The sequence below is a fragment of the Pristiophorus japonicus genome, chromosome 17, assembly GCF_044704955.1.
Source record: "Pristiophorus japonicus isolate sPriJap1 chromosome 17, sPriJap1.hap1, whole genome shotgun sequence".
Lineage (NCBI taxonomy): Eukaryota > Metazoa > Chordata > Chondrichthyes > Pristiophoridae > Pristiophorus > Pristiophorus japonicus.
This window is the reverse complement of record NC_091993.1, coordinates 55,782,243-55,854,331: the sequence shown is the minus strand read 5'-3', so window position 1 is coordinate 55,854,331 and position 72,089 is coordinate 55,782,243. Positions and strand designations below refer to the sequence as shown.

The 72,089-nt window shown below is 54.2% G+C and overlaps 1 long non-coding RNA gene across 2 annotated transcripts; it reads right to left on the bottom strand.

Annotated features, from left to right (window-relative positions):
- Nucleotides 1-27,455: 27,455 nt before the first annotated feature.
- On the bottom strand, nucleotides 27,456-56,378 carry LOC139228183 (uncharacterized). 2 transcript variants are annotated; one of them, XR_011587516.1, is made up of 3 exons: nucleotides 56,347-56,378; nucleotides 32,600-32,655; nucleotides 27,456-29,282 (listed from the first exon to the last, which is right to left on the bottom strand). It is a non-coding gene; the product is annotated as an uncharacterized lncRNA (long non-coding RNA). The 2 variants fall into 2 exon arrangements; XR_011587515.1 differs by lacking the exon at nucleotides 56,347-56,378 and adding an exon at nucleotides 55,226-55,995.
- Between the last annotated feature and the right edge of the window lie 15,711 nt (nucleotides 56,379-72,089).

Below are 72,089 nucleotides of genomic sequence, written 5' to 3'. Positions count from 1 at the left end.
GCTCTGGCCTTGTGATGGACTGGTCTAGCATCCTGTGTGATGTAGGTTTTGACTTTGGCCCCTTTGAAAGTGCCCACCCCTGGCTGAAAGAGATGTTCAAATCGCTTTATAACTGTTGAGCAGGAGATCCATTCCTCTAATGACATGGCATGGACATCATCCCATTTCCAATTTAGTTTTGCCAGCCAGCTTCTCCCCAGCAGTGCTGCGGGGGTCTCCGGGAACAATCCACAGAGGAAGTCGGTTCACTGTCCCTTTGTGTGTGACAGAGAGCATGGCGCTGCCGAGGACTGGTACGATTTCTTTGGTATAGGTCCTTAGTGTGGTGTCAACCCTTGTGAGTTTTGGTCTGTCTCTTTTATGCGGCCACAGTTGTTCAAATTGTTGAGCGCCCATGAGAGATTGACTTGCTCCCGTATCCAGCTCGATGTTGACAGATATCCTGTTGAGTAGGACCCTCATCATTATAGGAGGCATCCTGTTGTAGGAGCAGCGGCCATTTATCATGTTGACCCGCTGTACACCGGTGTCCCGGGTACTGTCCCCACCATCTTCTGGTTCGCTTTCCGACCCATCTGATTCGTATACCAGCCGAGCTGCCGTTTCTTTGCACATGCGGGCCAAATGCCCTGTATATTCACAATTTCTGCAAACAGCCTGCTGAAATTGACATCCCCTTGACGAGTGCCCACCCCCACACCTCCAGCACAGACCTGTTCCATTGTTCAAAGAGTTCCCAAAGAATGAGCTGCGTCTGGCTGATCTCTCTTGAGCTTCTCTCAGTTTGTAGTTGATTGCTCGCATTGTGGGTTGATGAGGTGTGAACGGCCGTTCCTGTGGCCCTTGATGGCCTCTGCCTGCTATCGATAGTCTGTTCTCCCAGTTTTGTCTGTGTGTGGGGGTAGCAGCTTGTTTAATGCTGTGAACTTCTTCTTCCGATATTTTGTTAGTTGTCGTACCTGCATTGTAAATCAACCTCGTTTCTTCTTCTCCTACCAAGAATGTCTGTGCAACCAGTGTTGCTGCCTCTAAGGTCAGGTTCTTGGTCTCCAAGAGCTTTCGGAATATGCCTGCGTGACCTATTCCTTCAATGAAAAAGTCTCTCAGCATTTCTCTCCTCAAGTTCATCGGAAAACTCACATAAACTAGCCAACCTCCGAAGTTCCGCCACGAAGTCGGGTATGCTCTGGCCCACACAGTGTCTGTAGTTGTAGAACCTGTGTCTGGCCATGTGTAGGCTGCTCGTTGGCTTCAGGTGGTCTCTTACCAGTGTGCTCACTTCTTCAAATGACTTGCTTGCTGGTTTCTAGGGTGCCAACAGATCCTTCATTAAAGCGTATGTTTTCGAGCCACAGCTGGTCAAGAGATGGCCTCTTCTCTTGTCTGCCTTATCATCGCCTAACCAGTCTTTGGTTACAAAGCTTTGCTGGAGCCTTTCTATAAAGTCCTCCCAATTGTCTCCCGCATTGTACTTTTCATCTGTTCCTTTGTTCGCCATTCTGTGGATTCTGTAATCCCGTAACCCATCGCCACTATAAAGTCCTGTCCCCTCAGTACAGATTCACACGAGGCATGTAGTGAAGTCAAGGTCACTCTGGACCTGCACTTTTATTTCACAGCTCTCGAATGCCGCACTTGCCTGAGACCTGTCCTTATATACCTGTCTCTTGCAAGTGTACCCCTGGTGGTAAGGTATGCTGGTGGTTACAGGTCATATCTTATTACAGTCATTTATAGCATGTGAGGATACAGTTATATATAATAATGTAAGATACATGACATGCATGAAATTTTTATTTTTTTATTTTTAATTTTTTAAACCTGTAAAACAAAAAACATTAAACCGTGCCACCCGCCCTGGATGACACAGCAGACATTTACAAGGCCCTTTTTTTTTTCCTTTTTTGTGGGTTTTTTTTATCCCAAAAAGTTAGTTTGCAGGTGCAGCAGGTAATCAGGAAGGCGAATGGAATGTTGGCCTTCATTGCGAGAGGGATGGAGTACAAAAGCAGGGAGGTCCTGCTGCAACTGTACAGGGTATTGGTGAGGCCGCAGTTTTGGTCACCAAACTTAAGGAAGGATATACTAGCTTTGGAGTGGGTACAGAGACGATTCACTAGGATGATTCTGGAGATGAGGGGGTTACCTTATGATGATAGATTGAGTAGACTGGGTCTTTACTCGTTGGAGTTCAGAAGGATGAGGGGTCTTATAGAAACATTTAAAATAATGAAAGGGATAGACAAGATAGAGGCAGAGAGGTTGTTTCCACTGGTCGGGGAGACTAGAACTAGGCGGCACAGCCTCAAAATACGGGGGAGCCAATTTAAAACTGAGTTGAGAAGGAATTTCTTCTCCCAGAGGGTTGTGAATCTGTGGAATTCTCTGCCCAAGGAAGCAGTTGAGGCTAGCTCATTGAATGTATTCAAATCACAGATAGATAGATTTTTAACCAATAAGGGAATTAAGGGTTACGGGGAGAGGGCGGGTAAGTGGAGCTGAGTCCACGGCCAGATCAGCCATGATTTTGTTGAATGGCAGAGCAGGCTCGAGGGGCTAGATGGCCTACTCCTGTTCCTAATTCTTATGTTCTTATGTTCCCCCAGTGACGGGTCTATCCCACAGTGACGGGTCTGACCTCTAGTGATGGGTCTGACCTCCAGTGACGGGTCTATCCCCCAGTGACGGGTCTATCCCCCAGTGACGGGTCTGGCCCCCAGTGACGGGTCTATCCCCCAGTGACGGGTCTGACCTCCAGTGATGGGTCTGACTTCCAGTGACGGGTCTATCCCCCAGTGACGGGTCTATCCCCCAGTGACGGGTCTATTCCCCAGTGACGGGTCTGGCCCCCAGTGACGGGTCTATCCCCCAGTGACGGGTCTATTCCCCAGTGACGGGTCTGACCTCCAGTGATGGGTCTGACCTCCAGTGACGGGTCTATCCCCCAGTGACGGGTCTATCCCCCAGTGACGGGTCTATTCCCCAGTGACGGGTCTGGCCCCCAGTGACGGGTCTATCCCCCAGTGACGGGTCTGGCCCCCAGTGACGGGTCTATCCCCCAGTGACGGGTCTGGCCCCAGTGACGGGTCTATCCCCCAGTGACGGGTCTGGCCCCCAGTGACGGGTCTATCCCCCAGTGACGGGTCTGACCTCCAGTGATGGGCCTGGCCTCCAGTGACGGTCTATCCCCCAGTGACGGCTCCTTCCCCCAGTGACAGATCTGGCCCCCAGTGATGGGTCTAGCCCCCAGTGATGGCTCTGGCCCCCAGTGACAGGTCTATCCCCCAGTGACAGGTCAGGCCTCCAGTGACGGGTCTAGCCCCCAGTGATGGCTCTGGCCCCCAGTGACAGGTCTCGCCTCCAGTGACGGCTCCTTCCCCCAGTGACAGATCTGGCCCCCAGTGACGGGTCTAGCCCCCAGTGATGGCTCTGGCCTCCAGTGACGGATCACGCCCCCAGTGACGGGTCTGGCCCCCAGTGATGGCTCTGGCCCCCAGTGACGGGCCTGGCACCCAGTGATGGGTCTGGCCTCCAGTGACAGGCCTGGCCCCCAGTGACGGGTCTGGCCCCCAGTGACGGCTCTGGCCCTCAGTGATGGGTCTGGCCCCCAGTGACGGGCCTGGCCCCCAGTGACGGGTCTGGCCCCCAGTGACAGGCCTGGCCCCCAGTGACAGGTCCTTCCCCCAGTGACGGGTTTAACACCCAGTGACGTGTCTGATCTACAGTTAAGGGTCTATCCTCCAGTGACGGGTCTGGCCCTCAGTGACGGGTCTGACCCCCAGTGACGGCTCTGGCCCCCAGTGACGGGTCTAGCCCCCAGTGATGGGTCTGCCCCCCAGTGATGGGTCTGGCCCCCAGTGACAGGTCTATCCCCCAGTGACAGTTTTGGCCCCCAGTGACGGGTCTGGCCTCCAGTGACGGGTCTGGCCTCCAGCGACGGGTCTGGCCCCCAGTGACGCGTTTAACACCCAATGACGGGTCTGACCCCCAGTGACGGGTCTGGCCGCCAGTGACGGGTCTGGCCCCCAGTGACGGGTCTGGCCTCCAGTGACGGGTCTGGCCTCCAGCGACGGGTCTGGCCCCCAGTAACGCGTTTAACACCCAATGACGGGTCTGACCCCCAGTGACGGGTCTGGCCGCCAGTGACGGGTCTGGCCCCCAGTGACGGGTCTGGCCCCCAGTGACGGGTCTGGCCCCCAGTGACGGGTCTGACCCCCAGTGACAGGTCTGGCCCCTAGTGATGGTTCTGGCCTCCAGTGACGGGTCTGGCCTCCAGTGACGGGTCTGGCCCCCAGTGACGGGTCTGGCCCCCAGTGACGGGTCTGGCCCCCAGTGACGGTTCTGGCCCCCAGTGACGGGTCTGACCCCCAGTGACAGCACCTTCCCCCAGTGACAGGTCTATCCCCCAGTGACAGGTCTGGCCCCCAGTGACGGCACCTTCCCCCAGTGACAGGTCTATCCCCCAGTGACAGGTCTATCCCCCAGTGACAGGTCTGGCCCCCAGTGACGGCACCTTCCCCCAGTGACAGGTCTATCCCCCAGTGACAGGTCTATCCCCCAGTGACAGGTCTGGCCCCCAGTGACGGGTCTGGCCCCCAGTGACGGGTCTAACCCCCAGTGATGTGTCCGGCCCCCAGTGATGGGTCTGGACCCCAGTGACGGGTCTAAGCCCCAGTGACAGGTCTGACCCCCAGTGATGGGTGTGGTCCTTCCTCGCTCCGATACTGGACCATCACATCTGCACGTTGTGACCCCAGAGAAACCGTGCTACCTCACATTCCCCTGTACCGCAAGGTAAGTCACTGCTTCGCCATTGGACATTGGGAATGCAATTTGTGATCAGGATGCAAAGAGGCTTCAAGGAGAAAAGTGAGTGGGCAAGAACATGGCAAATGGAATATAACATGGAGAAAAGTGAAGTTATTCACTTTGTTAGGAAAAATAGAAAAGCAGAGTATTTTTTAAATTGTGAGAGATTGGGAAATGTTGGTGTTCAGAGGGACCTCGGTGTCCTTGTACACCAATCACTGAAACCAAGCAATTAGGAAAGTAAATGGTATGTTGGCCTTTATTACAGCAGGATTGAGTATAAGAGCAAATATATCTTACTACAATTATATAGGGCCCTGGTGAGACCACACCTGGAGTACTGTGTACAGTTTTGGTCTCCTTATCTCAGGAAGGATATACTTGCCACAGAGGGAATGCAATGAAAGTTCACCAGACTGATTCCTGGGATGGGGGGATTGTCCTATGAAGAGAGATTGAGCAGACTAGGCCTATATTCTCTAGAGTTTAAAAGAATGAGAGGTGATCTCAGTGAAACATACACAATTCTTACAGGGCTTGACAGGGTAGATGCAGGGAGGATGTTTCCCCCGGGCTGGGGGAGTCTAGAACCAGGGGTCACACAGGCTCAGGATAAGGGGTTGGCCATTTAGGACTGAGATGAGGAGAAATATCTTCACTCAGAGGGTGGTGAATCGTTGGAATTCTCTGCGCCAAAGGGCTGTGGAGGCCCAGTCTTTGAGTATATTCAAGACAGAGATCAATAGATTTTTGAATATTAAGGAATCAAGGGATATGGAGATAGTGCAGGAAAGTGGAGTTGAGGTCGAAGATCAGCCATGATCTTATTGAATGGCGGAGCAGGCTCGAGGGGCCGAATGGCCTACTCCTGTTCGTAATCTGTTTTTATGTACTCTCTTTCCTTTAATATATTTATAAAACTTTTACTATGAGCTCTTGTGTTGATTCTCCCTGTTTACACCACATTACTTTCTCTGTATCCCTTTGTTGTAATTTGAAGTCTCTCAGTCTGCTGGATTTCCACTGTACCTTGTATCTGTATAAGCCTTTTCTTTGAGCTTTACACTGTGTCTTACCTCATTTGTTGACCAGGGTGGCTTAACAAGTGGAGCCTTTGTCTTTTAGGAGTATGTATTTTTCGGGCTCATGGAGTTGGGGGTAATACAATAGCATGGATTGGTTAATGGACAGAAAACAGAGGGTTGGGATAAACGAGTCTTTTTCGGGCTGTAACCAGTGCTGGGGCCTTAGCTATTTGAGATTGTTGAGGTCGAAGATCAGCCATGATCCTATTGAACAGTGGGGCAGGCTCGAGGGGCCCAAATGCCGACTCCTGCTCCTATTTATTATGTTCTTATTTCACAAGTATAGATCTGTTCCATACAAGAAAGAAAGACTTGCATTTATATAGCGCCTTTCATAACCACCAAATGTCCCAAAACGCTTTACAGCCAATGAAGTACTTCTGAAGTGCAGTAACTGTTGTAATGTGGGAAACATGGCAGCCAATTTGCACACAGCATGCTCCCACAAACAGCAAAGTGATAATGATCAGATAATCTGTTTCTTTGTTATGTTGATTCAGGGATAAATATTGGTCGAACACCGGGAATAACTCCTCTGCTTTTCTTCGAAATAGTGGCATGGGATCTTTTACGTCCACCTGAAAGGACACATGGGGCCTCAGTTTAACATCTCATCTGAAAGATAGTAGGGCCAGAATTTCCTGGGGTCGGTGCGGGCGCGATCAGAGGCGGGTTGGGTGAGAAATTTGAACAAAGTCGGAGCGGGTCGGGAGCCCCGTGGCAGAGCTGGGCGACCTCATTGAAATCATTATCAGCTCACTGACAGACATACATTTCAAACTTCCCTGCATGGCCACAGGATTCACACAGCTTGGGAACCACGTCTGTCAACCTGAGGCGGGAGTTCAGTGGCCATTGCTCCAGCTGATTACTGACAGCATCAAATGGACTATCAAAGCTCCGTGCTCACAGCTGATCACTGTCCTCAGGCAGAAGCTGTCGTGGACAACATTACCAGCACAGATTTAACTATCTGCAGACTGCAAGTGTTTCCAGGAAAGTCTCCATCCAGTGTCACATCATTGGAAGAATCTTTCTCACCATTAACAGATTACTTCTGTCAACAAGACTTGACTTGCTATCTATTCCATCACCTTGGTCCTCAGAATCGGACCACAATAAGTCCCAATACCAGCAGCACCAATAACAACACCAATCTTCTCCGCAATCACCTGATGCTGCACAGGACACAGGGCATCAGCACCTGAGCACATTGCTGCCCGGGAGGCCAGGGATGGTCTCATCATGGCCAGATGTCCTTAACTTTATGCTGTCATCATCATCATAGGCAGTCCCTCGGAATCGAGGAAGACTTGCTTCCACTTCTGAAGTGAGTTATTTGGTGGCTGAACAGTCCAATATGAGAGCCACAGACCCTGTCACAGGTGGGACAGATACTCGTTGAGGGAAGGGGAGGGTGGGACTGGTTTGCCACACTACCTGCGCTTGGTTTCTGCATGCTCTCAGCGATGAGACTCAAGGTGCTCAGTGCCCTCCCGGATGCACTTTCTTCAACCAGGGCGGTCTTCGGTCAGGGACTCCCAGGTGTCAGTGGGAATGCCGCACTTTATCAGGGAGGCTTTGAGGGTGTCCTTGTAGCATTTCCGCTGCCCACCTTTGGCTTGTTTGCCGTGAAGGGGCTCTGCATAGAGCATTTGCTTAGGGAGTCTCGTATCTGGCATGCGAACTATGTGGCCTGCCCAGCGAAGCTGATTGAGTGTGGTCAGTACTTCAATACTGGGGTTGTTAGCCTGGTCGAGGACACTGATGTTGGTGCGCCTGTCCTCCCAGGGGATTTGCAGGATCTTGTGGATACATCGTTGGTGATATAACTCCAGCAACTTGAGGTGTCTACTGTACATGGTCCATGTCTCTGATCTATACAGGAGGCCGGGTATTACTACAGCCCTGTAGACCATGAGCTTGGTGGTGGATTTGAGGGCCTGGTTTTCGAATACTCTTTTCCTCAGACGGCCGAAGGCTGTGCTGGCGCACTGGAGGCGATGTTGAATCTCCGATTCAATGTCTACTTTTGTTGATAAGAGGCTCCCGTGATATGGGAAATGGTCCATGTTGTCCAGGGCCATGCTGTGAATCTTGATGATTGGAGGGCAGTGCTGTGCGGCGGTGACAGGCTGGTGAAGGACCTCCGTCTCACGGATGTTAAGCGTAAGGCCCATGCTTTCATATGCCTCAGTGAAGACCATCTTTAAAAAAGGGGACAAGTCCGATTGCGGCAACGACAGGGGAATCTCCCAGCTATCAGCCACTGGAAAAGTTGTCGCTAGAGTTCTCCTCAATCGTCTTCTTCCTGTGGCCGAGGAGCTCCTCCCAGAATCATAATGTGGATTTCGGCCCCTACAGGACACAACGGACATGATCTTTGCAGCGCGACAGCTGCAGGAAAAATGCAGGGAGCAGCACCAGCCCTTATACATGGCCTTCTTCGCCCTTACAAAGGGCTTTGACACTGTCAACCGCGGGGGTCTATGGAGTATCCTCCTCCGTTTTGGATGCCCCCAAAAGTTTGTCAACATCCTCCGCCTGCTCCATGACGACATGCAGGCCATGATCCTTACCAATGGATCCATTACAGACCCAATCCACGTCCGGACTGGGGTCAAACAGGGCTGCGTCATCGCCCCAACTCTCTTCTCAATCTTCCTCACTGCCATGCTCCACCTCACAGTCAACAAGCTCCCCGCTGGAGTGGAACTAAACTACAGAACCAGTGGGAAGCTGTTTAACCTACACCGCCTCCAGGCCAGGTCCAAGATCACCCCAACCTCTGTCGTTGAGCTGCAGTACGCAGACGACACCTGCGTCTGCGCACATTCTGAGGCTTATGCTGTACACCGATATGGCTTCCGGATGCTGTGCCAGGTTGGTACCACCCCACACCAACACCATAAACCATCCCCACAATGACCAATCCATTCACCATTGGTGGGGGTACCATTCACCACAACTCACTAAGCCACTTCCAAAGGTGCACACCAATGACCGGAAAGTGGTGAAAATAAAGATTTTTATGGTTGAGATCACATTAACAGAAACTTGATACTGACATTGAATAAAACTCCCATGTAGCTACCCTTGTGAATCTACTTGTGTATCACCTTTCTCTTATGTGTGCTTCAACGAGGTGCGTCCCCTGTGATATCAGCAGAGGTCGAGGCAGCTGCTCACTTCCCTGCTGCGACACTCTTGATGGACGTCCTCCTGTCCAGTGTCGGGGCGGGGGGCTCTTGAAGGAGCAGTGGGAGAGTAAAGAGATGAGTTAGATATGTCAGATAAAGAATGGGTACAGATACCATTGTGCCGATGGTGACCATTCAGTGGCTGATGACATCAGTCCCCGTTGAGTGAGTGCTGTGTGCCATGCGGCTATATGAGACATAATTCTGTCACCAGGTTACTGAGATGTCCGTCTCTCTCTGTCTTCCACCTCCAGCTGCTCGGTCAATCCCGATACTTCCAAGGCAGCTTTCTTTGCTGTTGTGAGGGTGGCAAATGATGGCGTACCACCTCCACTTCTCTCCCTCTCCCTCTGATTGTGGCCTCTCTTTTACTGCAATGAGGGAAAGAAGAGAAGGTTGACTGAGAGTGATGGAAGGAATAGATGGGTTGGATCGTTAGAGGATGACTATGATGGAGTGGGGTGGCAATGCCAAGTGACCGTCTTGTGTGTTGTTAGTTGGTGTGATTGCATTAGGATTGAGGGTGAGTGTGAGGAGTGGTTAGTGAAGTGGGGATGTGATAATGTAGATAGAGTGAGAGGGATGGGTGGAGGTGCAAGGTAAGTTGGTGTGAGTAAGGATGTGCAGGTGCAGGGTTGTGAAGGCAGAGTGATGGAGATGTGATGAGAGGCACAGCAGGATGAAGTGGGAATGTGGCTTTGCACTGACCTTTCCTGATCTACTGGTATCATTGAAACGTTTGGGGCTCTGCAGCCAGGTCCTCCTGACCACAGCCCTGCTGTTCACCTCCTCTGCTATTTGGAGCCAGGCTCGTTTTGCCTCCTGGGGAGGTCGCTTCCGCCCATCGGAAGGGAAGAGGACCTCCCTGCGTGCTCTGGCTCCCTTCACAAGGGAGAGATCAGAGAGCCTGGGTACAGCCCTCTGCCTCCGTGCAGTCATGTGACCCAGTGTTTGGAGCAATCAGAAGCTCCAGTGCAGTGACTGCACACTCCTGGATCAACCTTCACATGGAATGAGGCTGTAGCTCCTTCAAACCAGAGGTTCAAAACACGTCATGGGCGACATCATCAGAGCCGCACCATTTAATTGGGCTGGGTAATGCGCTGTGCAGGCTTAATAGGCCCCATTGATGCAAAGTCATTTTCTGAAGTGGGCTAGAAGCAGCAACAGGGTCGCGACCTGCCACTCCGACCACTCACACCCGACCCGCCCAGGTACAGAAAATTCCCGCCGAGGTGAAGAGACAGCACAGGGAGCTGCTCGTGCACAGCACAGTGAGCAGCACATAGAAATATAGAAAATAGGTGCAGGGGTAGGTCATTCGGCCCTTCGAGCCTGCACCACCATTCAATAAGATCATGGCTGATCATTCACCTCAGTACCCCTTTCCTGCTTTCTCTCCATACCCCTTGATCCCTTTAGCCGTAAGTGCCAAATCTAACTCCCTCTTGAATATTTCCAATGAACTGGCATCAACAACTCTCTGCAGCAGGGAATTCCATAGGTTAACAATTCTCTGAGTGAAGAAGTTTCTCCTCATCTCAGTCCTAAATGGCTTACGCCTTATCCTTAGACTATGTCCCCTGGTTCTGAACTTCCCCAACATCAGGAACATTCTTCCTGCATCTAACCTGTCCAGTCCCATCAGAATTTTATATGTTTCTATGAGATCCCCTCTCATCCTTCTAAACGCCAGTGAATACCGGCCCAGTCGATCCAGTCTCTCCTCATATGTCAGTCCTGGCATCCCAGGAATCAGTCTGGTGAACCTTTGCTGCACTCCCTCAATAACAAGAACATCCTTCCTCAGATTAGGAGACCAAAACTGAACACAATATTCCAGGTGAGGCGTCACTAAGGCCCTGTACAACTGCAGTAAGACCTCCCTGCTCCTATACTCAAACCCTCTAGCTATGAAGGCCAACATACCATTTGCCTTCTTCACTGTCTGCTGTATCTGCATGCCAACTTTCAATGACTGATGTACCATGATACCCAGGTCTCGTTGCACCTACCCTTTCCCTAATCTGCTGCCATTCAGATAATATTCTGCCTTCCTGTTTTTGCCACCAAAGTGGATAACCTTACATTTATCCACATTATACTGCATCTGCCACTCGTTTGCCCACTCACCTAATCTGTCCAAGTCACCCTGCAGCCTTTTAGCATCCTCCTCACAGCTTACACCACCACCCAGCTTAATGTCATCTGCAAACTTGGAGATATTACGCTCAATTCCCTCATCCAAATCATTAATGTATATTGTAAATAGCTGGGGTCCCAGCACTGAGCCCTGCGACACTCCACTAGTCACTGCCTGCCATTCTGAAAAGGACCCGTTTATCCCGACTCTCTGCTTCCTGTCTGCCAACCAGTTCTCTATCCACATCAGTATATTACCCCCAATACCATGTGCTTTGATTTTGCACACCAATCTCTTGTGTGGGACCTTGTCAAAAGCCTTTTGAAAGTCCAAGTACACCTCATCCACTAGTTCTCCCTTGTCCACTCTACTAGTTACATCCTCAAAAAATTCTAGAAGATTTGTCAAGCATGATTTCCCTTTCATAAATCCATGCTGACTTGGACTGATCCCGTCACTGCTTTCCAAATGTGCTGCTATTTCATCTTTAATAATTGATTCCAGCATTTTCCCTACTACTGATGTCAGGCTAACTGGTCTATAATTACCCGCCTTCTCTCTCCCTCCCTTCTTAAACAGTGCTGTTACGTTAGCTACCCTCCTGTCCATAGGAACTGATCCCGAGTCGATAGACTGTTGGAAAATGATCACCAATGCATCCACTATTTCTAGGGCTGCTTCCTGAAGTATTCTGGGATGCAGACTATCAGGCCCCGGGGATTTATTGGCCTTCAATCCCATCAATTTCCCTAACACAATTTCCTGCCTAATAAGGATTTCCTTCAGTTCCTCCTTCTCACTAGACCCTCGGTCCCCTAGTATTTCCGGAAAGTTATTTGTCTCTTCCTGCGTGAAGACAGAACCAAATTATTTGTTCAATTGGTCTGCCATTTCTTTGTTCATCATTATAAATTCACCTGAATCTGACTGCAAGGGACCTACGTTTGTCTTCACTAATCTTTTTCTCTTCACATATCTATGGAAGCTTTTGCAGTTAGTTTTTATGTTCCCAGTGACGGGTCCTGCCCCCAGTGACAGGTCTATCCCCCAGTGACCGGTCTGACCCCCAGTGACGGGTTTGGCACCCAGTGATGGGTCTGGCCCCCAGTGACGGGTCTGGCCCCCAGTGACAGGTCTGGCCCCCAGTGATGGGTCTGTCGCTCCAGTGATGGGTCTGGCCCTCAGTGACGGGTCCTGCCCCCAGTAATAAGTCTATCCCCCAGTGACCGGTCTGGCCCCCAGTGATGGGTCTGGCCCCCAGTGACGGGTCTGGCCCCCAGTGACAGGTCTGGCCCCCAGTGATGGGTCTGTCACCCCAGTGACGGGTCTCGCCCCCAGTGACGGGTCTGGCCCCCAGTGACGGGTCCTGCCCCCAGTGACAGGTCTATCCCCCAGTGACCGGTCTGGCCCCCAGTGATGGGTCTGGCCCCCAGTGATGGGTCTGTCACCCCACGACAGGTCTGGCCCCCAGTGATGGGTCTGTCACCCCAGTGACGGGTCTGGCCCCCAGTGACGAGTCTGGCCCCCAGTGACGGGAGCAGCGTGAGTCCGTTGGTGAGGCCTATAAAAGGCCGCGAGTGCAGGAGTCGGGCAGCGTCGGCGAGAGGCATGAGTCCGGGGTCGAGGAGGCCTACAAAAGGCCCAGGAGCAGCGCGAGTTCGGCGAGAGGCCCAGCCGGTGCAGCTACAGGAAGAAGACAAAAAAGAAGTAGAAAGAAATAGAATAGACATCACAGCCAAGCGGGTAAGTGATTGGCTGGTGATTGGTGAGTAGTTTTTCTTTTTTCTCTTCTATAACAGCGAGTAAACTTTAGCATTGTTGTTGCCAATTTAAGTGTATCTAAGGGTTAAGTCATGGCAGGAGAGCTCGGTCACGTGATATGCTCCTCCTGTACCATGTGGGAACTCAGGGACACTTCCGGTGTCCCTGACGACTACGTGTGCGGGAAGTGTATCCGCCTCCAGCTCCTAACGGACCGCATTGCGGAACTGGAGCTGAGGGCGGATGCACTCCTGAGCATCCACGATGCTGAGAATGACGTGAGTAGCACGTGTAGCGAGTTGGTCTTACCGCAGATGAAGGCCAGCAGGAAGAGCAATGCAAGGAAGGTAGTACAGGGGTCCCCTGCGGTCATCCCCCTGCAAAACAGATAGACCGCATTTGAGTACTGTTGAGGGGGATGACTCATCAGGGGAGGGCAGCAGCAGCCAAGTTCATGGCACCGTGGGTGGCTCTGCTGCACAGGAGGGCAGGAAAAAGAGTGGGAGAGCTATAGTGATAGGGGATTCAATTGTAAGGGGAATAGATAGGCATTTCTGCGGCCGCAACCGTGACTCCAGGATGGTATGTTGCCTCCCTGGTGCAAGGGTCAAGGATGTCTCGGAGTGGGTGCAGGACATTCTGAAAAGGGAGGGTGAACAGCCAGTTGTCGTGGTGCACATTGGTACCAACGATATAGGTAAAAAAAGGGATGAGGTTCTACGAGAAGAATTTAAGGAGCTAGGAGTTAAATTAAAAAGTAGGACCTCAAAAGTAGTAATCTCGGGATTGCTACCAGTGCCACGTGCTAGTCAGAGTAGGAATCGCAGGATAGCTCAGATGAATACGTGGCTTGAGCAGTGGTGCAGAAGGGAGGGATTCAAATTCCTGGGGCATTGGAACCGGTTCTGGGGGAGGTGGGACCAGTACAAACCGGACGGTCTTCACCTGGGCAGGACCGGAACCAATGTCCTAGGGGGAGTGTTTGCTCGTGCTGTTGGGGAGGAGTTAAACGAATATGGCAGAGGGATGGGAACCAATGCAGGGAGACAGAGGGAAACAAAAAGTAGACAGAAGCAAAAGACAGAAAGTAGATGAGTAAAGGTGGAGGGCAGAGAAACCCAAGGCAAAAAGCAAAAAGGGCCACTGTACAGCAAATTTCTAAAGGGTCAAAGTGTAATAAAAAGGCAAGCATGAAAGCTCGGTGTCTCAATGCGATGAGTATTCGGAACCCAGGAGAGGGCTCTGAGCTAGTTCGAGTGGGTGAGAGCTCAGATGAACAGGACCCCAAGAAAGAATGCAAAAGGCAGGAGGCAACAGAGCAGAGTGATAGGAAGGGACAATATGTATGAATATAAAGGGGCTGCAGGAGGGGTCAAAACTAAAAATCATGGTTTAAAAGCTAGTATTAAAACACTACCAAAACGCACGCAACATTCGAAATAAAGTAAATGAGTTGACAGCACAAATCATTACAAATGGGTATGATTTGGTGGCCATTACAGAAACGTGGTTGCAGGGTGGCCAAGACTGGGAATTAAAGATACGGGGGTATCTGACAATTCGGAAAGATAGACAAGAAGGGAAAGGAGGTGGGGTAGCTCTGTTAATAAAGGATGATATCAGGGCAGTTGTGAGAGATGATATTGGCTCTAATGAACAAAATGTTGAATCATAGTAAGTGGAGATTAGAGATAGTAAGGGGAAAATGTCACTGGTGGGTGTAGTTTATAGGTCCCCAAATAATAACTTCACGGTGGGGCGGACAATAATCAAGGCAATAATAGAGGCATGTGAAAAAGGAATGGCAGTAATCATGGGGATTTTAAACTACATAGCGATTGGCCAAATTCAATCGCACAGGGTAGCCTTGAGGAGGAATTCATAGAATGCATACGGGATTGTTCCTTAGAACAGTATGTTACAGAACCTACAAGGGAGCAAGCTATCTTAGATCTGGTCCTGTGTAATGAGACAGGAATAGTAAACGATCTCCTAGTAAAAGATCCTCTCGGAATGAGTGATCACAGTATGGTTGAATTTGCAATACAGATTGAGGGTGAGGAAGTAGTGTCTCAAACGAGCGTACTATGCTTAAACAAAGGGGACTACAGTGGGATGAGGGCAGAGTTGGCTAAAGTAGACTAGAAACACAGACTAAATGGTGGCACAATTGAGGAACAGTGGAGGACTTTTAAGGAGCTCTTTCATAGTGCTCAACAAAAATATATTCCAGTGAAAAAGAAGGGCAGTAAGAGAAGGGATAACCAGCTGTGGATAACCAAGGAAATAAGGGAGAGTATCAAATTAAAAACCAATACGTATAAGGTGGCCAAGGTTAGTGGAAAACTAGAAGATTGGGAAAATTTTAAATGACAGCAAAGAATGACTAAGAAAGCAATAAAGAAAGGAAAGATAGATTACGAAAGTAAACTTGCGCAAAACATAAAAACATATAGTAAAAGCTTTTACCGATATATAAAACGGAAAAGAGTGACTAAAGTAAATGTTGGTCCCTTAGAAGATGAGAAGGGGGATTTAGTAATGGGAAATGTGGAAGTAGCTGAGACCTTAAACAATTATTTTGTTTCGGTCTTCACAGTGGAAGACACAAAAACCATGCCAAATATTGCTGGTCACGGGAATGTGGGAATGGAGGACCTTGAGACAATCACTATCACTAAGGGGGTAGTGCTGGACAGGCTAATGGGACTCAAGGTAGACAAGTCCCATGGTCGTCCCCTACACCCACCCCGCCCCCACCCCCACCCCCCATCCCAACACCCTGCCCTCACCCCCACCCGCCCCCCCACCCCTGCCCCCCCACCCTCGCCTCGCCCGCCCCCGCAGGGATAGTGAGAGCTCATGAAGCCCTCTCCCAGTATAGGACTAACCCCCACCCACCCCATGGGCTGGGATAGAGGTGGTGACGGCCATGGAGGGAGCATTCAGATTGCCGCCAGCCCGATGGGTCATCATCCTGCGAACCCTTCCATGTCTCCACACTATTTCTCGGGGCAGCTGCTTATCTGAGAGGGGAAGTGTGTGAAGTCTCAGACCCTCCCCACCAGCGTGAGAAGTTTCCCCTTCACACTCCGACCATCTACCCTGAGCCACTTGGGGCAGTTTCTGCTCTTCGGTCCAATGGCCGGATTGACACCAGATTCATCTCAAAAGAATATTTTAAACTGACCCCTTTGCTTTTCCCCTTCAGGTTGTTAAATGACTGAATGACAGGCAGCTGATGCTGGGAAGATGCTGGTGATGATAAAGGTGGTGTGTGTGTGCACCTTGCTGCTCACAGATCCTGTTCGCGGGGGGCTGAGTGACAGAGCTACGGACCACATCTCCCCAGGGTGGTCCCAGGAGTTAGATCGTCCCAGCGACGCCTCGGCCAGCCTGGAGGACTGGTCAGGACTGGAGGGTGACCCTGAGCTGCTCCTGGACCGTGTGATGAAGAAGATCACCTTTCTTCAGCCCCGACTCCTTCGAGCAAACCTCAGCTGTGGAGGCCTGGCCGAATTCTACCTGGTTCTTCCCCCGCTCGCCAAGGACCTGTGTGACCTGGTGATGGTGGTGCTGTACGGGGCGTTGGGCTGCCACTCGCAGGCAGGCTCCTTCTTGGCCAACCTCATCGATGATCTGGGCACCAAGGTCACTGTTTCGCTGCTGGAGGACCTTGGCGCCAGGCTCTGGGAACATTCTAACGGGACATCGGATGGCCCCAGCGACCTGGCCCAAGGTATCTGCCCCCTCGGGGTCAGGTTCAACATCGAACAGATCACGAGTTGCGTCCTAGAAATAGCCAAGTACCCCCTGGAGGATGAGCAGTCAGAGGGCGGTGCAGGGTCGAGGGCCTGCTCCGGGATCCAGTACGCCAACGGTTCCTCGCTCAGAGGGAGCATCCTGAGCAGCCATGGAGCACGGGGAGAGGCGGAGGCTGAGTGCAAGTGGCTGTGTTCTGCCTGCGCTGGTGTCCATGAGTCCCCGCCAGGGGTCTTCACGGTGGTGGGCCGCAACGACAGCTTCGTGCTGCCCCGTGGGCCTGGCGAGGGTGGCTCGTGGATCCACAGCTGCGCAGCAGGGCGCCGTCCACGGCAGCTGGTCAAGAGGGGCACCGAGCACTTTGTCACCGTCTTCGAGCAGCCCGACTTCCTGGGCGACTACGCGGTGTTTCCCGAGAGCGTGGCGTTTGTGGGTGAGCAGTGGAACGGCTCCATCTCCTCGCTGAAAGTGGAGGCCTGCTCCGGCTGCATTATCACCGTGTGCAACGGGCCAGGATTCACCGGCACCTGTGCCAACCTGGCCAGCTACACCCAGTTCGTGGGCGCCGACTGGGAGAACGCTATCTCCTCGCTCAGGGTCCAGTCCCAGTGCAGCGTGCAGGTAGAGAAGCAGATCTACGAGACCGTAGAGTACATCCCGTACGTCAGCTACTTCTACAACCTCGCCACCTCCATCTATTACTACTCCGTCGACTGTTACTTCGAGGCGGAGAAGCGGGTGGAGAGCATCATTCGGGACCTGGGCCTGGATCTGGCCAACTCCCTGACCGGGGCCGTGGCCCAAGTCACACTGCTCACCGTCAGTGAGCTCCATGCCTCAGGGGGCCACGCTGCAATGGGGGCGATAAAGGACATCCTGCAGGAGGCCTTGCAGAGCGCAGTGGGCAACACCGCCTCTCCCCCAGACGGCTGCCGGGGCGGCAAGGGGCAGCCCAAGGACAAGCGCCGCAAGTGCAAGGTGGGTGGCGGGCGCGAGAAGCACCCAGCACACAAGCCGGGCAAGAAACACGGCAACAAGGGTCACCCGAAGCACTCAAAGAACAAGCACAAGCAAGGTGGGCACAGCGGGTAAAACGGGCACACTGTGGGCTGCACTTTCCTGCCGCCACCCGCCAACGGCACTCTCGCCCATTTGTGACCAAGGGAAGGTTTACGCTAAAATTGTCTGAAGCATAAATAGTTTTGCAACATCCCATCTCTCTCCAGCACCAGGGAGAAGGGGAGGCTGGGAGCAGCACAAGAGGGACATAGGTCCCTGGGAGCACAGGAACTGCCCTTCACCGTGCGTGGGAGACAGGGACACAGCAGGTCGGAGGGGGAGGGTTTCCCGGGACAACTCCCGCACACCCTGGTTTCTTTGCTTCACCAGCCCAGTCATGGAGTGGTCCCAGTAGCGGGTTACACCATGTCTATGTGTCCCCAAATTCTTCATCACCAGTTAAACATGGCTGACAAAACAACCACTGCCCTACATTGGGGAAAATAACCAGCGCAGTGCGTAAAATCCACAGGCCAGGTATTAATGAGCGAACATTAGATCAGGGGTTAGGGCATATTACTGGGGCAGGCCAATGGGAAAGCTTTCTTCTTTATCTAACCCGTGCTGCACCAGTCCCCTGTGTGTCAGTGTGTGTGTGTGAGTGTGTGTGTGTGTATGTGTGTGAGTGTGTGTGTGTGTATGTGTGTGTGTCAGTGTGTGTGTGTGTGTCAGTGTGAGTGTGTGTGTGTATGTGTGTCAGTGTGTGTGTGTGTGTGTGTAAGTGTGTGTGTGTGTCAGTGTGTGTGTGTGCCAGTGTGTATGTGTGTGTAAGTGTGTGTGTGTGTGTCAGTGTGTGTGTGTCAGTGTGTGTGTGTGTGTGTGTAAGTGTGTGTGCGTGTATGTGTGTATGTATGTGTGTGTGTGTATGTGTGTCAGTGTGTGAGTGTGTGAGTGTGTGTGTGTGTGTGTGTGTGTGAGTGAGTGTGTGTGTGTATGTGAGTGTGTGTGTGTAAGTGTGTGTGTGCGTGTATGTGTGTATGTAAGTGTGTGTTGTGTGAATGTGTGTCAGTGTGTGAGTGTGTGTATGTGTGTGTAAGTGTGTGTGTGTGTGTGTATGTGTGTCAGTGTGTGGGTGTGTGTGTGTATGTGTATGTGTGCCAGTGTGTGTGTATGTGTGTGAATGTGTGTGTGTGTGTGTGTGTGTGTGTGTGTGTGTGTGTGTGTGTCAGTGTGTGTGAGTGAGTGAGTGTAGAAGTATGAGTGTGCCCTAAACAAATAGTTTGACATTAAAAGATGAGTCACCCACTTGCTCTGGTCAGTGTATCACCCCGCTGATGCCCCACACCCAGGTGTCCTGTCTACACACCTTGGGTGGGAGAGAGGGATCCAGAGCAGTTCGACAGCACCTCCCAAACCCGCGACCTCTATCACCAGAAGGACAAGGGCAGCAGGTGCACGGGAACACCATCACCTCCAAGCTCCTCTCTGAGTCACACACCATCCTGACTTGGAAATATATCTCCGTTCCTTTATTGTCGCTGGGTCACAATCCTGGAACTCCCTCCCTAACAGCACTGTGGGAGCACCTTCACCACACGGACTGCAGCGGTTCAAGAAGGCAGCTCACCACCACCTTCTCAAGGGGCAATAAACGCCGACCTTGCCAACGACGCCCAAAACCCAGGAACAAATAAAAATAAAAACAGTGTCCCAGGCCCAGAGTTTCAGGCCCAGTGTTCCAGGCCCAGTGTCCCAGGTCAAGTGTCCCAGGCCCAGTGTTCCAGGCCCAGGCCCAGTGTCCCAGACCCAGGCCCAGTGTTCCAGGCCCAGTGTCCCAGGCCCAACCCAGTGTCCCATGCCCAGTGTCCCAGGCCCAGTGCCCCAGGCCCAGTGTCCCAGGCCCAGTGCCCCAGGCCCAGTGACCCAGGCCCAGTGCCCCAGGCCCAGGCCCAGTGTCCCAGGCCCAGTATCCCAGGCCCAGTGTCCCAGGCCCAGTATCCCAGGCCGAGTGCCCCAAGCCCAGTGTCCCAGGCCCAGTGCCCCAGGCCCAGTGTCCCAGTGCCCCAGGCCCAGTGTCCCAGGCCCAGTGCCCCAGGCCCAGTGTCCCAGTGCCCCAGGCCCAGTGTCCCAGGCCCAGTGTCCCAGGCCCAGTGCCGCAGGTCCAGTGTCCCAGGCCCAGGCCCAGTGTCCCAGGCCCAGTGTCCCAGGCCCAGTGCCCTAGGCCCAGTGCCCCAGGCCCAGTGTCCCAGGCCCAGACCCAGTGTCCCAGGCCCAGTGCCCTAGGCCCAGTGCCCCAGGCCCAGTGTCCCAGGCCCAGACCCAGTGTCCCAGGCCCAGTGTCCCAGGCCCAGTGCCCCAGGCCCAGTGTCCCAGGTCCAGACCCAGTGTCTCAGGCCCAGTGCCCCAGGCCCCAGGCCCAGGCCCAGTGCCCCAGGCCCAGTGTCCCAGGCCCAGGCCCAGTGTTCCAGGCCCAGTGTCCCAGGCCCAGACACAGTGTCCCAGATCCAGTGTCCCAGGCCCAGTGTTCCAGGCCCAGGCCCAGTGTCCCAGGCCCAGTGCCCCAGGCCCAGGTGTCTCCAGCTCCCCACAGTTACAAAACCGTTGAAAATAACTTTGGAAGCAGATGGGAGGAAGGTCAAGGGCCGGTGGCTGCCAGGAAGTGGCTATAGCTCACGGTGCCGAATGCAGAAAGGTGATGAGCTGTGTTTGAACCATTAGCCGCTGAGGGTCTGTGCCAGTCGGATAGACGAGCTGCGAGTTACCGTGTTATATAGCTGTGCTGGTTTTCTCGCTCCGGAGTGTCCCAGACTCTGGGGCAGGGGGTCTGTAAAAGGAAATATTAATTCTTTACAGGTGGCTTCTTACAACTGCTAGAACTGAACATCCTCCAGGGTATTCATGCTTTATATTGTAACCAGTACTTTCTCTCTGAAACCTTCCTTGCAATTATTTTCTGTAGATTGTGTGTCTTAGTTTTGTGCCAATGAATAAAATCTTTAATCATCTGCTTTTGTACATGGTGATTCACTGGCCTCAGTGTATCCAATAAATGAGAGGAGTTTGGTGAAAACCTCATCTTTATGAGTCTCTTTGTTGACTATTCCAACGATCCCCTGGCTAGCCTCCCATCTTCCACTCTTCATAAACTTCAGCTCATCCAAAGCCCGTGTCCTAACTCGCACCGAGTCCCGCTCACCCATCACCCCTGTGCTCGCTGCCCCGTGTCCTAACTCGCACCGAGTCCCGCTCACCCATCACCCCCTGTGCTCGCTGACCCCGTGTCCTAACTCGCACCCAGTCCCGCTTACCCATCACCCCCTGTGCTCGCTGACCCCGTGTCCTAACTCGCACCCAGTCCCGCTCACCCATCACCCCCTGTGCTCGCTGCCCTGTGTCCTAACTCGCACTGAATTCCGGTCACCCATCACCCCCTGTACTCGCTGCCCCCGTGTTCTAACTCACACCCAGTCCCACTCACCCATCACCCCCTGTGCTCGCTACCCCTGTCCTAACTCACACCGAATCCCGCTCACCCATCGCCCCCTGTGCTTGCTGCCCCATGTCCTAACTCGCACCGAGTCCCGCTCACCCATCACCCCCTGTGCTCACTGACCGACACTGGCTCCCGGTTAAGCAACACCTCAATTTTAAAAATCTCTTCCTGTATTCAAATCACCTTCATGGCCTCTCCTCTCCTTGTCTCTGTAACCTCCTCTAGCCCTATAACTCTCCAAGATATCCACACTCCTACAATTCTGGCCTCTTGTGCATTCGCCATATTCTTTGTCCCCCCCATCGGTGCCGTGCCTTCAGCTGTCTCAGTCCCAAGCTCTGGAATTCCCTCCCGAAAGTGTGAGATGGTGTATTTTGTTCGGAAGAATAAGGAGGCCACACACTCCTTGGAAAATAAGAGTCTCAATGGTGTCGACGAGCAAAGGGATTTAGGGGTACAGGTACATAAATCACTAAAAGTAGCGACACGTTAATAAGACCATAAAGAGAAGACTGAGGAGTGACCTGATAAAGATGTTTCACATGATAAAGGGATTTGATAGGTTAGACGTAGAGAAGGTATTTCCTCTTGTGGGTGAGACCAAAATTAGAGGCTATAAATGTAAGATAATTGCTGATAAATCCAATGGGGAATTCAGTAGAAATGTCTTTACCCAGAGAATGAGAATGTGGAATCTGCTACCACAGGGAGTGGTTGAGGTGAATAGGGTAGATGCATTTAAGGGGATGCGAGATAAACACATGGGGAAAAAAGGAATTGAAGGATATATTGATAAGCTGAGATGAAGAGGGATGAGAGGGGGCTGGGTTGGAGCATAAACACTGGCACAGAACAGTTGGGCTGACTGGCCTGTTTCTGGGCTATGTCTATGTCATTCTATCGAAATCTGCTCCCTTCTTTAAGACGCTCCTTAAAATCTCCTCTTTGACCAGATTTTGGTCACCTGTCCTAAAATTTTCCCATATAGCTCGGTGTTATTTTCTATGCCTGCTAACACTCCTGCGAAGCACCTTAGGACATTTGACGAAGTTAAAGCTGCTATATAAATGCAAGTTATTGTTGTGTGAAACCTGCGAAGACCCCACCCCCTCACCCCTCCCCCCCGCCCCCGGGCTCAGTGCTACTCGCCTGGAGCTGCGTTGAGCTTTGGGGCGTTCACCCCAGGGTGCTATCACTGGCAGTAGTGCAGCCACTGCTCACCCTCCCGGTCACCCTGCCCAGGCCGCCTGTACCACAGGTACCTGCCTGCCCAGCCCCGAGAGCGCTGCCCATCCTGACCGTCCCACCACAGCTGGGTGAAGGGTCCCTGGCAAATATCCCAGACTGAATGAGTTACACACACGGACTGAATCCTGTGTCTTCACCTCTCTGTCCACTCATTCCATTCTGTTCTCCCAACCGCCCCCCCACCATCCGTCCCCTCCTGCCCCACCCACCATCACCGCCACAATTCCCTGTAACAGTTCAGACTGACAGGAGGCTGCAGAGAATACGAAACATCACAGATAATCTCAAGCTGCTTCTGCACCTCTGACTGCTCCGTCCCCTCACACTCGGCTTTTCTCCCAGCTCAGATGAGGCCTTCACTGTGCAGGGCAATGTAGTGTACACGTGTATTGTATTGTGGAGTAGAAGTGTACAATTATACAGAGGCTGGGTACTCTATGGCAAGTGTCTCATCCCACATATTTGACCCTGAAATGAGCTTCCGGCCACATATCCACAGCATAACTAAAACCGCCTATTTCCACCTCAGTAACATCGCCCGTCTCCGCCCCTGCCTCAGCTCATCTGCTGCTGAAGCCCTCATCCATGCCTTTGTTACCTCTAGACTTGACTATTCCAACACACTCTTGGCTGCCCTCCCACATTCTACCCGACGTAAACTAGAGGTGATCCAAAACTCGGCTGCCCGTGCCTTAACTCGCACCAAGTCCCACTCACCCATCACCCCCTGTGCTCGCTGACCTACATTGGCTCCCGGTTAAGCAACGCCTCGATTTCAAAATTCTTATCCTTGTTACAAACCCCTCCATGGCCCTCGCCCCTCCCTATCTCTGTAATCTCCTCCAGCCCCACAAACGCCCGAGATGTTTGCGCTCTTCTAATTCTGCTCTATTGAGTATCGCTGATTATAATCGCTCAACCATCGGTGGCCGTGCCATCTGTTGCCTGAGCCCCAAACTCTGGAACTCCCTCCCTAAACCTCTCTGCCTCTCTACCTCTCTTTCCTCCTTTAAGACATTCCCTAAAACCGACCTCTTTGACCAGTCACCTGCGCTAATTTCTCCTTATGCGGCTCACTGTCAAATATTTTGTCTCATAATACTCCTGTGAAGCACCTTGGGACGTTTCACGATGTTAAAGGTGCTATATAAATACAGGTTGTTGTTGTCATGCTGGTATACGAGGATCTCGATGTGATGTCAATGATTTGAGCCAGAGGTGTAAAAGCTGCAGGCGTGGCACTGAGAATAAAACCTGCGCCTTGCCCCACTGTGCTCCCGGGTGGGGAAGTGCCATGTCCCAGTGTTCCTGCTGGAACAGGCTGAGGTCTGGATTGGCTTAGGCTGTGATGCCCCGACTGTCGAGAAGCCTGCTGGCCCTGAAGGGGGGCCAATCTAAGTCTGCATTGCTGGCACAAATCCCTGCCAGCTGAGGGCACCAACTCACGCAGGCAAATGGGGGTCCGCAGCCAGGGTGAAGCAGGCAGGGGAGAGGGAGAGGCGAGGGGGGAGGGGGGGTTGAGGGGGGAGGGAGGGAGGGGCGAGAGACGAGGGGGGGCTGAGTGGGGAGGGAGGGCGAGGGGAGAGGGAGGTGTGAGGGGGGAGGGAGGGAGGGGAGACGGGGGAGGGGGGAACGACGAGGGAGGCTTAGGGGGGAGGGAGGGGCGACGGGGGTGGGAGGGGGGAGAGACAAGGGGGGCTGAGGGGGGAGGGAGGGGCGAGGGGGAGAGATGAGGGGCGAGGGGGAGAGATGAGGGGAAAGGGGAGCTGAGGGGAGAGGGAGGAGCGAGAGGGAAGGGGAGGCCGAGGGGGGAGGGGGTCTGAGGGGGGAGGGAGAGGCGAGGGAGGAGGGGAGGGAATGTGTGAGGGGGAGCGTGTACCGGGAGATTTCTGTACTGGGAGGGTGGGGTGGGGGTGGGTGGAGACCCATGGGCTGGGGTAACTGCGCCAGATACCCTGTCCTTAAGGCAGACACTCACTAGAAGCCTCTCCCCGAGGAAATTCCCAGCAGAAGAGCTTAATTTACCAGCAGTGGGACCCCACGGTGTGACTCTGTCAACCCCTTCCTCAACCGGACATCAAGACAGAGTTCAATGTGGAAAAGAAACTATTGCATTTGCAAAACACAGCATCGTGCAGAGAGGGGGCTTCTGCCCAACACATACATCATTTACAATTCTCATTCTTGTTTTCAAATCCCTCCATGGCCTCGCCCCTCCCTATCTCTCTAACCTTCTCTAGCCCTACAGCCCTCTGAGATATCTGCGCTCCTCCAATTCTGGCCCTTGTGTATTCCCGATGGTCATTTTCCCCCCATCGTTGGCCCTGCCTTCAGCTGCCTTGATCCAAAGCTCTGAAATTCCCTTCCTAAACCTCCTGCCTCTAGCTCCGACTTTAAGACGATCCTTCAAACCTACTTCTTTGAGGCGTGGTCACTTGGTGTAGCCTGTATGGCTCGATTTCAAACTTCATCTGATTGCACTCCCATGAAGCACCTTGGGACTTTTTACTAAGTTAAAGGTGCTATTTAAATGCAAGTTGCTGTTATGGCTACGGGGACAGAGTAGAGAAGCTGGCATTGTTTTCCTTCGACCAGAGGAGGTATTGGGAAAATTACATTCAGGTGTTCAAAATGATGAGGGGTTTTGATAGAGTAAATAAGGAGAAAGTGTTTCCAGTGACAGGAGGGTCAGTAACCAGATGGCGCAGAGTAACGTGATTGGCAAAAGATAATTTTTATTACGCAGCGAGCTATAATCTGGAACGCACTGCCTGAAAGGGCAGGGCAGTGAAAGCAGATTCTATAGTAACTTTCAAAAGGAAATCTTATAAATAATTCAAAAAGAAAAATTTGCAGGCCTATGTGCCGAGAGAGGGGAAGTGGGACTAATTGTACAGCTCTTTCAAAGAGGTGGCACGGTCACGATGGGCCAAATGGCCTCCTGTGCTGTCTAATTTTATGGTTCGATGATTCAACATGGAGCTTTGCTTAAAGCTGCCCATCCATTCCCTTTCCAGTGCGGAGAGACGGCAGCAGGAGTCGAAGGGAATCAGGATATGGGGATCAGGCGGGAAAGTGGAGTTGAGGTTGAAGATCAGCCATGATATTGAATGGCGGAGCAGGCTCGAGGGACCGAATGGCCGACTCCTGCGCCAATTTTTCATGTACATTACGTGGGGTCGACATTCAGGCCGCTTCCACCTTCAGGGCCGAGAGATCTGGCGGGGGGAGAAGGGGAAGAGATGGCAGCAGCACCCGCCCCATCGCCCCATCGCCCCCGCCCCATCGCTCCATCGCCCCCGCCCCATCGCTCCATCGCCCCTGCCCCATCGCCCCATCGCCCCCGCCCCATGCCTCCGCCCCATCGCCCCCGCCCCATCGCCACCGCCCCATCGCCCCCGCCCCCGCCCCTTGCCCCCGCCCACCGCCCCATCGCCCCAGGCCCATGTCCCCCGCCCCATGACCCCGCCCTGAGCCCCCCGCACTGTGCCCCCCGCCCCATCGCCCCAGGCCCGTGCCCCCCGCCCCGAGCCCCCCGCACCATGCCCCCCGCCCCATCGCCCCAGGCCCGTGCCTCCCGCCCCATGCCCCCCGCCCCGATCCCCCCGCACCGTGCCCCCCGCCCCATCGCCCCAGGCCCGTGCCCCCTGCCCCGAGCCGCCCGCACTGTGCCCCCCGCCCCATCGCCCCTGGCCCGTGCCCCCTGCCCCATTCCCCACGCCCTGAGCCCCCCGCACCGTGCCTGCCCATCGCGGCCCGCCCCATGCCTCTGTCCCATCACCCCCGCCCCATGCCCCCTGCTCCGTGCCCCCCGCCCCGTTTCTGCCCATCGTGTCCCCCTTGCGTGCTCCCCGCTCCGTGCTCCCCGTCCCGTGCCCCCCGCCCCTTTGCCCCGCCCCATGCCCCCTGCCCTGTGCCACCCACCCCATCGCCCTGCCCCGTGCTCCCCGCCCCATGGCCTGTGCCGCCCGCCCTATCACCCCCCCTTGTGCCCCCCACCCCATCGCCCATGCCCCCTGCACCGTGCCCCCGCCCCGTACCACCCGCCCTATGCCCCTTGCCCCATGCCTCCCGCCCCCCCGCCCCGTGCCCTCTGCCCCGTACCTCCCGCCTTATGCCCCCTGCCTCGTGCCCCCTGCCCTGTGCCCCCAGCCCCACGCCACCCGACCCTGCCCACCGCCCCTGCCCACCGCCCTGTGCCTGCCCATCACGGCCCGCCTCTTGTAGCCACATTCTCCACTTCGAGGCTGGAAGTGGGGTTTTCTTGTATGTTGACTGAAGGTTAGACACAACAGGAACAATTGAACAGACTGGGTCTTTTTTCTGTAGAGAAGAGAGGGCTGAGGTGCGTCATGATGGAGGTCTTTAAAGTTATGAAAGAGTTTGATAGTGAAGACGTTTCCACTTGTGGGGGAGACCGAAACTAGGGGCCATAAATACTACTAAATCTAATGGGGAATTCGGGAGAAATGCCTTTATCCAGAGAATGGTGAGAATGTGGAACTCGCTGCAACAGGGAGTGGTTGAGACAAATAGCAGAATGCCTTTAAAGGGAAGCCAGGTAAGTACATGAGGGGGATTCGAATCGAAGGATATGTTGATGGGGTGAGATGTAGAGGGGTGGGAGGAAGCTCGTGAGGCTATAAACACCGGCCCGGAGCAGTCGGGCCGAATGGCCTGTTTCTGTAGCGCACATTTGATGGAATGTTGTTTGTATGGTAGTGGTTCCTCCCGTTTCTAACACAAGGGGCTCTAACCTGCAGCTCACTGAGATCAGCTAACTCACTTCATTTCCCCCATAATCTGGGAAACCTCAAACAAAGCGTAAAGAAAGACTTTTGTGACCCCGGGATGCCCCAATGTGCTTTACAGCAAATAAAGTACTGTTGTAATGTAGCAAACGCAGCAACCAACTTGCACACATAAAGCTCCCAAAAACAACAATGAGATAAATGACCAGATAAGCTGTTTTAATTATGTTGATTGCAGAATAAATATTGGCACCAGGACATCGGGGAGAACTCCCCTGCTCTTCTTCGAATTAGTGCCACGGGATCTTTTACGTCCACCCGAGAGGGCAGACGGTGCCTCGGTTTATCGTCTCATCCGAAAGGCAGCACCTCCGATACAGTGCGGCACTCCCTCAGTACTGCCCCTCCGATAGTGCAGCACTCCCTCAGTACTGACCCTCCGACAGTGCAGCACTCCCTCAGTACAGCCCCTCCGATAGTGCAGCACTCCCTCAGTACTGCCCCTCGACAGTGCTGCGCTCCCTCAGTACTGCCCCTCCGACAGTGCGTCACTCCCTCAGTACTGCCCCTCCGACAGTGCGGCGCTCCCTCAGTACTGCCCCTCCGACAGTGCGGCGCTCCCTCAGTACTGCCCCTCCGACAGTGCGTCACTCCCTCAGTACTGCCCCTCCGACAGTGCGGCGCTCCCTCAGTACTGCCCCTCTGATAGTGCAGCACTCCCTTAGTACTGCCCCTCCGACAGTGCGTCACTCCCTCAGTACTGCCCCACCGACAGTGCGGCGCTCCCTCAGTACTGCCTCTCCGACAGTGCGTCACTCCCTCAGTACTGCCCCTCCAACAGTGCGGCGCTCCCTCAGTACTGCCCCTCTGACAATGCGTCACTCCCTCAGTACTGCCCCTCCGATAGTGCGACGCTCCCTCAGTGCTGCCCCTCCGACAGTGCGGCACTCCCTCAGTACTGCCCCTCCGACAGTGCGACACTCCCTCAGTACTGCCCCTCTGACAGTGCGGCATGCCCTCAGCACTGCCCCTCCAACACTGCAACGCTCCCTCAGTACTGCCCCTCCGACAGTGCAATGCTCTCTCAGTACTGCCCTTCCAACACTGCAATGCTCCCTCAGTAGTGCCCCTCCGACAGTGCGGCGCTCCCTCAGTACTGCCCCTCCAACACTACGGCACCCCCTCAGTACTGCTCCTCCGACAGTGCGACGCTCCCTCAGTACTGCCCCTCCAACACTGCGGCACTCCCTCAGTACTGCCCTTCCGACATTGCAGCAGTCCTCAGTACTGCCCCTCCGACAGTGTGGCGCTCCCTCAGTACTGTACTGGGAGTGTCAGTCGAGATTTGTTTTATGTGCAAAGTACCACCCCACCCCATCGACTACCTTGCCAGCTCCCGCAGACAGCACAAAGGTGGGATATAACCACCGCAAACATCAGGCAGCAAACAGGGATATGTCTCCATTGAAAGATCCTGAGCCAGTCTTCAGCTGATGGCTCAGCACCTCCCCCTGTGAACACCCTCAACAACAAGGACATCAGATCATCAACAGCAACAAAAAGTTTTCAATGAACCAACAGCAAGGCAGACAGCAGCAACTCGAAGGCGGGCTTTTGGAATTGGGGTCTTGCTGATGGGTCGGTCAACCTTTGACCCTCGACGTGGCACCGGACTGCTTTAACATCCAATCACAGTGCTACAGAAGGACCAGCCGCCCTTCTCCAGCTTGCACCAGTAGCCGTAGATCAAGCCGTCGATGCAGTCGTTGGAGCAGTAGCTGCCCTTGTAGTCCACCTGCGAGATGGGCGAGCAGTAGTCCCAGGTCGAAAGGTCCCCTCCCCGTTTGTAACACCAGTAGAACTCCAGCTCCTGTTTGATGCATGAGGTGGTGCAGACACCCCCTGAGTACGTGTATGTTACAGCGTCGCTCACTCCGGAGCGGTCAATGGTCAACCAAACCGTTAACAGGAACGGGAGCGCCCATGGAGCCATCTTGTATGTGCTGGCACTGTCTTCGTGTCAGTAATTACCTGCGGGGGGGAATATCCTGTGAGAGGTGTGGGGTCCATATTTCATAGAATCACAGAATCACGCAGCGCAGGAGGCCATTCGGTCCATCGTGCTGTGCCGGCTCTTTTAAAGAGCGATCCAATTAGTCCCACTCCCCTGCCCCTTTCCCATACCTCTGCAAATATTTCCTTTCCAAGTATGTATCCAATTCCGGTTTGACAGTCACTATTGAATCTGCTCCCACCGTCCTTTCAGGCAGCGTGTTCCCGATCACAACTCGCTGCGTAAAAACATTCTCCTCATCTCCACCTCTGGTTCTTTTGCCAATTGCCTTAAATCTGTGTCCCCTGGTTACTGAGCCTCCCACCATTGGAAACACTTGCTCCTTATTTACTCGATCAAAACCCCCATCATTTTGAACACCTCTATTAAATCTCCCCTTCACTTTCTCTGCTCTAAGGAGAACAACCCCAGCTTCTCTAGGCTCTTCTCATAGCTGAAGTCCATCATCCCCAGCACCGTTCCAGTAAACTTCCCTGTCCAGGGCCTTGACATCCTTCCTAAAGTGCGGTGCCCTCAATTGGACACAATACTCCAGCTGGGGTCCAACCAGTGATTTGTAAAGGTTTACCACAACTTACATAGCAACACAGGAACAGGAGGAGGCCATTCAGCCCCTCGAGCCTGTTCCGCCATTCAGTGAGATCATGGCCGGTCTGCGACTTAACTCCGAATACCCGCATTTGCCCCCTATCCCTTACTTACTACCTTTGGTTAACAGAAAGCTATCAATCTCAAATTTAAAATTAACAATTGACCCAGCATCAGTTGCCGTTTGCAGAAGAAAGTTCCAATCTTCTACCACCCTGTGTGTGTAGAAGTGTTTCCTAATTTCACTCCTGAAAGGTCTGGCTCTAATTTTTATTCTATGCCCCCGAATCCCCAACCAGCGGACATAGTTTCTCTCTACCTACCCTATCTGTTCCGCTTAATATCCTGAAAACTTTGATTAGATCACCCCTTAACCTTCTAAATTCTAGGAAATACAATTCCAATTTATGTAATCTCTCCTCATAACTTAACCCTTGAAGTCCGTGTAACATTCTGGTGAATATAGCTGCAGCATAACTTCTACCCCCCTGTATTCTGGTCCTCTAGATATAAAGGCCAGCATTCCATTAGCCTTTTTGATCATTTTATGAACCTGTTCATGACATTTTAATGATCTATGTACCTGAGCCCTCAAGTCTCTTTGTTCACCCACTGTTTTCACCATTTACTAACTACCCTGTTCTATCCTTTTTAGGTCCAAAATGGATGACCTCACATTTGCCTACATTGAAATCCATGTGCAACAGTTTTGCCCTTTCACTTAATCTGTCGATATCCCTCTGTAATTTACGCTTTCATCTCGACTGCCTACAATGTCGCCTGTCTTCTTGTCATCGGCAAATTTGGATATATGACTTTTTATGCCATCATCTAAGTCATTAATAAATATTGTGTATAGTTGAGGCCCCAGCACAGATCCCTGAGGGACACCACGAGTCACACCCTGTAAATTTGAGTATCTGCCCTTTATCCCTCCTGCCCATCTCCTGTTGCTCAGCTAATTTCCCAGGTCAATAACTTGCCCTCAGTTCCATGGGTTTCTATCTCAGATAACAGACATTTATGAGGGACTTTATCAAATGTCTTCTTAAAATCCCTATAAATAACATCCACAGACATTCCTCTGTCCACTACTTTAGTCACTTCTTCAAAAAATGCACTCAGTTTCCTTGCCATTGTACACTATAGGGCTGGATTTTCGGCTCTTTAGTGCCTCGGTTAGCGCCCCGGCATTATGTCTCTGGGCATAATGCCGGGCGTCCACGATTTACTGCCGGCCAGTAGATTCCGCAAATGGTTAGCACCGGCACAATAACTTACCGCCCCGCCCTCGACTTTCACTGAGATTGTGACGTCAATCGTCGTGCAACGCTCCGGATGCAAAATTGGGCCCGAATGCCTCATTCAATACCCGCCCCAGGAAAGGTCTGACAAACCAGGCGGTCCCAGGGTGCAGCAGGCGGTATTGGCAGTGTATTTAAATGGCGGGAAGAGGATCCGATATGGCAGCTCACACTGACTGCAACGGTTGGGCACAGCACGCTGCATCAAGCTCCGACTCGCAAACAGCACTTTTATCTCCCATTACAGAGTCCTTACATCGTCAGTGAGAGAATTTAATGGGGGCATTACTAGTTCACCAGCGTATCATGCTGCTGCTATTGCCAGGTGGTGTCAAGCTAGAAGAAGAGCTCTTGGCCATGTCGGCCCACAGATGAGGAGAGGCCAAAGACATTTGGGGAGGAGGGCTTACCCCCCACAGGCTTACAGGCACCAACGTTCAGACCTCCAGCTCTCTGAGGTGCAGTGTGTGAGAAAGCTGCGCTTCCGAAAGGAAGTGCTGACAGAGATATGCCGTCTCCGACAGGCAGACTGATGCCTGCACCGCTCTGGAGGCAGCCTTCAATACTCCCCTCACCAGTTTCCCAATTCATTGTGGTGTGCTGCATGTTGCACAGCTTGGCCACCATGATGGGCCAGGCATTGCCCCTGGGGATTGCAGGCACACCTCAGGAGGAGGAGGACGATGAAGAGGAGCCTGGCGAGGCCACCATTGGATAGCCCCCCCATCCACGGGGGAGGCAGCGTGGAGATGCTGCTGGACGAACACTCGCACATCGCCAGCTCGTAATGGACCGGCTCCTAAATGGAGAAACTGAGGGATGGAGCGAATCCTGGACACACTGTGTGCCCCATAAAGGCACATCGTCGGTGAGCGTGGGAATGATGCACAACGCACCAACGGCAAAGGATCAATCATATATTTCACTGCAACAAAGTCACAGAAACTCGCCCACCAAAATAAAACCATTCAATGTACCACGTGATGTTTCAGCGCCCTGAACAATAGTGAAACTTCTTTACTGTGGCGAATCTCGGCTCGGGTGCACAAAGTCCGTTGTGCAACACCTAAGTTGATGCCATCGCTCCTGCAGCTTGCATTTTTGCCGAAACTTGCAGTCAAGGGCACAAACTATTTTCAGGCTCTATCTTTAATACCCCGCCACGATTATCGCTCCGAAATCGCAAAAACCCCAAATCCAGCCCTGTGCCCCTATTTATAAAGCCAAGGATACCGTACACCTTTTTAACTTGTCCTGCAACCTTAAAGATTTGTGCATGCACACCCCCTGGTTTCTCTAATCCTGAAGATCCTGCCCTGCATCAGTGAAATAAATACACTTCTTGCTGAATAACAACACATTTAAGGTATGAAATACTTCACCTGTTTTAAGTCACACTGTGCCTCAGGTAGGTCTTTGCCAGACGTGTGTTTGGAATCTGCACAACATAAAATACACCCGGTTAAACACGCCTCACCTCTGGTTTGAATTCAGCCCAAAAGGATCCCAGCAACACCAGGCCGTTAACGGTCCCAGATGAATCATTCAGGCCTGCACCACGCAAACCCCCATCACCGTGGAAATGTCGGGCAACATTCAGATCAAGAATCTCAGCCTCCCGTATGCACTGCAGTCACTCCAGCCACTCCTCATGCTCAGAAATCCCCAGCTCGAGCAACTGGAGGCATTCCAGCACACATGGTTATCCAGGAGACATGAAGCATCCTGGAGTTCCCACATGGCACAGGCTACGGGTCTCTGCTGCCCCATCATTCTGCTTTAAGAAAATATCTTTAGATCTAATTAATTACTCTGATTGTTTCTATATTTATTGTTGCCCCTTGGTTTAAAGCACTTAGTACCTCCTTCCCCCTCTGCACCAAGTTCCCATTCTCACCAAGTTCCTGCGTTCGCTCTGTTTACAAGCCACTGTGTTTAGTAGATTCTCCCAGCTCTCTGTACACAGCCCAGCTCTGTGTTTAATAAACATCCCTTAAATGTCATCTTCCCTTAGGCGGTTCCTCGGATCAAGGATGACTTGCTTCCACGCCAAAAAGCGATGAGTTCAATGAGTTCACAGGTGTTTCAATGAAGGACCTAATATTCCAGGTCCCAAACTGCATCTTGAAGGGTGGAAGATGCCTGTGCGTAGATTTTTATAATGTCTGGTGACTGTTGCACACCAGCCACCACATGAGCTTGACGGAGTCTTGGTCCAGTGGCAAGGATTAACCAAGACATACTGTATACGTTTAGGAACACCCAGTTACATATGGTCAGTCAACAGTCAGCCACAACAATTAACACCTCGACAGCTACCTGTTTACTGATTAACTACTCACTGCCACTAACTTGCAGTTTAAAAAAAAACTTTTAATGTAAGAAAATTCTGTTAAAATCAGGGACAAAATGAACAGTCACTAGACAAGTGGGGATTAACTAAGGAAAACCAGCACGGATTTGTTAAAGGCAAATTGCGTTTAATTAACTTGATTGAGTTTTTGATGAGGTAACAGAGAGGGTTGATGAGGGCAATGCAGTTGATGTGGTGTACATGGATTTCCAAAAGGCATTTGATAAAGTGCCACACAATAGGCTTGCAGCAAAGTTGGAGCCCGTGGAATAAAAGGGACAATGGCAGCATGGATACGGAATTGGCTCAGTGACAGGAAACAGAGAGTAGTGGTGAACGGTTGTTGTTCGGACTGGAGGAAGGTATACAGTGGTGTTCCCCAGGGCTCGGTATTGGGACCACTGCTTTTCTTGATATATATTAATGACTTGGACTTGGGTGTTCAGGGCACAATTTCAAAATTTGCAGATGACACAAAACTTGGAAGTATAGTGAACAGTGAGGAGGATAGTGATAGACTTCAGGAAAACATAGACAGGCTGGTGGGATGGGCGGACATGGGGCAGATTAAATTTAATGCAGAAAAGTACGAAGTGATACATTTTGACTGGAACAACGAGGAGAGGAAATATAAACTCAAGGGTACAATTCTAAAGGGGGTACAGGAACAGAGAGACCTGGGGGTATATGTGCACAGATCATTGAAGGTGGCAGGGCAGATTGAGAAAGCGTTAAAAAAGCTTACGGGATCCTGGGCTTCATAAATAGAGGTATAGAGTACAAAAGCAAGGAAGTTATGATGAACCTGTATAAAACACTGGTTTGGCCACAACTGGAGTATTGTGTCCAATTCTGGGCACCACACTTTAGGAAGGATGTGAAGGCCTTAGAGAGGGTGCAGAAAAAATTGACGAGAATGGTTCCAGGGATGAGGGACTTCAGTTACGTGGATAGACTGAAGAAGCTGGGGTTGTTCTCCTTGGAGCAGAGAAGGTTGAGAGGAGATTTGATCGAGGTGTTCAAAATCATGAGGGGTCTGGGCAGAGTAGATAGAGAGAGACTGTTCCCATTGGTGGAAGGGTCAGGAACCAGAGGGCACAGATTTAAGGCGATTGGCAGAAAGTACAAAGGCGACATGCGCAGCGAGTGGTTAGGATCTGGAATGCACGGCCTGAGAGGGCGGTGGAGGCAGATTCAATCGTGGCTTTCAAAAGGGAATTGGATAAGTAATTGAAAGAAAAACATTTACACGACTATGGGGAAAGGGCGGGTGCAAGAGCAAGATTGATTACCAAAGATGTTATCTGCTTATTATGTAGGCCCTGAGCTGGCTAAACAGAAGGTATGTTTAAAACTGCACTTACGCATAAAGCCACAAGATGACCACTCGTTGAAGGTATGCTTAATACTGCACGTACACAAGATGACCACTTGTTGACCTTGGGCTCAAGGCAGCAATATAACAATATAAGGCGAGTGACACTGGAAGAAGGGAACAAATGGGTATTTGATCTTGGGTTCGTACAACCAATCACGTCACTGTTAAGGTCTGTCCACGAGGGCACCCATGTGCTAAACCCTGTATAATTAAGGTGCAATTTGAACAGCTCATTGGAGACCCTCTCTCAGGGGCTGTGAAGTGAGATGCTCCCCCTTCACATGTGGGAATTAAAGTCATTGAAACTTATCCAAGGTGTCCGTCTGTTGAATTCGGGATTGTTAAGAGAGGAGAAGGACGATTCTCCCCATCAACTGGTGTAGTCGGCAGGATACAGACTCACTGACCCGAAAATGATGTGGCAGCTTTTGGGGTGAGTATGTTTTAAATACCACCTACAAGTTAGAGCTGTTACACTGTTTACGGGAAAGGAGGAAATCTGTAGAAAGAACAAATAAACGAGCCACGGAGAGGACGGAGACCAAGGAATAAGGACGACTTGGGGTATGAGTAGGCTCTAACGCAGTCAACCGGGGCACGGTATTAACGAACAAGTTTCGGTCAGGAGACGCGATGGAGGTACAAGAGTAACCCACTCAGGGAAAGATAGCCCCTTAGCGATCTTAGAAATGGCCGGCAAATATGACTGGGGAGCCGAAGGATCTATACGGAAAATGCTAGCAGATAAAAACATAAAACTAATTGAGGGAATGAAGGAAAAGGGATGGCAATCAGTCGGCCCACCGGAGAGGCAGGCAAAGAAATAAAGGGGACCGGGCTCATATGGTAGTATTAGCCTGCTATCGGGAACAAAATAGAGATGGAAAGAAAGGATCAGATAATACAGGAATTAAAAGCTAAAATAAAAAAGATAGAAGAGGTGGAAGTAAGCAGTAGGAATGGTCCAACATGTGCAGCAGTAACTGGGCAACCTACAGTGCCACCTACGCCACTGCCTGCACTGGTACCAATATATCCCCCACTGGAACTTTCAAGTGAAGAAATTGAGAATAGTGGGAGACCAGAGTGGGATGAGTTGGCTGATGAGGCTCGCAAATATAATCCACTTATGACGATTGGGGAAGAGAAGGTGGGCCTCCCCCATACCAGAAGGTAGGCGGCCCCGATCAAGGTAGAATCTGTACCTGGCACCCCAACTGTCCCAGCGGTACCAGCTGCTGGAGGCAACCCGGGCGCACTCTCAATACCCGCCGTGGCGCCTTGGATAAAAACCACCTATGTGTCACTGACACTCGGGGACACATTGAAGTTATTACAAATGGTACCCAAGTTAGAGAGGAGACGAAGTACTGAAGAGTTTTGACAGAAAATACGGGAAATAAGAATATGCTACAGCCTTCACAACTGAGATGTGGAAGCGTTAGTAAGAGCAAAAATGACTGAAGAAATGTGGCAACAGTTGGAACAAGGATACAGGGACGATACTTGGTGTGCGATGATAGCCCTCACCATTGTGCAATCGGAGGCAGAATATCAGCCGTTTAAAGCAGACCTAACCCGGGTAGCAGGAGCAATACCCATAAACTGGGGAATAATCATGGGGGTCACTCATAATAAGGGGGAATTCGCACATGACTACGCAGAGAGGAAATGGTTGAGCTTCCAAGCGTATTCGGGAATACTGAACCCCACCAGGGATAATCAAGCATTCCTAAAAATATACAAAGACCGGTTGAGTACTGCACACCAAGACATATTAAAAACAGGGCTAGTCACAATGCAAAACGATGTCGACTTGTCCAGATGGGTGTCTGAGCTGGATGTTACTCAGAAAAGGAAAGTAGCCACGGTAGAAGCGCACACGGCCGCAGTGGCAGCAGCTGCGGAAGGAAGGAGTGAGGAAGGAAAACTACGCACAGCCCCCTTGACTTGTTTTAATTGTGGAAAAGGCCACTTTAGTAGAGAGTGTCAGCAGAAAAAAGGGGCTCAAGGGAGGGGTGGACAATCAAGGCCGGAGTGCCAGAACTGTGACAAACTAGGCCATACAGCGAGGAAATGCTGGGCTAAGAGGGGGAGGGGCAGAAGGACAGGGACTCGGACAAATTAGAGCAGTCCCAGGAGGAGAACCAACCCCTGACCAGAGGAGAAGTGGTAGCGCTCCTTAGAGAAGCTCTGTGTCCTCCGCGGCCATCCCCCCGGCAAGAGACAGCAGCTGCACATCCTATAATGATGAGGGTCCTACTCAATGGGATACCTGTCAACATGGAGCTGGATATGGGAGCGAGTCAATCTCGCATGGGCGCTCAACAATTTGAACAACTGTGGCCACATAAAAGAGACAGACCAAAACTCACAAGGGTCGACACCAAACCTATACCAAAGAAACCGTACCAGTCCTCGGCAGTGCCATGCTCTCTGTCACACACAAAGGGACAGTGAACCCACTTCCCCTGTGGATTGTCCCCGGAGACCCCCCAGCACTGCTGGGGAGAAGCTGGCTGGCAAAACTAAACTGGAAATGGGATGATGTCCATGCCATGTCATTAGAGGAACGGACCTCCTGCTCAACAGTTCTAAAGCGATTTGAACATCTCTTTCAGCCAGGTGTGGGCACTTTCAAATGGGCCAAAGTCAAAATCTACATCACACAGGATGCTAGACCGGTCCATCACAAGGCCAGAGCTGTACCCTATGTGATGAGGGAAAAGATTGAATACGAACTAGACAGGCATCTGCGGGAAGGCTTAATATCACCTGTGGAATTTAGCAACTGGGCAAGTCCCATCGTCCCAGTCATGAAGCCTGATGGATCCGTACGAATCTGTGGGGACTACAAATCTACCATGAACAGAGTCTCCCTACAGGACCAGTACCCGCTGCCCAGAGCGGAGGACTTATTTGCCACATTGGCTGGAGGTAAACTTTTCTCAAAACTAGACCTCACATCTGCGTATATGACGCAAGAATTGACCGAGGAATCCAAGCTACTCACCACCATCAACACACATCGAGGCCTTTTCATGTACAATCGATGCCCATTCGGCATCAGGTCGGCAGCTGTTATATTCCAGCACAACATGGAGAGTCTGCTCAAGTCCATCCGGGGACGGTTGTATTTCAAGACCTTATCACGGGCAGGGTCACCGACTCCCATCTCCGTAATTTGGAGGAAGTACTAAAGCGGTTGGATCGGGTAGGCCTACGAGTTAAGAAATCCAAGTGCCTTTTTCTTGCACCTGAGGTTGAATTTTTGGGCAGAAGGATTGCCGCTGATGGAATCCGCCCAACAGAGTCCAAAACAGAAACAATTCGCCTGGCACCCAGGCCCTGGAATATCTCAGAACTGTGCGCCTTTCTCGGGCTACTCAATTACTTTGGGAGCTTTATGCAGAACTTAAGCACGCTGCTGGAGCCTCTCCACGTGCTACTCAGGAAGGGGTGCGATTGGTTTTGGGGGGACGCCCAGGAACGCGCCTTCAATAAGGCACGCAACCTTCTGCGTTCCAACAGTGTTTTGACTTTCTTTGATCCAGGTAAAAAGCTAGTTCTCACATGTGATGCGTCAGCATATGGGGTCGGGTGCGTTTTACAACATGTCAATAGTGCGGGCAAATAGCTTATGCCTCCAGGTCACTTTCGCGGGCGGAGCGCGGGTATGGAATGGTAGAGAAGGAGGCGCTCGCGTGCGTGTACGGTGTCAAAAAGATGCACCAATACCTTTTCGGGGCCAAGTTCGCGTTAGAAACCAACCACAAGCCCCTCATGTCCCTCCTATCTGAGAGCAAGGCAATAAACGGCAACGCCTCGGCGCAAATTCAACTGTGGGCACTCATGCTGGCTCCCTACGACTATACCATAAGGCACAGACCAGGCACAGACAACTGCGCCGACGCGCTCAGCAGGCTACCCCTGGCGACCACGGAAGGGTCTGACGAACAGGACTATGATATAGTCATGGCAATCAATGCCTTTGAGTCCACAGGTTCGCCCAAGTCGGCTCGCCAAATCAGAGCCTGGACGGCCAGCGACCCCACGTTATCCTTAGTAAAAAGATGTGTCCTAACCGGTGACTGGGCAGAGGCTCGCGATGCTTGCCCCGAGGAATTCAAATCCTTTCACAGGCGCATGCATGAGCTATCACTACAAGCTAGCTGCCTGATGTGGGGCAGCCGAGTAGTCATGGCTCTGCAAGGCAGAGAGGCATTTGTACGGGAGCTCCACCACGAGCACCCGGGGATCGTTCTCATGAAGGCCATAGCCAGATCCCACGTCTGGTGGCCTGGTATTGACGCGGTCTTGGAGTTTTGCGTCCGATGGTGCACCATTTGTTCCCAACTCAGCAATGCCCCAGGGAGGCTCCCCTGAGCCCCTGGCCCTGGCCTACCAAACTGTGGTCGCGGGTGCACGTAGACTATGCGGGCCAATTCATGGGTAAAATGTTCCTTGTAGTTTTGATGCATTTTCAAAGTGGATCGAATGCACCATTTTAAACTCGAGCACAACCTCCACCACTGTGGAGAGCCTCGCAACCATGTTTGCAATGCATGGAATCCCTGACATATTGGTCAGTGACAATGGTCCGTGTTTCACCAGCACAGAATTCCAAGACTTTATAATTGACCACAGCATAAATCATGTCAAGACGGCACCGTTCAAGCCGGCCTTCAACGGCCAAGAGGAGAGAGCAGTGCAAATCATTAAACAAGGCATGCTTAAAATCCAAGGTCCCACACTGCAGGGTCGCCTGTCGCGACTGCTGCTGGCATACAGATCTTGTCCGCACTCATTGACTGGGACTCCCCCCGCGCAACTGTTGATGAAAAGGACTTTAAAAACAAGCCTCTCATTAATCCTCCCAGACATGCATGAAATCGTTGAGGCAAAGCGTCGTAAGCTGACTGAGTACCATGACAGAAATTCAAGGGGGAGATGGAATGAGATAGGGGACAAAGTGTTTGTACTAAACTATGGCAGGGGTCCAAATGGCTTGCAGGGACAGTAACGGACAAGGAAGGAAACAGGCTACTGGTAGTATAAATGGACAATGGCCAAACATGCAGGAGGCATGTAGACCAAGTCAAAAGCAGATTTACCAACAACACTGCGGAACCAGAGGCAGACTACAATGTGGAACTCGCACCACACCTGGTGGACAGACAGAGGGAACAACATGAGGAAAGGGCAATCCCAACAGACAGCCCAGGTGAGTCAACAACAATCACACCAATCGAAACAGACAGCCCAGGCGAGATACCAGCAACCACACCCAAAGAAAAACAGACACCAAGGCAAACAACTGAACCACAACTCAGATGCTCCATGCGAGAGCATAGACCACCTGAGAGACTGAACCTATAAAGACAATAAGACCTTGGGGGAGGGTGATGTCATGTATCTTACATTATTATATGTAACTGTATCCTAACATGCTATACATGACTGTAATAAGATATGACCTGTAACCACCAGCATACCTTACCACCAGGGGTGCACTTGCAAGAGACAGGTATATAAGGACAGGTCTCAGGCAAGTGCAGCATTCCAGAGCTGTGAAATAAAGGTGCAGGTCCAGAGTGACCTTGACTTCACTACATGCCTCGTGTGAATCTGTACTGAGGGGACAGGACTTTACAGACGGAACAGGGTGGGTGATAGTAGATGGTGAAGGGCAAACACGGGGAATAGGGCAGTTCGAAGCCTCTCGGCCCCAAGTGGCTGAATTAGTTGCCCTAACGGAAGCCCTCAAACCGGCAAAAGGCAAAGGGTAAATATATATACAGACAGCCGATACGCGTTTGGGGTGATCCACGATTATATGGTAGCCTGGAGTCGGCGAGGTTATATGATATCGGGGGGGAGGACCAATTCGACACAAGAACATAGTTAAGGAACTGGTAAAGACTTCACTCCAGCCCCAGGAATGTGCAATAATAAAGATCAAAGCCCATAAAAAAAACAGTGACAGACATCAGCAAGGGAATGCATGGGCGGATGAGACAGCTAAGCGAGCGGCAGAAGCAGGTGGCCTACGGGTTAAAATAAGCATCTGTGCGCTTGGGCCAGAAGAAGTAAAAATGCTTAAAGTACAGGAGGCAACCCTACAGCAGGAAAAAGATGAATGGAAAAGACAGGGAGCTAAACAAGGCACGGACGGAATCTGGAGGAAAGACTGTAATGTGGTAGCCCCAGAGTGCATTCGACAAAACCTGTTGAGTATATACCACGGGTATGGGCATACAGGTAAGACCAGCATGACGAGTTCAATGTCCCGATGCTGGTGGTGGAGGGAATGGGAAGAGATATAGAAAATTACTGTAGGAACTGCTTAACATGCGCAAAGCATAACCCAGGTGGAAAAATAAAGGTCAGAATGGGACACCAACCCTGACCAAAGGAACCATGGGAAAACCTGCAGATAGACTTCATGGGCCCACTGACCAATTACCAGGGAAAAACTTATTGTTTGGTTATAATAGATCAACTCACAAAATGGGTAGAAGCTTTCGCAACTAGAAGTTGCTCAGCTGAGACGGTGGCTAGAATATTAGAAGAAATCATAGCTAGGTGGGGAATGCCCTACAGATAGATTCAGATCAGGGTACATACTTCACGGGTAAAGTAATGAAACAAGCATGTGCCCTACTGGGAATCAGGCAGAAATTCCATATCCTTTATCATCCACAATCGTCCGGATTAGTAGAACGAGCGAATAGGACCCTGAAGAACGCATTGGCCAAGGTGATCGACGAGACAGGAAAGGGATGGGTAGATATGCTGTCCCGGGTTTTAATGAAGTTAAGGGCGACCCCCAAACCGGACCATCGGACTGATGACAGGAAGGACAATGAGATTATGTGAGGTTCTAGTGACAGATTTGTGATGGAATTATGTAAACATTACACAATCTGAAGGCACACGCCAGGGATCAGCAAGTGATGAAAGACTTGGAAACTGTCACCAAGGAACAAAAGGCTAAGATACCACAGGTTGGGAGCAAGATAATGGTAAAAATAAACCCCGAAAAGCCAGGATTCTCACCAAAATGGACAGGCCCTCACCAGGTAATAATGGTAAGCGACATATGCGCGTGCGTGGCGATAGGCGGAACCGGACAGTGGAAACATTGGACACAGTTAAAACGTTATGTGTAACATGAGACCCTAACTGACCAGTGACGACTGGGAAAACATGTGTTTTACAGAACCCTAGTCCTAGTAGGAGGAATACTGGGTAACCCCAGCTTATACCACCACCCAGCGGTAAGTTGCCCAGACAGCTATCAAGGAAATATTTCCATTACAAACTCAATCTTTTGCAGAAAATGCCAAAGGGGGCGACTTGAAGTGGAATGGACAAGCCCGGATAAGGGACACTCATGGCAGAACCAATCATGAACATGCATGAATAGCTCAGGCCAAGGAAATCCACACAAGTGTGTGTGGGTAAGATGTAACCTCACCAGAGAGGCAGAGGGGACCAACCCCATACCCATCAGGGAATCACAATGTGGTAATGGTTTCTTATGGGGAATGTTCATGTGTAAGATAGAGATCCCAACCACCACAATAGCCCCAACCACAATGACCCCAGAACCCCCAGGATGTCCAAACATGACACAGGGGGAAAGCGTAGTAATAAAAAGAACTAAAGACAAAATCCACTTTGGGGTACGCCAAAGGGTAAATATGGTATTTTTAAACCTAACGGATATAACGATACCACTGTTTTGCGGTAAGAAAACTACAAGCTTATATAAAAACCTAACCCTAAGAGCCCTTGAGGGGCCCGAATCCAAGACTATGAAGTTCAACGTAAAAAAGCCGAACAAAAACCGGAAAGCCGGGAAGAGAAAGGGGAATATTAGAAATGGTGATCGCAGGATACACGGCGGGCATTGCGACGGTTAATACAATAGATCTTCAAACAATAGAAGAGCAGGCCATCACCCTCACACAGACCTTAAAAGGACGACTGGAAAGGGGCGATGATAACGAGAAAATGCAGGCCCAGCTAGGGGATGGGGCGGAATGGGAATTGCTACAAGTTGCCCATACATTGCGGGACCATGCAAAAATGATAAATTTGGTAAACCAGGCTGGACAAACTATGAGTAAAAGAATGGCTGCCGAGATAGTTTGTGCAGGATATGGGGCTTTGATGCTCACTGCGGTAGAACATAACCTAGAACAACTCCAGAATGGGGAGGTGCCGGATTGGATAACCAATGATGTATTTGCTGATTGGAAATTGGGCAAGAATGATACCCAAGCTTGTGAGGTCCAGAGGAATAGCCATGCCTGGGTCCCTAAGAACAGGTGTGTAACCGGACCTCAGAATATAATAGAGTTTGTGTTATCGATACCACAATAGGACGTGACAAAGGGAAACACATTGTACCAAGTAAGCAATATAGGAGAAATAAGGAATCAGACCCATGTGAGGTATCACGAATTGCACCAGTATGTAATTAAAAAGGGAAACAATACCAAAGGTGTCTATATTAAAGATTGTCATAAGAATAATCAAGTTGTTTTATCCCGAGAGCATCCAGACCTCGATAACAATGACTGCCGAACAGAAGGATGTGTGTTGAGTGTCACACCGCTGACACTGGACTCCGAAATGACTGCAGCCGCACAAGGAAAGGGAGCATGGTGTGTGAGCACCACGGCGGTCAAACATGATGGTGAGGGGGAGTTACCCACTGCCCTATCATGACCACCGACTTCTGTTATGTGCCAAAAGAAGTTGTCGATATTCAGGGATATATCATATATCCGGAATTGAAAGGAGAGTCCGTCACTATCAAAGCAGGGTATTAGAAACATAGAAAATAGGTGCAGGAGTAGGCCATTCGGCCCCTCGAGCCTGCACCACCATTCAATAAGATCATGGCTGATCATTCCTTCAGTACCCCATTCCTGCTTTCTCTCCATACCCCTTGAACCCTTTAGCCATAAAGGTCATAAATAACTCCCTCTTGAATATATCCAATGAACTGGCATCAACAAATCTCTGCGGTAGGGAATTCCATAGGTTAACAACTCTCTGAGTGAAGAAGTTCCTCATCATCTCAGTCCTAAATGGCTTACCCCTTATCCTAAGACTATGTCCCCTGGTTCTGGACTTCCCCAACATCGGGAACATTCTTCCTGCATCTAACCTGTCCAGTCCCATCAGAATTTTATATGTTTCTATGAGATCCCCTCTCATCCTTCTAAACGCCAGTGAATACCGGCCCAGTCGATCCAGTCTCTCCTCATATGTCAGTCCTGCCATCCCAGGAATCAGTCTGGTGAACCTTTGCTGCACTCCCTCAATAGCAAGAACTTCCTTCCTCAGATTAGGAGACCAAAACTGAACACAATATTCCAGGTGGGGCCTCACCAAGGCCCTGTACAACTGTAGTAAGACTTCCCTGCTCCTATACTCAAATCCCCTTGCTATGAAGGTCAACATACCATTTGCCTTCTTCACCGCCTGCTGTACTTGCAAGCCAACCTTCAATGACTGATGAATCATGACACCCAGGTCTCGCTGCACCTCCCCTTTTCCTAATCTGCCGCAATTCAGATAATAATCTGCCTTCCTGTTTTTGCCCCCAAAGTGGATAACCTCACATTTATCCACATTGTACTGCATCTGCCATGTATTTGCCCACTCGCCTAACCTGTCCAAATCACCCTGCAGCCTCTTAGCATCCTCCTCACAGCTCACACTGCCACCCAGTTTAATGTCATCTGCAAACTTGGAGATATTACACTCAATTTCATCATCCAAATCGTTAATATATATTGTAAAGAGCTGGGGTCCCAGCATTGAGCCCTGCGACACTCCACTAGTCACTGCCTGCCATTCTGAAAAGGACCCGTTTATCCCGACTCTCTGCTTCCGGTCTGCCAACCAGTTCTCTATCCATGTCAGTACATTACCCCCAATACCATGTGCTTTGATTTTGCACACCAATCTCTTGTGTGGGACCTTGTCAAAAGCCTTTTGAAAGTCCAAATACACCACATCCACTGGTTCTCCCTTGTCCACCCTACTAGTTACACCCTCAAAAAATTCCAGAAGATTTGTCAAGCATGATTTCCCCTTCATAAATCCATGCTGACTTGGACCAATCCTGTCACTGCTTTCCAAATGTGCTGCTATTTCATCCTTAATGATTGATTCCAACATTTTCCCCACTACTGATGTCAGGCTAACTGGCCTATAATTACTTGTTTTCTCTCTCCCTCCTTTTTTAAAAAGTGGTCTTACATTAGCAGCCCTCCAGTCCATAGGAACTGATCTAGAGTCGATAGACTGTTGGAAAATTATCACCAATGCATCCACTATTTCTAGGGCCACTTCTTAAGTACTCTGGGATGTAGACTATCAGGCCCTGGGATTTATTGGCCTTCAATCCCGTCAATTTCCCTAACACAATTTCCCGCCTAATAAGGATATCCTTCAGTTCCTCCTTCTCACGAGACCTTCGGACCCCTAGTACATCGGGAAGGTTATTTGTGTCTTCCTTTGTGAAGACAGAACCAAGGTTAAGGTATAAAGGTTTCGAGGAACCACAAGGAAGACATATACCCAGACTTAGTGAAGAACACACTAAGCTGGAACAGGACATCCATGAACAATGGCAGAAGTACATCATCCTGATGAAGAAGATCGACAAACTCCAGAAGGACACTAAAGAAATGTTGGCAAACTAACCCTGGTATACAAGGCTTTGGAACTTTGGACTAAACGTGCAGGTGCGCCCCTGGATAAGAATAATATCCCATGTATTGGTGATTGTGCAATGTGTGGTTTTGATGGTATTGTTGATTGAATTATGTTGGAGATGTAAACCACGGGCGAGGAAAGTCATATCTCAGGCCCCTATAAAAGCTTTGGAAGAAACTAAACTTTTATTATCTAAGGAAAAATCTGTAAAACAGGTAAATGGTGTGTAAAGGGAAAGAGATACGAGAAGCCACCCGAAAGTAAGGGCTTGGCAACCCAGACGGACGGATTAAGCTGACAATATCACTTTCCCTTTGGATGAAATAATGAGGGGACGGCACATTGGCCTATCTTGGCCTATATAGCCAAGGGCCAAAAGGGGGGATTGCAAGAGCAAGATCGATTATCAAAGATGTTATCTGCTTATTATGTAGGCCCTGAGCTGGCTAAACAGAAAGTATGCTTAAAACTGCACGTACGCATAGAGCCACAAGATGACCACTCGTTGAAGATATGCTTAAAACTGTACGTACACAAGATAACCACTTGTTGACCTTGGGCTCAAGGGAGCAATATAACAATATAAAGCGAGTGACACTGGAAGAAGGGAACAAATGGGTATTTGATCATGCGTTGGTACAACCAATCACATCACTGTTAAGGTCTGTCCATGTGCTAAACTCTGTATAATCAAGGTGCAATTTGAACAGCTCGATGGAGATCCTCTGAGAAGTGAGATGCTCCCCCTTCACGTGGTGGAATTAAAGTGATTGAAACTTATCCAAGGTGTCTGTCTGTTGAATCGGGGTTTGTTGAGAGGAGAAAGGTGATTGTCCCCATCAGCGGGGAGTGGGACTGGCTGAGGTGTTCTTGCAGAGAGCCGGCACGGGCTCGACGGGCCGAACGGCCTCCTTCTGTGCTGTAACAGTTCTATGATTCTATAAATTTCAGGATGATTTCAACTCACTAAACAGTACTTACTTGTGAATTCCCACTCACACCAAATAGTCATTGCCACTCTGTCTAGCAAACCGCTCCATTTAGTAGACTCTCCCAGCTCTGTGCGCAGTGCTCTGTGCAGCAGATATTCTCTGTAATAGTCAACCAGACTAGTGGTCCAGAGGCCTGGATTAATAGTCCGAAGAATATGAGCTCAAATCCCAACATGGAACGTGAATTCAGTTTTTTAAATCTGGATTTAGGGAACGGTAGCACAGTGGTTAAATTACAGGACTAGTAATCCAGAGACTTGAATTCAAATCCCACCCTGGCAGTTGTGGAATTTAAATTCAGTTCATAAAATGAAAAAATCAGGGATAAAAAGCTAGTATCAGTAATGGTGACCATGAAACCATCGGATTGTCGTAAAAGCCCGTCTGGTTCACGAATATCCTTCAGGGAAGGAAATCTGCCGTCCTTACCCGGTCTGGCCTATAGGTGACTCCAGACTCATAGCAATGTGGTTGACTCTTAACTGCCCTCTGACATGGCCCAGCGAGACACTCAGTTGTACACAACCGCTACAAGAAAGAATAAGAATAAACCTGGCCGGACCACCCGGCATAGAACTCGGCCCCGGCTTTGGACACGACAACGGCACACACAGCCCAGTCGACCCGGCAAAGTCCTCCCCACTAACATCTGGGGATTGTGCAAGAATTGGGAGCGCTGTCCCACAGACTAGGCAAGCAACATCCTGACATAGTCATACTCACAGAATTATACTGAATTATAATGTCCCAGACTCCTCCATCACCATCCCTGGGTATGTCCTGTCCCACCGACAGGGCAGACCCACCCGAGGTGACGGCACAGTGGGATACAGTCGGGAGGGAGTGGCCCTGGGAGTCCTCAACATTGACTCTGGATCCCATGAAGTCTCATGGCTTCAGATCAAACATGGGCAAGGAAACCTCCTGCTGATTACCACCTACCGCCCTCCCTCAGCTGATGAATCAGTACTCCTCCATGTTGAACACCACTTGGAAGAAGCACTGAGGGTAACAAGGGCACAGAATGTACTCTGGGCGGGGGACTTCAATATCCATCAGCAGGAGTGGCTCGGTAGCACCACTACTGACCGAGCTGGCCGAGTCCTGAAGGACATAGCTGCCAGACTGGGCCTGCGGCAGGTGGTGAGAGAACCAACACGAGGGAAAAACATACTTGACCTCATCCTCACCAATCTACCTGTCGCAGATGCATCTGTCCATGACAGCATTGGTAGCAGTGATCACCACACAGTCCTTGTGGAGATGAAGTCCTGACACCTCCATCGTGTTGTGTGGCACTACCACCGTGCTAAATGGGATAGAATCAGACCAAAGCTAGCAGCTCAAAACTAGGCATCCATGAGGCGCTGTGGGCCATCAGCAGCAGCAGAATTGTATTCCACCACAATCTGTAACCTCATGGCCCGGCATATCCCTCATTCTACCATTACCATAAGCCCGGGGATCAACCCTAGTTCAAGAGGGGGGCAGAAGAGCATGCCAGGAGCAGCATCAGGTGTATCTAAAAATGAGGTGCCAACCTGGGGAAGCTACAACACAGGACTACATGCATGCTAAACAGCGGAAACAGCATGCTATAGACAGAGCTAAGCGATCCAACAATCGACGGATCAGATCAAAGCTCTGTAGCCCTGCCACATCCAGTCATGAATGGTGGTGGACAATTAAACAACTAACCGGAGGAGGAGGCTCCATGAATATCCCCATCCTCAATGATGGCAGAGCCCAGCACGTGTATGCAAAAAACATGGCTGAAGTGTTTACAACTATCTTCAGCCAGAAGTGCTGAGTGGATGATCCATATCGGCCTCCTCCTGAGGTCCCCACCATCACAGAAGCCAGTCTTCAGCCAATTCGATTCACCCCATGTGATATCAAGAAACGGCTGAGCGCACTGGATACAGCAAAGGCTATGGGTCCCGACAACATCCTGGCTGTCGTGCTGAAGACTTGTGCTCCAGAACTAGCCGTGCCTCTAGCTAAGCTGTTCCAGTACAGCTACAACACTGGCATCGACCCGACAATGTGGAAAACTACCCAGGTATGTCCTGTCCACAAAAAGCAGGACAAATCCAATCCGGCCAATTACCGCCCCATCAGTCTACTCTCAATCATCAGCAAAGTGATGGAAGGTGTCATCGACAGTGCTATCAAGCGGCACTTGCTCACCAATAACCTGCTCACTAATCCTCAGTTTGGGTTCCGCCAGGACCACTCGGCTCCAGACCTCAATACACCCTTGGTCCAAACATGGACAAAAGAGCTGAATTCCAGAGGTGAGGTGAGAGTGACTGCCCTCGACATCAACGCAGCATTTGACCGAGTGTGGCATCAAGGAGCCCGAGTAAAACTGAAGTCAATGGGAATCAGGGGAAAACTCTCCACTGGCTGGAGTCATACCCAGCACAAAGAAAGATGGTTGTGTTGGTTGGAGGTCACTCATCACAGCCCCAGGACATCGCTGCAGGAGTTCCTCAGGGCAGTGTCCTAGGCCCAACCATCTTCAGCTGTTTCATCAATGACCTTCCCTCCATCATTAGGTCAGAAGTGGGGATGTTCACTGATGATTGCACAGTGTTCAGTTCTATTCACAACTCCTCAGATAATGAAGCAGTCTGTGCCCGCATGCAGCAAGACCTGGACAACATTCAGGCTTGAGCTGATAAGTGGCAAGTAACATTTGTGCCACACAAGTGCCAGGCAATGACTATCTCCAACAAGCGAGAGTCTAACTACCTCCCCTTGACATTCAACAACATTACCATCGCCGAATCCCCCATTATCAACATCCTGGGGATCACCATTGACTCGAAACTTAACTGGACCAGCCACATAAACACTGTGGCAACAAGAGCAGGTCAGAGGCTGGGTATTCTGCAGCGAGTGTCTCATCTCCTGACTCCCCAAAGCCTTTCCACCATCTACAAGGCACAAGTCAGGAGTGTGATGGAATACTCTCCACTTGCCTGGATGAGTGCAGCTCCAACAACACTCAAGAAGCTCGACACCATCCAGGACAAGCAGCCCGCTTGATCGGCACCCCATCCACCACCTTCAACATTCACTCCCTCCACCACCGGCGCACCGTGGCTGCAGTGTGTACCATCTACAGGATGCACTGCTGCAACTCGCCAAGGCTTCTTCGACAGCACCTCCCAAACCCGCGACCTCTACCGCCTAGAATGACAAGGACAGCAGGCGCATGGGAACACCACCACCTCCACGTTCCCCTCCGAGTCACACACCATCCTGACTTGGAAATATATCGCCGTTCCTTCATCGTCGCTGGGTCACAATCCTGGAACTCCCTCCCTAACAGCACTGTGGGAGCACCTTCACCACACGGACTGCAACGGTTCAAGAAGGCGGCTCACCACCACCTTCTCAAGGGACAATGGGGGATGGGCAATAAATGCCGGCCTTGCCAGCGACGCCCACAGCCTAAGGAGGAACATGCTGCGTGTGGGAGCTTGCTGTGCACAATTTGGCTGCAACATTTCCCACATTGCAACAGTGACTACACTTCCAAAGTGCTTCATTGGCTGTAAAGCGCTTGGGAAGACCTGAGGTGATGAAGGGCACGATAGAAGTACACGTCCTTCCAATATTGCTGCTCCTGGTTATAGAAGAACGAAGAAGCCAGTGTGGGGTAGGTGCCGTGACAGGGATTGGCCAGGGCGAGGGTGAGGGTGAGGGCCTGGGTCACACAGGCTGTACGACAGGCTATGACAGTCTCCGGGGCAATATGGAAATTCAGTACCGCCCATTTTGGGGTGTTAATCCTGTCGGGGCGGTAACTACAGCGCCCTCGGAAAGTTTGTGCGCCTGCTGCGAAATTCGGTTTCTGTGCCCCAAATCAGTCGTTGCACAAATCTCCAAGGGCGGTGGAACTGAAAATCTCAGCCGTGAATTTCCCGAAGGAATTTGCTTGGTGCGAAGGCCGCTGTACATCCCGTGGACAGCCCATTGTTCAAGGTGAGGAAAGGTAAGTGTGCACTTGCGCAACTCCAACTGCTCAGTCTGCTCAGAGCAGCAAAATGGAGGAGCAATATGCTCGCCGGCATGCTCACCGCTTCTTGCCTGAGGCATGAGTGGAAGCGGGTCATCCTCGACCCCAGGCACGGCCTAATGCTACTACACTATTAATGGAGGCAGTGGAAAGGTGCTGGAAGGTGCTGCAACCTTTCAGTGGAAGGAAGTCAGCTCTTGGAGTCTCCCGCAGGGAGGGACCCAGCACGTCCCCGCCAGGAACACTAGGCCAGAACCGCGACACAATGGCGCAAGAAGTTCAACGACGTCAGGGTGAGTAACCTTTCTATTAACGTTGCCATGCCATAATGTGAAGCTCACTGACTCACACAATGTACAGGCTGCGCAGTACCTGCTCCTGCACGATGTGTACCAGCCCATGGTCTTCGTTGGTGAAGACACCATAAGAGTTCAGGCTCAGTTCAGCAGCCATGCCCTGGCCATCCAATCGTCACTGACCCTGTTCCCGACTCAGCCTGACCCCTCCTCGCACTACCCTTTCGCTCCTGATATGCATTTGCAACACTCCAGCCTCATCCTTCATCCATCCATCGTTGTCACCTGATCCCACTGTTCACACAGCCACTCTGTGCAGCCTCGTAGAATCACCTGGAGATCTGCACACTTCATACAGTAGCAGCTATTCAACATGTGGCACACCGTGAGCTGCGCTCACTCACACCTTCTTGTCTGTTATTGCAGTTGCAACTGGCTCACACCAGCAGCAGTGTACCAGAGAGGGGAGCCTGATCTCCAGGACCTCACGGAGGTGGAGAAGCGAGTGCCCGCCCTCATGGGCACACAGTGGGTGCGGGAGCGGTCGGCAAAGCTGAGACCCCCTGGGACAGCGACGGTGTGTTAATGCCCTTTGCGTTTTATGTGAGATCCTTTACCCTCGATACCACAAGCCCTACCCCCTTTACATATAAATGTCCAATGCCCCCTCATTCTTCCCTCCCTGTCCCTCCCCTGCTGCTATCCACAGTTGTGTTGCTTTGTGCTTACAGATAATGAGCCAGAAGCGCAGCAGCCTGCCCGTGAGCCCTCCACATCGAACTGACTGCTGCCACCCTCTGTCTGACGGGGAAGTGACGGTACTGAAGCAGGCCAGCAATGTGTGCTCCCACAGATTGCTCCCGATGTTGAGGCTCCGCCCCGGGGGAGTGGCAGTGGGTCGCTGGAAATGGAAGGTGCTGTCCCCTCTCAGGATGACAGCACTCCAGCTCCCACCACTGCCTTTGCACCTGCCACGGTCTACACCCCAGCCATCCGAGACTGCAGGCCCTTCCAGGCCCAGAGCTGGGCCAAGAGCTCCTGATTGGCTATCTGTAGTGTCTGCCTCACAGACACAGCAACCCTCAAGCAGCCTTGCTGCAGCCCCATTAAGGAGGAGCAATATGCGTGGGAGGGGGGTTAAGGAAAGGGCTGGTAAATTGGAGAGCAAGTCTCAATAAAGACTTTGGCCACCATGGACAGATGTACTCACCCTGTAAATATCATTGTAAATCTCTCGTTGCTGTTGTTTGATGCCTGCTATTGGTGTATAGGTCGGGACCTAATATCGCACATGGACGCTGGTGTGGAACTACAAATGGCCGGGGCGATTGTACAGATAGTGCTGGTTGATTGTGAGTTATGCTGTTTCAAGGGGCATTTGTTAAACGTTTTATTTGTTGCTGGTGAGGGGTTGTTGTGCTGTTTGAGGCAAGACTTTTGATGCCGTTAATAAAATGTTCATTTGACTGTTTACATTCCCGTCGTGCATTAATGTGCCATTTCACGGAGATGTGCCATTATCGTAGCACACAGTGTCAACTTCCCTCAGCTCCTCCAGTCAAGACAAGCCGTGCATTATCAGCCGCTGACGTGTAGCCCTCACACCGGCACCATTGCCAGGGTGCCTCCACCATGGCTACTCCTCCTCCTCATCTGGCTGGCCATTCGGGGCCTTGGCCGGCTCCTCTTCCTCTTCTTCGCCCTCCTCCTCCTGAGGTGGGCCTGCAATCCCCATGGGCAATGCAGGGCCCCTCATGATGGCCAAGTTGTGCAGCATGCAGCACACCACCATGAATAGCGACACCCATTGAGGGGAGTATTGCAGGCTGCCTCCAGAGCAGTCCAGGCATCGGAAATGCTGCTTGAGCACCCCCATTGTCTGCTCGATGATGTTGTGGCTGGCCGCACGGTTGTCGTTATAGCGATGCTCTGCTTGTGTGGTGGGGTTGTGGAGGGGGGTCTTTAGCCAGGTGGCTAGGCCGTATCTTTTGTCCCTGAGCAGCCAGCCGTGCCCTTCCCTAGAAAAAGGGGAGGTGCAACGAGACCTGGGTGTCATGGTTCATCAGTCACTGAAAGTGGACATGCAGGTACAGCAGACGGTAAAGAAGGCAAATGGCATGTTGGCCTTCATAGCTAGGGGATTTGAATATAGGAGGTCTTACTGCAATTGTACAGGGCCTTGGTGAGGCCTCACCTGGAATATTGTTTGCAGTTTTGGTCTCCTAATCTGAGGAAGGACGTTCTTGCTATTGAGGGAGTGCAGCGAAGGTTCACCAGACTGATTCCAGGGATGGCTGGGCTGACATATGAGGAGAGACTGGATCAACTGGGCCTTTATTCACTGATGTTTAGAAGGATGAGAGGGGATCTTATAGAAACATATAAGATTCTGACAGGACTGGACAGGTTGGATGCGGGAAGAATGTTCTCAATGTTGGGGAAGTCCAGAACCAGGGGACATAGTCTAAGGATAAGGGGTAAGCCATTTAGGACTGAGATGAGGAGAAACTTCTTCACTCAGAGAGTTGTTAACCTGTGGAATTCCCTGCTGCAGAGAGTTGTTGATGCCAGTTCATTGGATGTATTCAAGAGGGAGTTAGATATGGCCCTTACGGTTTAGGGGGTTAAGGGGTATGGAGAGAAAGCAGGAAAGGGGTACTGAAGGAATGATCAGCCATGATCTTATTGAATGGCGGTGCAGGCTCGAAGGGCCGAATGGCCTGCTCCTGCACCTATTTTCTATGTTTCTATGTTTCCCGTGGTGGCTCAAACATTCATTGCACATTGGCGCTTACGCAGGATTAGCGCATGTGCGCTCCCAGGTTAGCGGCCATTCACTGCCAGGATGCACTGTTAGGATAGTGGGCATTCACTGCCAGGTTAGCAGGCATTCACTGCCAGGATAGCGGGCATACGCTGCCAGGATAGAGGGCATTCACTGCCAGGATACACTGACAGGATAGTGGGCATTCACTGCCAGGTTAGCGGGCATTCACTGCCAGGTTAGCAGGCATACGCTGCCAGGATAGAGGGCATTCACTGCCAGGATACACTGACAGGTTAGCAGGCGTTCACTGCCAGGTTAGTGGGCATTCACTGCCAGAATACACTGTCAGGTTAGTGGGCATTCGCTGCCAGGATACACTGCCAGGTTAGTGGGCATTCACTGCCAGGATGTGCTGCGTGTGGTCGCACATCAGCTGCACATTCAGGGAGTGGTATCCCTTTCTGTTTCGGAACACCTTGGCATTCTGCAATGGTGCTCACAAGGCCACGCGTGGGCAGTCAATTGCTCCTTGAACCATTGGGAAGTCTGCTATCCTGGCAAACCCACATGTCCGCTCATCCTGTTTATCCCTGCTCATTGGGAAGGTTATAAAGTCCATTCTCTGTCTGTACAGAGCCTGTGTCACATCGCGGATGCAGCGAATTGAGAGACACTGCATATGTCCCATGATGCAGCCTGGAAGGAGCCAGAGGCAGAGAAGGCCAGCGCCACAGTGACCTTCACTGGGACGTGCAGTGCGGTCCTGGTGCCGATGTCAGGCTGCAGGTCTGCCTGTAGGAGATGGTGTATCTCTGTAACGACCTCCTTTCGGAAGCGCAGCCTTCTGCCACTCTGCTCCCCGACATGTCGAGGTATGAGTGTTGCTCCCGGTAAACCTGTGGGGGGGGGGTAAGGTCTCCTGTCCTGACGTCTACGGGGTCTCCTCAGTCGTGGGCCGAGGGTGGGGGGGGTGGAAGATGTCTGTGCCTGAGTTCTTTTAAGATGGGATGGCCGTTGCACATCGGCTACCACATGGGCTTAGCAGAGAAAGGTCTTGGTCCAGTGGCAAGGGGGTCCAAGACGACTAGAGACCAGGCACTGCTGTATGGGCCTAGTTGCCGACGGCGAGATGCGGACTGTAAGCTTGGTGCTGAACAGTGCCTTCGGTGAGATGGTAAGTGATCCGTGGCCTGGCTAGGGGCAGGCATTGGGAAGGTCAGAGGTCCATTTTGTGGAAGGAGGAGAGGTCAGAGAGGTCAGAGAGGCCACAGCCATTGTGCTCACCACGTGCTGGAGGAGGAGAGGCCAGGTCTTGATGCCGCCTAACAAGAGCATGTAGAAGGTGACGCTGGTGTGTTAGTAATGCCCCCATTGAACTCTCAAACTCAAGTTGTTGGGAACCTGTAAGGTCAGATAAACCTGCTGCGGCAAAATACGAGGTTAACGCACCGTGCTGTCGAAACGTTGCACTCACTGTGACCTCCGATTAAAACAGTTGCTCCTCCCTTCAAATATCCTCCAGGTGTTGCCTACAGAAGGTGGGACCGCCTGGTTTCTCCGGCGTGTTCAGCGGTGGACACACCTCATTTAGCGAGCGGGGCGTTAGCGGGTGGTTGCACGCGTCCTAACCTTAGGATCGGACTGAAGTTAGCCGGCGAGGCGGTAGTGATTTGTGCCACCGGTAAACCTGAACCAAATTTCCCAGCGGGGCGCTACAATCTGTACAGCCGGGCGGTAAACCATTCAAGACACATTAACGCCCGTCTGGAACATACAATCAGGGGCTGCACAAATCACATTTCTCGCCCCACGTTCATTCAATGGCACCATCTTCTGCTGCCTCTGTTCCCGGGGAGTGAACAGGTTAGAGGGGTCCCTGCCCTCACCTCCTGCCGAGGGGGCGTGGGGGGATTGACAGCGCTACCTCAGACAGGCGTCTACCCCTCACACTCATTGTAGGCAGCAGGTGTGGGCCCACGCGGCCTGCTCCCTGAGCCCAGGCCTCCGCCTGACCCTACTCCCTGACCCCAGGCTCCCCAGGGCCCCCTGTCTCCCCAGCCTAGCCTGCTCCCTGACCACAGGCTCCCTGACCTGCTCAGCCTGGGCTACGGGTCCCACCCTGCGTCCAAAGACTGTGGGGATATTCCCCCTTTATTTCTGCCTGCTTGGGGCTGAGTGCGAGCGACTGATCCCTGCACAGTGAGAGGCCGGGGGGGGAGTGAGGCCCACCCGGAACTAGGGGGTCCTCGGAACCCACCCCCCCCCCCAGGGCCCACTCCCCCCCCGGGGCCCACTCCCCCCACCCAGGGCCCACTAACCCCCCCCCGGGGCCCACTCCCCCTCCCCCCCCGGGGCCCACTCCCGCCCCCTCCGGGCCCACTCCCCCTCCCTGGGGCCCTCCCCCCCCGGGGCCCACTCCTCCCCCCACCTCCCCCCGGGCCCCCCTCCCCCCCCCAGTGCCCCTCCCCCGGGGACCCGTGGGCCCGGTGTTTAAAGCCGGCCCCCGGCAGCCCCTCGCTGCACCCCCGCTCCCCCCTCACGGGCAGCCCAGCCCTGACACTACAGCTCACCTCAGCAAGGAGCGTCCGGCCCACCCCGAACCCTGACCCCTGACCCCCGGCCCCGACTCACCAACCCCCGCGCCCTCTGCTGGGCTGGAGGTCACAATGCACCCTCCCTCCCCACACACAGTGCACCGGGGAGAACGCCCCCGCTCCCTGCCAGTGTGCCCTGAGCTCTTTTACATCCTGAGAGGCAGACGGGGCCTCGCTTTAACGTCTCATCCGAAAGACAGCCTCTCGAACTGTGCGGTGCTCCCTCAGTACTACCCTCCGACACTGCAGCATTCCCTCAGTACGGCCGCTCCGACAGTGCAGCACTCCCTCAGTACTGTCCACTGCAGCACTCCCTCAATACTGCCCCTCTGACAGTATGGCGCTCCCTCAGTACTGCCCCTCCGACAGTGCAGCACTCCCTCAGTACTGCCCCTCCAACAGTGCAACACTCCCTCAGTACTGCCCTTCCGACAGTGCAGCACTCCCTCAGTACTGTCCTTCCGACACTGCGGCACTCCCTCAGTACTGCCCCTCTGACAGTATGGCGCTCCCTCAGTACTGCCCCTCCGACAGTGCAGCACTCCCTCAGTACTGCCCCTCCGACAGTGCAGCACTCCCTCAGTACTGCCCCTCCGACAGTGCAGCACTCCCTCAGTACTGCCCCTCCGACAGTGCAGCACTCCCTCAGTACTGCCCCTCTGACAGTGCAGCTCTCCCTCAGTACTGCTCCTCTGACAATGCAGCGCTCCCTCAGTACTGCCCCTCTGACAGTGCGGCACTCCCTCAGCATTACACTGGAGTGTCAGCCTAGAATTTGTGCTCAAGTCACTGAAGTGGGATTTGAACCCACAACCTTCTGACTCAGAGGAGTGTTACCCACTGAGCCTCGGCTGGCAAATAAACATCTTGCAAATGTCTTCCAAAGCTAAAGATTAAATCTAAACTGCAACAAGAATGAATGCATCAGAAAAACTGCTGATATACCAGAAAGAAATCTACTTTATCAAACAAAAATGAATATGTGATCCTCCCTGTTACTTATGTTAACTGGGTTTTACTTGCCACCAGAGGGCGCGACTGTCTGAGTCCTAATGGTCACTGGCAGACATGTGCAAGCCATGTATATAATGTTGGCAGCCATGTTGAATCCTCACTTTGAGAATAAATAAACTGGAGTAAGGTCATGCCTGAACTAACTCACCGTACTTAGCCTCGTAGAATTATTCGATATTTAACAATTGGCAATGAGTTAAAAATACGAACTTTCACGCAACCATGTCTGTTGGAATTTTGGAGAGATTCATGGAAGGGGATGATTGGGAGGATTTCACTGGTCGCCTCGACCAGTACTTCGTAGCCAAGGGATTGGAAGGAACTGATAACGCAATTAAGCGCAGGGCGGCTCTCCTCACCGTTTGTGGGTCAAAGATTTATGGCCTTGTCAAGAATCTACTCTCACTGACTCGACCAATGGATAAGACTTATGATGAATTGTGTACGCTGGTTCGGAACCACTTTAAACCGCAGGAAAGCATCATCATGGCGAGGTATCCTTTCTATACGCGCAATCGCTGCGAAGGCCAGGATGTGGCAGAATTTGTCACTGACCTGAGACGTCTCGCTGGGCCGTGCATCTTCGGAGCTGCGTTGGAGGAAATGCTGTGGGACTTTTTCGTGCTTGGCATTGGCCACGAGGTTATCCTTCGAAAGCTGCTGGCTGCTGAATCTCTAGACCTGAGCAGGGCCATCACGATGTCCATGGACGAAAACTCATTACAGATATCTTCCCAGCATCGAAACTCACTGGCAATTACTGTGCATAAAATAATATCATCGGCAGGCATATGGCATGGCCTACTCGTCCGTGTTCGTATGACCTGTAACTGCTCAAAGTCTGTCATCGGGCCCATCAATGCTGATTCAAGCAATATGTGTGCAAAGGCTGTGCAACAATGGGCCACCTTCAGCGAATGTGTCTGCAACCGAGCAAGCGTGCTGCAACACACCACGTGGCTGAGGATGATCGATCCAGCGTGGATCAAGCGGCATAGGCAACTAAACCCGAGGTACAGGATGAAGAAGTGTATGGGGTACATTCTTTTACCAAAAGTCCTCCGACAATGCTGGAAGTTAAATTAAATGGGGTTCCAGTATCCATGGAATTGGACACGGGTGCGAGTCAGTCAATAATGAGCCAGAGGGCTTTTGAAAAGCTGTGGGGCACTAAGGCAAAAAGACCCAAACTGAGCCCAATCAATGCGAAGCTGCGTACCTACACCAAAGAGTTCATACCAGTCATTGGCAGCGCATCAGTAAAGGTATCATATGATGGAGCTGTGCATGATTTATCGTTGTGGATCATTCCAGGCAATTGCCCAATGCTGTTCGGCAGGAGTTGTCTTGAGAAATTTAAATGGAACTGGAATGATATTAAAGCCTTATCATCAGTGGATGACGCTTCGTGTGCTCAACTGCTGAGCAAGTTTCCCTCGTTGTTCGAACCAGGCATCGGCAACTTCACGGGAGCCAAGGTGCAGATCCACCGAGGCCCAGATGCAAGACCCATCCATCACAAGGCTCGGGTGGTTCCGTACATGATGAGGGAGAAGGTCGGGATCGAACTGGACAGACTTCAACGGGAAGGAATCATATCACCAGTCGAGTTCAGTGAATGGGCCAGTCCAATTGTCCCGGTGTTGAAAAGTGATGGTACGGTCAGGATCTGCGGCTACTGCAAGTTAACAATCAACCGAGTCTCGATAGAGGATCAGTAGCCGTTACCCAAGGTTGACGATCTGTTTGAAGCGCTAGCGGGGGGGAAGTCGTTCACCAAATTGGACCTGACCTCCGCTTAGATGACACAGGAGCTGGTCGAATCGTCGAAAACACTGACGTGCATCAACACGCACAAAGGGCTGTTTATATACCACAGATACCCTGTCGGAATTCACTCGGCCCAGCCATATTTCAGAGAAACATGGAGAGTTTGCTGAAGTCCATCCTGAGAACCGTCGTGTTCCAAGATGACATCCTGATCACTGGTAACGACACCCCAAACACCTGCACAACCTGGACAGAGTGGGACTCAGGCTAAAACGCTCCAAGTGCGTTTTCATGGCACCAGAAGACGAATTCCTGGGGAGAAAGATTGCAGCAGATGGCATCAGGCCTACAGACTTGAAGACAGAGGCCAACAAGAATGCACCCAGACCCCAGAATGTGACAGAGCTGCATTCGTTCCTGGATTTTCTCAACTATTTTGGTAACTTTCTACTTAATTTGAGCACATTGCTAGAGCCCTTGCACATGTTGCTGAGAAAGGGTACCAACTAGGTTTGGGGCAAATCTCAAGACAGAGCCTTTGAACAGGCCAGGAATCTGCTATGTTCCAATAAATTACTGGTACACTATGACTCATGTAAGCGGTTAGTGCTGGCCTGCGACGCCTCATCATATGGGGTTGGTTGTGTGCTCCAGCAAGCCAATGTATCAGGCAAACTCCAACCAGTTGAATACACATCCAGAAGTCTGTCTAAGGCTGAAAGACAGAGTCTTTGATAGTATGGTAGAGAAAGAGACTTTAGCATGCGTCTATGGGGTTAGAAAAATGCACCAATACCTGTTTGGGCTTCGGTTTGAGCTTGAAACAGACCACAGGCTGCTCATTTCATTGTTTTCTGAGAGCAGAGGTATAAACACCAATGCCTTGTCCCACATCCAAAGATGGGCACTGACATTATCCGCTTATGATTACGTCATCCACCACAGACCAGGCACTGAAAACTGTGCTGATGCGCTTAACCGGCTACCATTGCCCACAACCGGGGTGGAAATGCCACAGCCCGCGGACTTGTTGCTGGTCATGGATGCCTTCGAGAGCGATGGGTCACCCGTCACAGCTCGCCAAATTAGGACCTGGACCAGCCAGGATCCTGTACTGTCAAGCTTAAAAATGCTTGTCCCAAATGGAAATTGGTCTGCAATTCCCAAGGAAATGCAGGATGAAATTAAGCCTTATAGCCGCCGCAAAGATGAATTGTCTATTCAGTCTGTTATGGGGTAATTGTGTTGTTATGCCAAAAAAAGGCAGGGAAACTTTTGTGTGAGATTAACATAGCACCCACCCAGGCATTGTTATGATGTAGGCCATTGCCAGGTCTCCCGTTTGGTGGCTCGGCATTGACTCAGACTTGGAGTCATGCGTGCATCAGTGCAACACTTGCATGCAACTGAGTAATGCACCTGTGGAGGCTCCGATGAGTCTGTGGTCATGGCCAATGGAGCACGCGGTGTCCACCGGTACGCTCGCGGCCTTCCGCGAGAGGTGGGCGCCGGAGGGACTGGAGTGCATCGTTACCCCCGGCAATCAAATTTTAATTTGGTTTTATATGTTTTAAAGTCTAATTTATTTTAAATGCTGGTTTTAGTGGCCCCTCCCCTTTTATAGGGGGCACTTGAAAAAAATATGATTTAATGCCCAAAAAAACAACAAAAAAAAAATACACAAAAAACCCCCAAAAAAACACACAAAAAAGGGCCTCGAAAAATGTTTGGAGTGTCCCCCAGATCGGGGGGGCACTTGATTTAATGTTTATTTTGTTTTCCTCAAAAAGAGTTGTGGTCATGGCCATCTAAACTGTGGTCAAGGATCCACATGGACTTTGCCGACCCCTTTCTCGGCAAAATGTTTTTAGTGGTAGTGGACGCTTACTCCAAATGGATTGAATGCATAATCATGTCATCCAGCACGTCCACAGCTACTACTGAAAGCCTCCGGGCCATGTTCGCCACCCATGGCCTGCCCGACATCCTTGTCAGCGACAACGGACAGTGTTTCACCAGTTCGGAGTTCCACGAGTTTATGATCCGTAATGGCATCAAGCATGTCAGGTCTGCCCCTTTCAAACCCGTGTCTAATGGTCAAGCGGAGCGGGCTGTCCAAACCATTAAGCAGAGCCTGATTCACGGCTCCCTACAAACCCGCTTGTCCCGCATTCTGCTCAGTTACCAGACGAGACCCCACTCGCTCACCGGGGTCCCTCCTGCCGAACTGTTAATGAAGAGCAGCCTCAAAACCAGGCTCTCCCTTGTACACCCGGATCTCAATGATCACATCGAAACCAGAAGACAACGGCAGCAAAGATACCATGATCGTGCGGCCGTATCATGTGACATTGCTGTTCGTGACCCTGTGTTTGTCCTGAATTATGGTCATGGTCCAAAGTGGGTTGCTGGCACGTTTTTGGCCAAGGAGGGGAACTACGTGTTTGTAGTCAAACTGTTAAATGGCCAAATGTGCAAGAGGCACATCGACCAAACCAAACTGCGATTCACAGATAACCCAGAACAAATTGAAGATGACATCATCATCGACCAACCAACACACATCCAACCATCAGTTGACCCTTGTGTCATTCACGAAGACGAACCTAACATCCCCGACAGTCCTGTCAGACCGACTGCTCCGCAATGCAGCAATGGTCCTACTAACTCACCCAAGCTTGGGTTCGAACTGAGAAGATCAACCAGGGAGCGGAAGGCCCTGGACCATCTCAACTTGTAAATACAACCTGTACCAAGGACTTTGGGGGGAATGATGTTATGTATCTTAACTGGGTTTTACCTGCCACCGGAGGGCGCGACTGTTGGAGTCCTAATGGTCACTGGCAGACACGTGCAAGCCGTGTATATAATGTTTCTATGTTGAATCCTTACTTTAAGAATAAATAAACTGGAGTAAGGTCATACCTGAACTAGCTCACGTACTTAGCCTCGTGGAGTTATTCGATACTTAACATTCCCCTTTAAGATGCTGGACCTGCCGTACTCTGCTGTACCCCACTCAATGGGAGATCCGTGAGACGGGACACATTTAAGTGAAGGATCGGTGCTGGCCCTCAGTGAAAGAAAGCAAGAAAATAAGACTTACATTTATATAGTGCCTTTCATGACCACCAGACGTCTCAAAGCGCTTTACAGCCAATGAAGTGTAGTCACTGTTGTAATGTAGGAAACACGGCAGCCAACTTGCACACAACAAGCTCCCACAAACAGCAACGTGATAATGACCAGATGTTATGTTATGTTAACTGTGACAGTGGAGCCTCACCACAAAATCGGCTGCCGGGAATCGGGTGCGACGGATGGCAGGCGATCGTCCCTGGCACTGACTACACTGCCCAATGGGGCTCGGCGACACATCTGGTATATAGCGCTGCCTCCCCCCCACCACCATCTCTCACAGTCCCCCCCCACCACACTCTCTCCCCATGCCCCCCCACACCATCCTCTCTCCCAGTGCCCCCCCACACCACCCTCTCTCCCCGTGCCCCCCCACACCACCCTCTCTCCCCGTGCCCCTCCACACCACCCTCTCTCCCCGTGCCCCCCCACACCACCCTCTCTCCCCGTGCTCCCCCACACCACCCTCTCTCCCCGAGCCCCCCCACACCACCCTCTCTCCCCGAGCCCCCCCACCATCCTCTCTCCCCGAGCCCCCCCACACCACCCTCTCTCCCTGTGCCCCCCCACACCACCCTCTCTCCCCGAGCCTCCCCACCATCCTCTCTCCCCATGCCCCCCCCACACCACCCTCTCTCCCCGAGCCTCCCCACCATCCTCTCTCCCCGAGCCCCCCCACACCACCCTCTCTCCCCGAGCCCCCCCACACCACCCTCTCTCCCTGTGCCCCCCCACACCACCCTCTCTCCCAGAGCCTCCCCACCATCCTCTCTCCCCATGCCCCCCCCACACCACCCTCTCTCCCCGAGCCTCCCCACCATCCTCTCTCCCCATGCCCCCCCCACACCACCCTCTCTCCCCGAGCCCCCCCACACCACCCTCTCTCCCCGAGCCCCCCCACACCACCCTCTCTCCCCGAGCCCCCCCACACCACCCTCTCTCCCTGTGCCCCCCCACACCACCCTCTCTCCCCGAGCCCCCCCACCATCCTCTCTCCCCGAGCCCCCCCACATCACCCTCTCTCCCCGTGCCCCCCCACACCACCATCTCTCCCCGAGCCTCCCCACCATCCTCTCTCCCCGAGCCCCCCCACCATCCTCTCTCCCCGAGCCCCCCCACATTACCCTCTCTCCCTGTGCCCCCCCACACCACCCTCTCTCCCCGAGCGTCCCCATCATTCTCGCTCCCCGTGCCCCCCCACACCACCCTCTCTCCCCGAGCCCCCCCACCACCCTCTCTCCCCATGCTCACCCCCACACCACCCTCTCTCCCCGAGCCCCCCCACCACCCTCTCTCCCCGTGCTCACCCCCACACCACCCTCTCTCCCCGTGCTCACCCCCACACCACCCTCTCTCCCCGAGCCCCCGCACCACCCTCTCTCCCCGTGCCTCCCACCACCCTCTCTCCCCGAGCCCCCCCACCATCCTCTCTCCCCGTGCCCCCCCACACCACCCTCCCTCCCCGAGCCCCCCCACACCACCCTCTCTCCCCGAGCCCCCACACCACCCTCTCTCCCCGAGCCCCCCCACCATCCTCTCTCCCCGTGCCTCCCCACACTACCCTCTCTCCCCGAGCACCCCCACCATCCTCTCTCCCCATGCCCCCCCACACCACCCTCTCTCCCCGTGCTCCCCCACACCACCCTCTCTCCCCGAGACCCCCCACACCATCCTCTCTCCCCATGTCCCCCCACACCACCCTCTCTCCCCGTGCTCCCCCACACCATCCTCTCTCCCCGAGCCCCCCCACCATCCTCTCTCCCCGTGCTCCCCCACACCACCCTCTCTCCCCATGTCACCCCACACCACCCTCTCTCCCCGTGCTCCTCCACACCATCCTCTCTCCCCGAGCCTCCCCACACCACCCTCTCTCCCTGTGCCCCCCCACACCACCCTCTCTCCCCGAGCCCCCCCACCATCCTCTCTCCCTGTGCCGCCCCACACCACCCTCTCTCCCCGAGCCTCCCCACCATCCTCTCTCCCCGAGCCCCCCCACACCACCCTCTCTCCCCGTGCCACCCCACACCACCCTCTCTCCCCGAGACCCCCCACACCATCCTCTCTCCCCATGTCCCCCCACACCACCCTCTCTCCCCGTGCTCCCCCACACCATCCTCTCTCCCCGAGCCCCCCCACCATCCTCTCTCCCCATGCCCCCCCCACACCACCCTCTCTCCCCGAGCCCCCCCACCATCCTCTCTCCCTGTGCCCCCCCACACCACCCTCTCTCCCTGTGCCCCCCCACACCACCCTCTCTCCCCATGCCCCCCCACACCACCCTCTCTCCCCGAGTCCCCCCACACCACCCTCTCTCCCTGTGCCCCCCCACACCACCCTCTCTCCCCGAGCCTCCCCACCATCCTCTCTCCCCATGCCCCCCCCCACACCACCTTCTCTCCCCGAGCGTCCCCACCATTCTCGCTCCCCGTGCCCCCCCACACCACCCTCTCTCCCCGTGCCCCCCCACACCACCCTCTCTCCCCGTGCCCCTCCACACCACCCTCTCTCCCCGTGCCCCCCCACACCACCCTCTCTCCCCGTGCTCCCCCACACCACCCTCTCTCCCCGAGCCCCCCCACACCACCCTCTCTCCCCGAGCCCCCCCACCATCCTCTCTCCCCGAGCCCCCCCACACCACCCTCTCTCCCTGTGCCCCCCCACACCACCCTCTCTCCCCGAGCCTCCCCACCATCCTCTCTCCCCATGCCCCCCCCACACCACCCTCTCTCCCCGAGCCTCCCCACCATCCTCTCTCCCCGAGCCCCCCCACACCACCCTCTCTCCCCGAGCCCCCCCACACCACCCTCTCTCCCTGTGCCCCCCCACACCACCCTCTCTCCCCGAGCCTCCCCACCATCCTCTCTCCCCATGCCCCCCCCACACCACCCTCTCTCCCCGAGCCTCCCCACCATCCTCTCTCCCCATGCCCCCCCACACCACCCTCTCTCCCCGAGCCCCCCCACCATCCTCTCTCCCCGAGCCCCCCCACACCACCCTCTCTCCCTGTGCCCCCCCACACCACCCTCTCTCCCCGAGCCCCCCCACCATCCTCTCTCCCCGAGCCCCCCCACATCACCCTCTCTCCCCGTGCCCCCCCACACCACCATCTCTCCCCGAGCCTCCCCACCATCCTCTCTCCCCGAGCCCCCCCACCATCCTCTCTCCCCGAACCCCCCCACATCACCCTCTCTCCCTGTGCCCCCCCACACCACCCTCTCTCCCTGAGCGTCCCCATCATTCTCGCTCCCCGTGCCCCCCCACACCACCCTCTCTCCCCGAGCCCCCCCACCACCCTCTCTCCCCGTGCTCACCCCCACACCACCCTCTCTCCCCGAGCCCCCCCACCACCCTCTCTCCCCGTGCTCACCCCCACACCACCCTCTCTCCCCGTGCTCACCCCCACACCACCCTCTCTCCCCGAGCCCCCGCACCACCCTCTCTCCCCGTGCCTCCCACCACCCTCTCTCCCCGAGCCCCCCCACCATCCTCTCTCCCCGTGCCCCCCCACACCACTCTCCATCCCCGAGCCCCCCCACACCACCCTCTCTCCCCGAGCCCCCACACCACCCTCTCTCCCCGAGCCCCCCCACCATCCTCTCTCCCCGTGCCTCCCCACACTACCCTCTCTCCCCGAGCACCCCCACCATCCTCTCTCCCCATGCCCCCCCCACCATCCTCTCTCCCCGTGCCCCCCCACACCACCCTCCCTCCCCGAGCCCCCCCACACCACCCTCTCTCCCCGAGCCCCCACACCACCCTCTCTCCCCGAGCCCCCCCACCATCCTCTCTCCCCGTGCCTCCCCACACTACCCTCTCTCCCCGAGCACCCCCACCATCCTCTCTCCCCATGCCCCCCCACACCACCCTCTCTCCCCGTGCCCCCCCACACCACCATCTCTCCCCGAGCCTCCCCACCATCCTCTCTCCCCGAGCCCCCCCACCATCCTCTCTCCCCGAGCCCCCCCACATCACCCTCTCTCCCTGTGCCCCCCCACACCACCCTCTCTCCCCGAGCGTCCCCATCATTCTCGCTCCCCGTGCCCCCCCACACCACCCTCTCTCCCCGAGCCCCCCCACCACCCTCTCTCCCCGTGCTCACCCCCACACCACCCTCTCTCCCCGAGCCCCCCCACCACCCTCTCACCCCGTGCTCACCCCCACACCACCCTCTCTCCCCGTGCTCACCCCCACACCACCCTCTCTCCCCGAGCCCCCGCACCACTCTCTCTCCCCGTGCCTCCCACCACCCTCTCTCCCCGAGCCCCCCCACCATCCTCTCTCCCCGTGCCCCCCCACACCACCCTCCCTCCCCGAGCCCCCCCACACCACCCTCTCTCCCCGAGCCCCCACACCACCCTCTCTCCCCGAGCCCCCCCACCATCCTCTCTCCCCGTGCCTCCCCACACTACCCTCTCTCCCCGAGCACCCCCACCATCCTCTCTCCCCATGCACCCCCACACCACCCTCTCTCCCCGTGCTCCCCCACACCACCCTCTCTCCCCGAGACCCCCCACACCATCCTCTCTCCCCATGTCCCCCCACACCACCCTCTCTCCCCGTGCTCCCCCACACCATCCTCTCTCCCCGAGCCCCCCCACCATCCTCTCTCCCCGTGCTCCCCCACACCACCCTCTCTCCCCATGTCACCCCACACCACCCTCTCTCCCCGTGCTCCTCCACACCATCCTCTCTCCCCGAGCCTCCCCACACCACCCTCTCTCCCTGTGCCCCCCCACACCACCCTCTCTCCCCGAGCCCCCCCACCATCCTCTCTCCCTGTGCCGCCCCACACCACCCTCTCTCCCCGAGCCTCCCCACCATCCTCTCTCCCCGAGCCCCCCCACACCACCCTCTCTCCCCGTGCCCCCCCACACCACCCTCTCTCCCCGAGACCCCCCACACCATCCTCTCTCCCCATGTCCCCCCACACCACCCTCTCTCCCCGTGCTCCCCCACACCATCCTCTCTCCCCGAGCCCCCCCACCATCCTCTCTCCCCATGCCCCCCCCACACCACCCTCTCTCCCCGAGCCCCCCCACCATCCTCTCTCCCTGTGCCCCCCCACACCACCCTCTCTCCCTGTGCCCCCCCACACCACCCTCTCTCCCCGAGCCTCCCCACCATCCTCTCTCCCCATGCCCCCCCCACACCACCCTCTCTCCCCGAGTCCCCCCACACCACCCTCTCTCCCTGTGCCCCCCCACACCACCCTCTCTCCCCGAGCCTCCCCACCATCCTCTCTCCCCATGCCCCCCCCGACACCACCTTCTCTCCCCGAGCGTCCCCACCATTCTCGCTCCCCGTGCCCCCCCACACCACCCTCTCTCCCCGTGCCCCCCCACACCACCCTCTCTCCCCGTGCCCCTCCACACCACCCTCTCTCCCCGTGCCCCCCCACACCACCCTCTCTCCCCGTGCTCCCCCACACCACCCTCTCTCCCCGAGCCCCCCCACACCACCCTCTCTCCCCGAGCCCCCCCACCATCCTCTCTCCCTGAGCCCCCCCACACCACCCTCTCTCCCTGTGCCCCCCCACACCACCCTCTCTCCCCGAGCCTCCCCACCATCCTCTCTCCCCATGCCCCCCCCACACCACCCTCTCTCCCCGAGCCTCCCCACCATCCTCTCTCCCCGAGCCCCCCCACACCACCCTCTCTCCCCGAGCCCCCCCACACCACCCTCTCTCCCTGTGCCCCCCCACACCACCCTCTCTCCCCGAGCCTCCCCACCATCCTCTCTCCCCATGCCCCCCCCACACCACCCTCTCTCCCCGAGCCTCCCCACCATCCTCTCTCCCCATGCCCCCCCCCACACCACCCTCTCTCCCCGAGCCCCCCCACACCACCCTCTCTCCCTGTGCCCCCCCACACCACCCTCTCTCCCCGAGCCCCCCCACCATCCTCTCTCCCCGAGCCCCCCCACATCACCCTCTCTCCCCGTGCCCCCCCACACCACCATCTCTCCCCGAGCCTCCCCACCATCCTCTCTCCCCGAGCCCCCCCACCATCCTCTCTCCCCGAGCCCCCCCACATCACCCTCTCTCCCTGTGCCCCCCCACACCACCCTCTCTCCCCGAGCGTCCCCATCATTCTCGCTCCCCGTGCCCCCCCACACCACCCTCTCTCCCCGAGCCCCCCCACAACCCTCTCTCCCCGTGCTCACCCCCACACCACCCTCTCTCCCCGAGCCCCCCCACCACCCTCTCTCCCCGTGCTCACCCCCACACCACCCTCTCTCCCCGTGCTCACCCCAACACCACCCTCTCTCCCCGAGCCCCCGCACCACCCTCTCTCCCCATGCCTCCCACCACCCTCTCTCCCCGAGCCCCCCCACCATCCTCTCTCCCCGTGCCCCCCCACACCACCCTCCCTCCCCGAGCCCCCCCACACCACCCTCTCTCCCCGAGCCCCCACACCACCCTCTCTCCCCGAGCCCCCCCACCATCCTCTCTCCCCGTGCCTCCCCACACTACCCTCTCTCCCCGAGCACCCCCACCATCCTCTCTCCCCATGCCCCCCCACACCACCCTCTCTCCCCGTGCTCCCCCACACCACCCTCTCTCCCCGAGACCCCCCACACCATCCTCTCTCCCCATGTCCCCCCACACCACCCTCTCTCCCCGTGCTCCCCCACACCATCCTCTCTCCCCGAGCCCCCCCACCATCCTCTCTCCCCGTGCTCCCCCACACCACCCTCTCTCCCCATGTCACCCCACACCACCCTCTCTCCCCGTGCTCCTCCACACCATCCTCTCTCCCCGAGCCTCCCCACACCACCCTCTCTCCCTGTGCCCCCCCACACCACCCTCTCTCCCCGAGCCCCCCCACCATCCTCTCTCCCTGTGCCGCCCCACACCACCCTCTCTCCCCGAGCCTCCCCACCATCCTCTCTCCCCGAGCCCCCCCACACCACCCTCTCTCCCCGTGCCCCCCCACACCACCCTCTCTCCCCGAGACCCCCCACACCATCCTCTCTCCCCATGTCCCCCCACACCACCCTCTCTCCCCGTGCTCCCCCACACCATCCTCTCTCCCCGAGCCCCCCCACCATCCTCTCTCCCCATGCCCCCCCCACACCACCCTCTCTCCCCGAGCCCCCCCACCATCCTCTCTCCCTGTGCCCCCCCACACCACCCTCTCTCCCTGTGCCCCCCCACACCACCCTCTCTCCCCGAGCCTCCCCACCATCCTCTCTCCCCATGCCCCCCCCACACCACCCTCTCTCCCCGAGTCCCCCCACACCACCCTCTCTCCCTGTGCCCCCCCACACCACCCTCTCTCCCCGAGCCTCCCCACCATCCTCTCTCCCCATGCCCCCCCCCACACCACCTTCTCTCCCCGAGCGTCCCCACCATTCTCGCTCCCCGTGCCCCCCCACACCACCCTCTCTCCCCGAGCCCCCCCACCACCCTCTCTCCCCGTGCTCACCCCAACACCACCCTCTCTGCCCGAGCCTCCCCACCATCCTCTCTCCCCATGCCCCCCCCACACCACCCTCTCTCCCCGAGCCCCCCCACCACCCTCTCTCCCCGTGCTCACCCCCACACCACCCTCTCTCCCCGAGCCCCCCCACCACCCTCTCTCCCCGTGCCCCCCACCACCCTCTCTCCCCGAGCCCCCCCACCATCCTCTCTCCCCGTGCTCCCCCACACCACCCTCTCTCCCCGAGCCCCCACACCACCCTCTCTCCCCGAGCCCCCCCACCATCCTCTCTCCCCGTGCCTCCCCACACTACCCTCTCTCCCCGAGCACCCCCACCATCCTCTCTCCCCATGCCCCCCCTACACCACCCTCTCTCCCCGTGCTCCCCCACACCACCCTCTCTCCCCGAGACCCCCCACACCACCCTCTCTCCCCATGTCCCCCCACACCTCCCTCTCTCCCCGTGCTCCCCCACACCATCCTCTCTCCCCGAGCCCCCCCACCATCCTCTCTCCCCGTGCTCCCCCACACCACCCTCTCTCCCCATGTCACCCCACACCACCCTCTCTCCCCATGCTCCCCCACACCATCCTCTCTCCCCTAGCCCGCCCACCATCCTCTCTCCCTGTGCCCCCCCACACCACCCTCTCTCCCCGAGCCTCCCCACCACCCTCTCTCCCCGTGCCCCCCCACACCACCCTCTCTCCCCGTGCCCCCTCACACCACCCTCTCTCCCCAAGCCTCTCCACCATCCTCTCTCCCCATGCCCCCCCCACACCACCCTCTCTCCCCGAGCCCCCCCACCATCCTCTCTCCCCGTGCTCCCCCACACCACCCTCTCTCCCCGAGCCCCCCCACCATCCTCTCTCCCCATGCCCCCCCACACCATCCTCTCTCCCAGTGCCCCCCCACACCACCCTCTCTCCCCGTGCCCCCCCACACCACCCTCTCTCCCCGTGCCCCTCCACACCACCCTCTCTCCCCGTGCCCCCCCACACCACCCTCTCTCCCCGTGCTCCCCCACACCACCCTCTCTCCCCGAGCCCCCCCACACCACCCTCTCTCCCCGAGCCCCCCCACCATCCTCTCTCCCCGAGCCCCCCCACGCCACCCTCTCTCCCTGTGCCCCCCCACACCACCCTCTCTCCCCGAGCCTCCCCACCATCCTCTCTCCCCATGCCCCCCCCACACCACCCTCTCTCCCCGAGCCTCCCCACCATACTCTCTCCCCGAGCCCCCCCACACCACCCTCTCTCCCTGTGCCCCCCCACACCACCCTCTCTCCCCGAGCCTCCCCACCATCCTCTCTCCCCATGCCTCCCCCACACCACCCTCTCTCCCCGAGCCTCCCCACCATCCTCTCTCCCCATGCCCCCCCACACCACCCTCTCTCCCCGAGCCCCCCCACCATCCTCTCTCCCCGAGCCCCCCCACACCACCCTCTCTCCCTGTGCCCCCCCACACCACCCTCTCTCCCCGAGCCTCCCCACCATCCTCTCTCCCCGAGCCCCCCCACATCACCCTCTCTCCCCGTGCCCCCCCACACCACCATCTCTCCCCGAGCCTCCCCACCATCCTCTCTCCCCGAGCCCCCCCACCATCCTCTCTCCCCGAGCCCCCCCACATCACCCTCTCTCCCTGTGCCCCCCCACACCACCCTCTCTCCCCGAGCGTCCCCACCATTCTCGCTCCCCGTGCCCCCCCACACCACCCTCTCTCCCCGAGCCCCCCCACCACCCTCTCTCCCCGTGCTCACCCCCACACCACCCTCTCTCCCCGAGCCCCCCCACCACCCTCTCTCCCCGTGCTCACCCCCACACCACCCTCTCTCCCCGTGCTCACCCCCACACCACCCTCTCTCCCCGAGCCCCCGCACCACCCTCTCTCCCCGTGCCTCCCACCACCCTCTCTCCCCGAGCCCCCCCACCATCCTCTCTCCCCGTGCCCCCCCACACCACCCTCCCTCCCCGAGCCCCCCCACACCACCCTCTCTCCCCGAGCCCCCACACCACCCTCTCTCCCCGAGCCCCCCCACCATCCTCTCTCCCCGTGCCTCCCCACACTACCCTCTCTCCCCGAGCACCCCCACCATCCTCTCTCCCCATGCCCCCCCACACCACCCTCTCTCCCCGTGCTCCCCCACACCACCCTCTCTCCCCGAGACCCCCCACACCATCCTCTCTCCCCATGTCCCCCCACACCACCCTCTCTCCCCGTGCTCCCCCACACCATCCTCTCTCCCCGAGCCCCCCCACCATCCTCTCTCCCCGTGCTCCCCCACACCACCCTCTCTCCCCATGTCACCCCACACCACCCTCTCTCCCCGTGCTCCTCCACACCATCCTCTCTCCCCGAGCCTCCCCACACCACCCTCTC